The sequence below is a fragment of the Haliotis rufescens genome, unplaced genomic scaffold, assembly GCF_023055435.1.
Source record: "Haliotis rufescens isolate VD_foot unplaced genomic scaffold, xgHalRufe1.0.p SCAF_10, whole genome shotgun sequence".
NCBI classification, from domain to species: Eukaryota; Metazoa; Mollusca; class Gastropoda; order Lepetellida; family Haliotidae; genus Haliotis; species Haliotis rufescens.
The window spans coordinates 24,571,502-24,643,590 of NW_025963780.1; the positions used below are offsets into that span (position 1 = coordinate 24,571,502).

At 42.5% G+C, this 72,089-nt stretch overlaps 2 protein-coding genes and 1 long non-coding RNA gene across 3 annotated transcripts; 2 read left to right on the forward strand and 1 right to left on the reverse strand.

The window, feature by feature from the left end:
• Positions 1 to 4,021: 4,021 nt before the first annotated feature.
• On the reverse strand, positions 4,022 to 11,506 carry LOC125377801. The gene is made up of 4 exons (XR_007219823.1): positions 11,213 to 11,506; positions 7,933 to 8,052; positions 5,653 to 5,919; positions 4,022 to 4,156 (listed from the first exon to the last, which is right to left on the reverse strand). It is a non-coding gene; the product is annotated as an uncharacterized LOC125377801 (long non-coding RNA).
• A 12,583-nt stretch (positions 11,507 to 24,089) lies between these two features.
• Positions 24,090 to 59,581, forward strand: LOC124129543. Its single transcript, XM_048388569.1, has 2 exons — positions 24,090 to 24,241; positions 58,635 to 59,581. The coding sequence occupies exon 2, from the start codon at positions 58,644 to 58,646 to the stop codon at positions 59,010 to 59,012; it is 369 nt and encodes a 122-aa protein (XP_048244526.1). The 5' UTR covers positions 24,090 to 24,241; positions 58,635 to 58,643; the 3' UTR covers positions 59,013 to 59,581.
• LOC125374625 (mucin-22-like) lies at positions 34,993 to 41,685 on the forward strand. The gene is made up of 2 exons (XM_048385626.1): positions 34,993 to 35,017; positions 40,523 to 41,685. The coding sequence occupies exons 1-2, from the start codon at positions 34,993 to 34,995 to the stop codon at positions 41,683 to 41,685; spliced, it is 1,188 nt and encodes a 395-aa protein (XP_048241583.1).
• Positions 59,582 to 72,089: the final 12,508 nt, after the last annotated feature.

A 72,089-nucleotide genomic window follows, 5' to 3' on the forward strand; every position in this document is an offset into this window, starting at 1 on the left:
TTTATTTGGCTCTTTGATAAATTCGATAAGGGCCCGGTGTCGAAGCATGTGTCCCAGACTATTTCTGTCAATGACATAAAGGGAAATATTCATTATTTTAAATCTATTGATAAAATATAATAAATTGAAATGAAAAACGTATGTTCTGACTTTGTGAAAAGTTATAGATTTAATAAATGAATGATATGGCAGGTACGTTCATAAGACTTTATATTATTTAGACGTGGCTACGGTGTGGCCGGTACATCGCCCTGCTGTGTTGAAAAAGTCAACGAGCGCTGTACTTTGAAACTGGACTCACTTACCATGCTTGCAGCTTATAATAAACTGCAGGCCGTAAGTTCCTGCTGAAACTTAAAACCATCAACCTGAGAACAAATCTGTGAGTGAACAGACTGAACAGACTGAACACTGTCAGACTGAACAGACTGAACGACATGCTCAAACCAAGTCAGCGAGCCTGACCACCCGATCCTATTTGTCACCTCTTAGGATAAGTATAGTCGCCTTTTACGACAAGCGTCAATTTCTGAAGACCAATTCTAACCGGGATCTTCACGGGTTGGCAACATGTAGGCAACTGGGGATCGAACACACGAGCTGCCTGTCCTGGTGGCTAGGCGATGCTTCCCTGTATAATTAGGTCTTCGATTTAGTATGAATGTGACCATTGCGTTTTCTGGCACTGCTATTATTCATAGCCTGGTAGCTGTTAAACGCTAGGACAGCCAATAACGTCAAGACCACAGCTGGCTTAGCTAACTCTCGGTAGGTTCAGTAGATATAAGGTACTGACAAAATACAGATATTAATTACATATCGTAAGTGCTCTGTATTCTTTCAAATAATGTCCTCCCTTTTATTGTCTGACACGCACAAACACCCACAGAGAGCTGATGCAGCCGAATCAAGACATCGCGAACGTGTCAGGACATCATTAGTGTCAATCTCATTAAAGCCAGATCTTTATTCTAGCTATTGCTAAACAAAGATCTGAGGATATCCCATTAAGGGCCACGTCAGAAGGACCTTTTATCCGACCAATCAAAGCGTCGCTAACCAGATCATGAAAGAGACAGTCGGAATGTGTTTTCAAATCATGCAACCTTTAAAACGTTAACACGGGGTATTCCGAACGACAGTTACGGCCCGTACGACTGATCATGATTCCGTCAAAATTATCGTCTGTCTCTCGCTTCCATGGGATAATTATATAAACATTTGAACGGAGGACGCGTTGCACGTGGGTACGTGGGAAGCACTGCCATACAATCGCAACCATATATTATACATTCTGGAATGTTCGTTTGTTCAGTTTTCAAAATTTTAATAGAGATCTGTGTCAACATATTTCTCAAATTGAAGTCGCCAGGTTGAAACGAGTACCGTAAAGCTTGAGAAAGCTGCTTTCTAACTGGATGATGTCGACTTCTTGTTAGTCATTTCAGTGGTCGGTCAATTCGTGAAAGTTCGTTCTGACGTGACCCGTAATGGTGTGACCTCAAATCTTGGTTCACGGGTGGGTGAGAAATCTAACATAAATCAAAGATGAATGAAAATCTTTCAAGAAACAATTTGCGTTCCGTAGTCTTGTTATTTCTTTTTAAATAAAAACATGCGTTGCCACATGGTTTAGTTATATGTTTGATGCATGTTTTAGTATGAATGCTTTAAAAAGGGTGAGGGTGCGCGCCTTCCGTCTGGATCTGGGTTGGTAAACTATCTAGAAACTAACATACAGAACCGCAAATATTTTAACTGTACACTATAAATGGACATGTCTTAGTCACGATAACAAAAGGTCTAAACCTAATGAAAAAGAGGATCTGGGTTGAACTGTTTTGCCTTTGGTGTTTGGTACAGGTCTGAAGAATACACTTGTAATGAATTCCCTCGTGCGTCCTAAGAAAAGGGACATGCATGAGATGCATGTAAGGTCTAAGGGTGTACAACGATCTCCGATATATACAGTCATGTCATGACTACAGAGAGACCAAGGAGATAACGCCAGCAGATATCTGACTGGTCATATCTGGAGGAGCTACACAACGGCAAATTATCGCCAGAGGGAACGTTTTAAGAACACAAAGATCACAAATGATTGGTCTTGTAGTGGATCTCCTACGGTGACCACCCAAACAACTGCTTCGGCAAGAGCTGCAAGACAGGATCTCATCTTCCAATTAGATAGCTCGGCAGCCGGACTGCAACCATCACAGATGTTGATACAGTTAAGGGAAGACTTCCTGGCGACTAGCCCGCGTTGCTTTCCTTGAAGCTAGCAATCGTTATAGCAGAAAGCACTGGGCAATGCTAAAATGCATTGGCGAGAGCAACAAAGAAGAACAACCCCTTTCTCAGATGAGACCAGATACTGCATTTCCAAACGAGACAACCGAGGTACAGTTGGAGCAGCCGAGGCGTGTGGGAGTCAGATGCTTGTTTTCTAGATACAGATCCTGAGTAGCCAAGGATACGAGGTGCCTGAACTAGCGAAGTGGGCGCATTATCTTCAACAATATTTGACCAGGCAATGGCGTTAGTGCTCGCTGGTGCATCGACCAAGTCCTAACAACAGGGACTAACAGAATACTTCCACCAGAGTCTTCTATGGCCAGCACTTATTCCAGATATAAATACAATTGAAGAATATGGGATAGAGTCTCCTCCTCAACCAAGTGCGTCACGCATCCAGGAAATTCACGGATCTTCGTGTCGCTATTCTACAGATATGTGGTTCAGACACCAAGTGTCCTCGAAGTGTACTGGTTGACGTCATGAACTCATATGTTCAATCAAACTATATTTACGTTTCTTTTGTTCAGTAAATAACGTACGCATGATCCATTTTAGATACAGGTAAGTCGGAAGACAGACCACCTATACCAGATTCCAGAGAGAGAGAGAGAGAGAGAGAGAGAGAGAGAGAGAGAGAGAGAGAGAGCATTCTGGTCCAAAGGTCGATATACAACAGGCTTGCAATATCTAATTATTCAAAGAATTACATTAATAATTGTAATCTTAGATTTTCAGGTTTATCATTTTTAGTATACACCAACGTGGAATAAACTAATTTTGAATTATAAAACAGGGATTAAGTCAGATGAAGACGCTTCAGGGATTGAACCATGTTTCAGTTCGCTGTAAGGGCAAACCAGAGGGTCATTTGTCATCCAACCAGGACACCTGAAACACGCAAGTAGATTTGTCAACAACAATCTAAGATCAAATCAATCTCCTGCGATATGTCCTCTTCAAAAAATGTGTAGACATAAACCTGAAATTAATTGAGTGAACGCGTTCTGACGTCCCAGTCAGAAATAAACCTGCTGTGTCACAGCAGCCTGTAAATAAACGAATCTGGACCAGACAAGCCAATGGTCGATATGATGAGCACCTTCCAGTCACCAGCATGACAACCCGAACCATCTTGGTCGACAGGTAGAGTTTTCAGGGTACCAATCTAACAAGTTATGGTTTGATTTTACGAACCCATTTTAGAAAATATTTTAGAATATGTACTCCTTGTAATGAGAAAATATACATCTCGATGGATAATAACTTCTGGTTTATTGCGGGCGGTGGCGTACCCTAGTGGTTAAAGCTAGGGTCCACGCCGAAGACCCGTGTTCGATTCCCCACATGTGTTTAACTTTTGAGGCCCATTTCTGGTGTCCCTCGCCGTGATGGAATATTGGTAAATGCGGCCTAAAACCATACCCACTCACTCTCTCACTCTGGTTTATTGTTTTTAGCGACGTTTCGTTGTAGATTTATTGCCAAACAAAAATATCTTAGAAATAAATTGTAAATCTTATACCTTTCAATCATAATTGTTTGGTTTGTTAATTTCTTAAATATTTTCTTAAATTTTAGTATTGTTAATTTGTTATGGAATGGTATATATTGTAAGCTTAGTCTTGAATGATCCAGAATGTAATAATTTTAACAAAACGTACCGCTAAGAGAGTATCCTTTAATTTATAGATAAGTCCCCTTAGTAGAGCCCTCTTACCGGTAGATGGCGCCAATATGTGGACAGAACCAATCAGAGCTTGGGAAGTCTTCCCGAAAAACGGAAGCATCTTGTCTGAAAATCGGCTAAAAGTGTCACAGGAGTGATGGTAGCAGGCTTGCATATACCCTCGGAAGTTGGCTGAAATGTAGAAATTGGGCTGAACGTCACGTTCAAGATTATTTCACTTATATAGCGACGTACATGTACATACACGTGAATGTTTGCACTAGTCTGACTTATGGTGCGTGGTAACAGTGCTAGCCCACTGAGATATCTGACTCCGAGCCGACAGTCCTTATTGTATCCCCCTAATGCCGAGCGCCAGGCAGGGTAAAACAAGCACCATTTTTAACGTACAGTAAACTACGGTTATAACGAACTCAAAAGGACCACAAATTTTAGTTCGTAATAACCGTAGTTCGTTACACGCATATATGCAGCATATGCACAACAAATAGCCGGGACTAAAAAATAAGTTCGTTATATCGGTCCAGTTCGTTATAAGCGTGTTCGTTATAAACGTAGTTTACTTTATTTTGGTATGTCACGGCCAGGGGATCGAACCCCGGACGTTCCGTTCTCCGACCGAGCAAACATTCTATCCAGTAACTATATAAAAAAACATCAACGTTAGAGACAAATAAGTCTTAGTTATCCGCCGAAACAGAACTCGATGGGCGTGAAAGGAAACACAGCGGTGAAAATTATATGAATGGACAAATGGACATACGTAATGGCACCAAGTGTTTGCGAAAAGGGTAAGCATGTCCTACCCTGCTGACAGCAGAAAACACGGTTCACCCCGATTATGTTTCTAGGCTTGTCAGCACCAAAGTGGTAAACGTCTGAGACCTGCATCACTTCGGGCTTTTCTCCCACGTTAAGCTGACTCGCAGTGATATGTCTGAAATACTGTTCAAAGCGGCGTTATTCAGAATTCAGTCAGTCAGTCACTCACTCACTCACTCACTCACTCACACACTCAATCAATCAATCAACCACTCAATCGACCACTCACTCACTCAGCTGACGAAAGATATTTTCATGATATGTGTCCGAATAACAATCTCTGTCTCAGAAGTCACAGTACCAGCTCACACACTTCATTCATTACAAGGGATAACGCACACACAAAACAGTATCTGGTTAGAATTCAGTTTCGACAGGATAATAAATGAAAGCGACAAGACCTTCCCTATTCATAACATTAACACATTAAATAAAACTAATGTTTAAACTAACTTCTTTTATGTTTCATGATGAATTATCTATACCTAGTTTAATGTCCGAACAATAGAATATGAACGAATTTATTTGTTGTATGAGATCGACTAATACTTTTCTCATTTACAGCCAATTCTTTTTCCTTACTAATTTCATCAATGTTTCTGACTCCGAAAGTGCCAGAAATTATGGCTATTATAGAGACATTCACTGGAAAGCAATGTTTCCAAATGCAGCCAACCACGGGTCTCTGTTTCAAATGGCTCGGAAGCAGTTAATTCATTATCATTTGTACATATCTATGCAGTACAATCAACGTCTTATATCCACACATTCTTTTAATTTTAACCCATCTAATTATTTTACAAACACTCCTTTGCAAATAATTACTCCTTAACCCAAAACATTACCTGTGTCCGTTAGGAAGATTGCCCTCAAACCATTTAATCAGAAAGGATAATGATCACTCCTCGTTAGTTCATGGAAGATCATGCATTGCTGCTGTGTTACTGTCGGGCCACTGAGAACGGTGATGTAAACCTTCTCAATCTCGAACTCAGGTGGACCCAAGGTGGTGTAAGAAGTGACGAAGGCGTCAAGGACGTCAGAGTCGTAGGGCCGACCAATCTCCCTTTTTTGCCGTTAGAGTTATGGCTGCTCACACTACCTGGGACCATCTGGAGACAGATGCGGATTTGGCTTCATGGCACGTTAGAGCTCACCACAGGATAAACATTGTATTTGAGTAATGTTTCAAATTATTACTTTTTTATACTTTATGTTGGCTTGTACAGTTAAGGTTATGTGAGAGAATATTTGCATGTTATCGTTATAGAATCGCAATTGTACTTGTCCTTAGAGAACCATGCTTGTCACAAGAACTGACTAAATCGGGGGCCGCTTGTGTATAGCTGACGGTTTTTAATACAAGAAGCGTTATAATTTGAGAATACTACCAGCCCCACCCCACCACACCCCACCACACCCCACCACACTACACCACACCACACCACACCACACACCACCACACCACACCACACCACACCACACCACACCACACCACACCACACCACACCACACCACACCCCACCACACCCCACCACACCACACCACACCCCACCACACCACACCACACTACACCACACCACACCACACCACACCCCACCACACCACACCACACCACACCACACCACACCACTCCACTCTACTCTACTCTACAAACTACGCTACACACTACACTACACTACACTACTCAATACACTACGCTACAAACTACACTCACTACACTACACTACACTACACTACACTACACTACACTACACTACACTACACTACACTACACTACACTACACTACGCTTGGGGAAGGGGTAAGATGATTGTTGGGTTGCTTTGAAGCGGTTGATAAGATATGATTATGTATACCAATCAAAATTATTCCGACTGTTTTGATCAATGTCACTGAGAAAATTCAAACTATTGATGGTTTGATAAATGTCAGCCTCCACTCATTCTCAAACATTATGATTGTTTTCACATAAAATATTTCTTTACGTATGTGCTTCACACAAGTGTTCAGATACTTCAGATCATAAGATGTTTCCAACCACCAATCATTTCTAAACATTACATTTCTTTTAAATTGTTGTACTACACACAACAACTGCACTTATTTCTGAATTGTTTGATAGGCATTACTTAGAAGTTGATGGATGACAAAGTAGACAAAATATTATGGATAACAACTTCTTTAATACTGTAAAGGCGACGTTTCGATATAGATCCTTATACCGTTGTCAACCATGACGTTTCGATATACATTCTTATACCGTTGTCAAGCAAGACGTTTCGATATAGATCCTTATGCTTTGTGTCTTGCTTGACAACGGTATAACGATCTATGCCGAAACGCCGCCTATGCAGTATTAAAGAAGTTGTTATCCATAAAAATGTGTCTACTTTGCACTTATTTCTGTTTCCATCAAGATTGCATTTTGGCCATCTTGTGACATTGGACTATCACAAAGGTTACCAACAGCCAATTCAACTTTTAATCATATGTGTTCTATCATAAAGTCTCTAATTTGTTCTGTCATAAGCAGTTTGCAAGCTGCTACCATAAGTAGTATTAAGCTGTATTTGCCATTGAAACGCGATCGCCCCGATTATGTTTCTAGGTTTGTCAGCACCATACCCGTGCTCGTGGGTTTCACCGAAGTGGTAAACGTCTGAGACATGCATCACTTCGGGCTTTCCTCCCACATTAAGCTGCCACGCCGCGATATAACTGGAATACTGTTAAAAGCGGCGTTAAACCCAACTCACTCACTCACTCACTCACTGAAACGCGATCGCCATTTTGAACATTTTAAAATGAAAACTCCATAGCTACCTTGGCGTAAAGAACGTCATCTGTTCAGCATAGATGTTTTCAGTACTTAAGCTCACATTAACAAGGTAACAATATACTAACAAACAAGCAAATCAAACGATTTGTCAATCGGAAAAGAATTTGCTGATGTTTTATATTTCACATAGATGTTGAAATAGGAATAGAAAAACCAAAGAAATTATTATCAAGACAACACTTTGCTGAAGGTTTTGAAGTTCCATGACATTGCTGGAGTATGCTTAGCATTTTCAAACGTATTGTCTCTCAATAATCGGAATGATATGTGTAAACTTAACCTACTTTCCTCCCATTCTTCAAAATCAAAGGCGACGAAGATCACGATGAAGTCTCACCCGAACCTGGCTAGATGTTTGGCAGCTTGCAGCATGGCAACGACAGCAGCACCAATGTCATCAACGCCTGCATGAAGTGAATGTTTGTGCAAAGTGAGAGCTGCAGTCTGATCATTTAAGGACATTTGTGCAGAGTTGGGCACGCCAGAAACCTATGATTGTGGGTTCGAATCCACGTTCGCCCCAATTATGTTTCTAGGTTTGTCAGCACCATACCCGTGCTCGTGGGTTTCACCGAAGTGGTAAACGTCTGAGACATGCATCACTTCGGGCTTTCTTCCCACATTAAGCTGACACGCCGTGATATAACTGGAATACTGTTAAAAGCGGCGTGAAACCCAACTCACCCACTCATTTAAAGACATCTTTTGCTTTCGGAATATTTGCTGCATTTGTACTTCAGCTGTCTTTTCTACTTAGAGATAACTAAAAAAAACATAGATTCTATACCCCACTTTAATTTGCATTCAATGCGTGCATTAGTATTACTGGTCTTACCAAATAAGAATATGCAAAATAGATAACATAAGATTTGATACGTCAAAACAGCTATGCCATAGCGAAATGAAGTATGGAGTTAGACACCGAAAAGTGCAGTATCTGTTAAAATGCACATCACATACTTACTGTTTGGCAAAATTCATGTTAAATGCACAAAAGGCAGAGAAATCGGCATAGCTTATCCTTTTCACTGGAGATGTTTGAACTGGAATTTTGCGAGCACATTTTCCAGGCACACATATACACATAAGTTCATTTTTTAGCCCAAGAAGTTTTAGACATGTTTACATAAATCCAGTAAACTAGGCATATGATGTTCTTCTGCAAATCACATACGTATTGTAAATTATAGTGCAGGATGATAGGTGAGGTGAGGTGAAATTGGGTTTAACGTCGCGTCTAAGATTATTGCACTTATATAGCGACGTGCATGCACGTGTGTGTGTGTGGCTGCTTGTACTAGTCCGGACTGATGCCGATTTAGAGTGCTAGCTCACTGAGATACCATGCCGCAGTTTAGCATGAATACCCCACTCAGACACAGTATACTGACTCCGAGCCGACCAGTCCGTGTTTTAGCCCCTTAATGCCGAGCGGCAGACAGGGTAACAACAAGTACCATCTTTTAACGTCTTTTGGTATGACGCGGCCGGGGATCGAACCCCGGACCTTACGCTCTCCGGGCGGACGCTCTACCACTAGACCACGGAGGCGGTCATGCAGGATGATACATGTTAAATGCAGGGAAAAGGTTAATACGAGTAATGATACTGCAAACATGATACTGCAAAATGATACTGCTTTGGCTTGTTAGGCATGTGTGACTTATTTATAGAAACATTTTTGCTGAGATTATTTTGGTGCGTGTGAAAGTTAAAGGGGAAAAATGTCAAATCAACATATATTATATATGAATACCACTTATATGATGTCACCCTTGCTGCATGCATTTTAGAATAATGATATGTGCAAAATGGGTAAATATGGCTGCCATGACCACAATGGTTACATTTGGATCGGAATTTCAGAGACATCCTCACTGGGATCCCCCACTCATAATGTCAGCATTATGGGTCTTGTGATTTGTGAGGAAATGTCGAAAATGCAAAAGTCTTCGACGCAAGGACGACTGGATATCTTGAACATTTGGTTCAGGTCAGGATACATGAAAAGCAAGTGAATGACTGAGTGAGTGAGTGTTGCCGTGGTACCACGACTGTCAACAGTATTTTCACTATATCACGAAGGGATGTAAGCATTTGAGCATGGACATCATTAGCTGATCGTATTATCGACGTCTCTCGCAGCCCGGGAAAGAATCATCTGTTATCGACAATCCTAGAAAACAAATAAATTGTCCGCAGGGTTTACAAAACAATATGGAATCGTACACGGGACATACTGGTTGTTCAGAAAATTAATCCCTTGGTTGGCCCAGGGTGCCGTGTACCAATTGCAATAAGATTCCCGTGTCAGTGGTGACCTTTCAATCTCACTTAGCACGGAATCTATTAGCTCATGAGCGTTATTTGTCTGAACTGTTATTTGTAGAATCGTGTAATTTTAATCAAAGCAAGCTCTTGCAGCCAATAGGAAAAGGTATATATTAAGAAAGTGAGTGAGTATGGTTTTACGCCGCTTTTAGCAATATTGCAGCAATATCACGACGGGGGACACCAGAAATGGGCTTCACACATTGTACCCATGTGGGGAATCGAACCCGGGTCTTCGGCGTGACGAGCGAACGCTTTAACCACTAGGCTACCCGACCGCCCCATATTTTATGAAAGAATATAGATGCATGTATACTATATCCCTTGGATAATCTAGGATTAGGTTCAAAGTGTGGGAGAAGTCTCGCGATGCGACACATGTCCTGTATGACACAGTGAGTGAGTGAGTGAGTGAGTGAGTGAGTGAGTGAGTGAGTGAGTGAGTGAGTTTGGCTTAACGTCGGTTTGAACAGTCAGCCAGTGACTGGCTGGTATGCTGGTCTTAGACATTAAACACTTGGTGAAACCTACGAGCACGGGTATGGTGCTGACAAACCTAGAAACATAATCGGGGCGAACCTTGATTCGAACCCTTGATCATAGGTTTCTGGCGTGCCCAAGGGACGCAACTTTGCACAGGTGTTGTAATGGGAATGGGCGGGTAGTTTAACTGACGATCGAATGTTTTACTGTTATTCGAATCGGAATCAAAACATAACTGTGGCGATTGGGGGGGGGGGGGGGGGGGGGCAGTCGTCTAAGGCGCCGCGATTCACTATGCAGGATTGCGTCCCTTGGGCACGCCAGAAACCTATGATTGTGGGTTCGAATCCACGTTCGCCCCAATTATTTTTCTCGGTTTGGCAGCACCGTGCACGTGCACGTGGGTTTTACCGAAGTGGTAAACGTCTGAGACCTGCATCACTTCAGGCTTTCCCCCCACATTAAGCTGACACGCCGTCATATAACTGGAATACTGTTAAAAGCGGTGTTAAACCCAACTCACTCACTCATGATTTAGGTCTGTGCGATGTCACCGATAGGGCAGGTTACGCTGAAGCAAAGGTATCTTTATTGTTTTGCGGTCGATGATGTTTTATCTGTCATATTTTGTAAACTACACATTATTCACACAAAAATATTTACATGGATACCACTGATGATAAATGTACAAGCGTTTAAAAAAAACACCTGAGGTGCAAATAGTTACCGCAGAAAGGCAAACGTACTTACCTGTCACCAAAAGGACGAGGCACGATGTACATGCAATCATTTTAAAATTCCGATTGTTACTTGGACAAATGTCGTCCCCGAAGTTATGAAGAGACTGTTTAAAGCTATGCGGTATTATCTGTGCGTCGCAAACCAGCTGTCAGAAGTACAAGACCACATTGAAGGTATTTGTTATATTAATAAACTTCAGCACTCCCGCAGAACCCAGGACAGAGTGAACAAAGTTTAGACTGTTGCACGGTAGCTCAGGTTTGGTTGATTACGTTGCAGCTTTTTAAACACTGTCCTTGCACATACGACAAACTAACACCTATGTGTACGAGACCGCCTCCGTGGTCTAGTGGTAGAGCGTCCGCCCGGAGAGCGGAAGGTCCGGGCTTCGATCCCTGGCCTCATCATACCAAAAGACGTTAAAAGATGGTACTTGTTGTTACCCTGTCTGGCGCTCGGCATTAAGGGGCTGAAACAAGGACTGGTCTGCTCGGAGTCAGTATACTGTGTCTGAGTGGGGTATTCATGTTAAACTGCGGCATGGTATCTCAGTGGGCTAGCACTATAAATCGGCATCAGTCCGGACTAATACAAGCAGCCACACACACACGTACATGCACGTCGCTTTATAAGTGCAATAATCTTTGACGCGACGTTAAACCCAATTTCACCTCACCTCACCTATGTGTACGAAGGACAGATAACAACTGCTCAGTCGTAACCTTAATAATTGAGTGTGTGACATGACTGCGGAGAATCGAACCCGGGTTTCGTTGTGAAGCGTCAAGGCGTTAACATCTGGGCTACCTTATCGCCCCAGTTACCTTTTGTCACGCGCAATGAATTTAGATATTGACCGCGTGTAGATATATTCAGGTAGGTACATACATGAAATTGTTCACGAACACCTACATTTAAATAAATATAAGCTAAGAAGCATTTACACTGTATGGAAAAATACAAGACGTACAAAGTCTTCAAGACATTACTATGGAGCTGACGTTATCTTGCGTTACTAGATAAAGACGTGGAATTACAGTAATGCACAGCTGTTTATATTTCGCGAAATGTCCGCAGTTGTGGGTGTCATGGTGGCCTGTAAATAATGGATCCTGGACCAGGCAAACAACTGACTGTAAACATGATCATATGTCTAGGTCATTGAGTCTATCTCTTTCAACTCTGACAATACAGTAAACTCAATTATAACGAACACGCTTATAACGAACTAACGGATATAACGAACTAACTTTTTAGTCCCGACTACATGCTGTAGTTAAGCTGTATATATGCTTATAACGAATTACGGTTATAACGAACTAAAATTAGTAGTCGCTTTGAGTTCGTTTTAACCGTAGTTTACTGTATAGTAATACTAAATACGTCGCCTTTTATGACAAACATGGGATACCGAGTGCATATTCTTTCCGAAGTTCCCATGTTGCCACAATAGTCCATAGACTAAGCAAAGAAAATTTGCACTTTTTGATACAATACAAGTTTGAAATTTGGCATTCAGCTGATATGTCCCGACACAATTGGATTCAAGACTCGACCCTAACCATATTTGACCTCTGACGACCTTGGCGGCCATTTTGAACACTATCAAGTGAGTTATTGTGGAGAAGTAGTGTGTGAGTCATTCACGACGAGAAGGTTCGTGTGAGTTGGGTTTAACTCCCCTTTAAGCAGTAATTAGTTATGTCAAGGTATGCGAGCTTATTGTTGAAGGACGCCACAACGTCATGCAGGTCTTACACTTCTTGCCTCTTCACAAACCACGTGAGTGAGTGAGTGAGTGAGTGAGTTGGATTTAACGCCGCTTTTTACAGTATTCCAGTCATATCGCGGCGTGTCAGCTTAATGTGGGAGGAAAGCCCGAAGTGATGCAGGTCTCAGACGTTTACCACTTCGGTGAAACCCACGAGCACGGGTATGGTGCTGACAAACCTAGAAACATAATTGGGGCGAACCGGGATTCGAACCCACAATCATAGGTTTCTGGCATGCCCAAGGGACGCAACTCTGCACAGCGAATCGCGGCGCCTTAGACGACTTGGCCACCCGTGCCCCCTCACAAACCATGGATCACAATAAGGGGGAATATGGGATTCGAACCCACAATCGTTGAACCATGGCAGACCTAAGGGACGCAACGGCTAGAAAACAGAAACTTTACCGATGAGTTCCTAAATAAGATTGTTACTGGAGAACTGGAATTACATGTAAAAACAATTCGAGAAAAACAAAAGGTTAATACTTATTCTTCTTCATATGCTGCAAAGCCAATTAATTAAAGAAATGGATACTCTTAATAAGGTAGATGCTTTTATCTTAGATAATGAAACAACAAAAGGATACACCACTAGGAATTGAAGAGAGAGAGAGAGAGAGAGTGAGTGAGTGAGTGAGTGAGTGAGTGAGTGAGTGAGTGACTGAGTGACTGAGTGAGTGAGTGAGTGAGTGAGTGAGTGAGTGACTGAGTGAGTGAGTGTGTGTGTGTGTGTGTGTGTGTGTGCGTGTGTGTGTGTGTGCGTGTGTGTGTGTGAGAGAGAAAGAGAGAGAGAGAGAGAGAATGGTTTTACGCCATTTTAAGCAATATTCCAGCAATATTATAATTTACCCGTATTGGAAATTGAACCCAGGGTTTCGGCGGAACGAACTAGCGCTTTAGCCTCTTGGTTACCCCACCGCCTAGAAATTATAGGAATTTTGACAATATTTTATTCAAATATAATAGGAGCCCTGGCTCGGATGGTTTTCCTTTGACTTCTAAATGAATCTAGACAACAAAACAGACCAGGATTACTAATATTATTGATTTTGAAGAAGTGTTTAATTCTTTTGTCAAAGAATCTCCATAAGTTATTCTAATTCTATTACTTTGGCCCCAACATAATCTATTTCCAGAAACATGGTAAACTTTTGTACACGAACCTTGATCAACATCAGACGTTTACCACTTCGGTGAAACCCACGAGCACGGGTATGGTGCTGACAAACCTAGAAACATAATCGGGGCGAACCGGGATTCGAACCCACAATCATAGGTTTCTGGCGTGCCTAAGGGACGCAACTCTGCACAGCGAATCGCGGCGCCTTAGACGACTGGGCCCCCTGTGCCCCCAGGAGAGTGAGGATGTACCAATGGGAGAGTTAACAATTTCACAAAATCATTTTGTGAATGAAAGTATTTGAAAACAACAGTGACCAGAGTATACAATGTACACAGAGAGAAAGAGAACATCTTAATCAAAAGTGTCAATGTCAATGTCAATGTGCGTTACAATTATGGGCGTTCTGTTACGGATCTGGACGTTAAATATTTGTTTCCCGACTGTCCAAATTCTTTAATACCGTAACCAGCTCGGGATGATTGATTTAATGAATTCTGCGTCCGGAAACTAGAATACAATACAACAAAAAGACTCAATTCCGTACATGCAGAGAGTTTATTACAGGCGAAGGTATTTGTCGCCTTGTTGAAGCATCATCCACATCAGCATGACCCCTGTAGAACATCTACAGCAGCGTGACCCATGTACAACATCTACAGCAGCGTGACCTCACTACAACATCTACAGCAGTGTGACCCCACTACAACATCTACAGCAGTGTGACCCCACAACAACATCTACAGCAGTGTGACCCCACAACAACTTCTACAGCGTGACCCCACAACAACTTCTACAGCGTGACCCCACTACAACATCTACAGCAGTGTGACCCCACTACAGCATCTACAGCAGTGTGACCCCACTACAACATCTACAGCAGTGTGACCCCACTACAACATCTACAGCAGTGTGACCCCACTACAACATCTACAGCAGTGTGACCCCACTACAACATCTGCAGAGTGACCCCACAACAACTTCTACAGCGTGACCCCACAACAACATCTACAGCGTGACCCCTGAACAACATCTTCAGCGTGACCCCTGAACAACATCTACAACAGCGTGGCCCCACTACAACATCTACAACTGCGTGCCACCTGTACAACATCTACAACTGCGTGACCCCCGTACAACATCTACAACAGCGTGGCCCCACTACAACATCTACAACAGCGTGGCCCCACCACAACATCTACAACAGCGTGAACCCTGTACAACATCTACATCAGCGTGCCACCTGTACAACATCTACAACAGCGTGGCCCCACTACAACATCTACAACAGCGTGGTCCCACCACAACATCTACAACAGCGTGAACCCTGTACAACATCTACAAAAACGTGACCCCGTACAACATCTACAACAGCGTGACCCCTGTACAACATCTACAACAGCGTGCCACCTGTACAACATCTACAACAGCGTGACCCCTGTACAACATCTACAACAGCGTGGCCCCTGTACAACATCTACAACAGCGTGGCCCCTCTTAAAATGACTTCGAATGCCATTACAGTCCCTATTGTGATCCATAATCTGTTGCGACCTATGTATACATGTGTTCGTCGAAAAGGTGAACGCCGATGGGTTGCTACGAATAGACTTACACAATGTCATATGACTGAAATATTGTCCATAACGGCGTAAAAATTAAAAAAATGCCACATGTTTCAAATTATACAATTAATGGTATCACATTTCAACACAGATAAAACAATTGTTTGATTGTATAATCCTGTACAATAACACAAACAGCTGACCTATTTACTGGTAATTGTGACGTTTGGCTATAAGAAAAAAGATTAACACGTTTTCAGCGATATCACTATGTGCAGCTGATGTGTGTATATAGGAGAAACCATGTCTCCGAGGGATTACTAGAGATTGTAAACCCTCACATGAGGGACGTTCCCGAATGTGAGGGTTTACAATCTCTAGTAATCTCGAGGAGACATGGTTTGTCCAACTTATGAACCGACTCATCGCATAGACAACGTTCTTAATTAAATAACTGTAATAAAAACTCTCCAATGTATAACCTGTATCGGAGATGAAATATCGCCTGCAGTCGTGAACTCGGTTCAATGAAACCGGTAACCTCAGCACGTGGGTTTCGCAAGGGTGCCAAATCTGCACGTGCGTCTCGCAATGGCACGAAATCTGCACGTGCGTCTCGTAGGCTGTTCGTAGTTTTTGATCTATCAAGGGTTTACAATGATTGTAAGCCCTCCTGCGAGGTGTTACAATCGTTGTAATACCTCCTGCGAGGTGTAACCACAATGTCAAAAACTCCATATCGAGTACAGCCAGTAGGTTTATAACTAAATATAAACCTCGCTGACAGATGTTTGAAGACTAAAGTACCCCCAGTGGACGGTATACACGCTGTTGAGTGACACTCGGCGTCACATTCTTGGGGAGACTCATCCCGTCACCTGCAGTCGAGGGGTGACATTTATTAGATTAAGCCATCCCCGGTGTACAGTCATATTGCAGCCGTGATTGAGGACGTCATCAACCCAGATGCACTGTTTCCCAAATGCGTGTTGACATGTTTGTAACAGTCCATTGCCATTTCGTTTAACTCCCCTGGAATATGATATTTCCTATTTCGAAAGGTTTGACATTAATCCAGAATTTGCAGACCATTGAGAAGCCATCGGTTACCATGACATCACTAATCTCTCTGTCACTGATGCTGGTTTTGTTTTACTGGTTACATCCAAGACACTGGTTATCACTACAAAACTGAAAAAGTCGATACAAGTTGAAAACTCCTCGGCAAGCTTTGAACTGGTATCGACTCGTGTTCACACAGTTGATGTAAAAGACACTGAGGTGAGATTCTCAATCACACAACTATGTTGTACTAGGCGGTTTCCCATGACTATCTGTACTCTCCGGTTAAAGAATGTGCATATACATGAAACGGTTTCCGATTGTGACTTCTGCGGGCCATTCGTCACCACTCGCTCCTTTCCGTAACCTGCAAGAAGACTCGTCCACCTATCGATGAATGTTATGTGCGAAAATACAACAAACCAATGAGAAGGCGCGTATGATTTCAAGTTCTTCGTCAAAGAATCCCTCAGAAACAATTTTTAATTTTACATACGTCTTGCATCTAAAAATATACCCAAGACACAGTTAAATGTGTTCAGTCATACTGTATAATTCCGCATGTCCCAATGTGCTGTAAATTGCATCTGAAATATATATAATATATGTGGAAATATATGTGAACATTACGCAAAGAGTTGACAATTGTTTTAGGTATGCCCGTTTGCGCTAAGACGGAACCCGGTCACAAAAATGGCCACGAGAGGGGCACGGGTCGCTATTCGGCTTGTCCCGGAATAACACGAGTTGGTCACAAACGTTCTGCGGGCCAATATTGACTTTCGTTTCGTGAGAGGCATCCTTAACTTATGTTCAGGATTTCTTTGACGCGGTTTTGCGACAGCAGATCCACATGATCGAGGCGCCACCTGGAGGACAAAGTCACAATGAGTTCACATACTCGCTGAAATGACAGGATCCTGAACTCGTCATACTCCTGACTCCACCAATCCTGTCTTAATCTTCTCGTGCATGGAACCAGCTCCGGGGACGGCAGATTAGTGTTATTCTGATCTCAAAAGGTGGACAGCCGGTCCATAAATGCCAGATAGGAAAACTTAGGATCACAGCAATGTCTCATGTGTACGCCCATGCATGTCACGATACCTAACGACACATTGTCATGAGACAGCTGTACCTCACCACGCGGTGTCATGATACAGTTGTACCTCACCACACGGTGTCATGATACAGCTGTACCTCACCACGCGGTGTCATGAGACAGCTGTACCTCACCACGCGGTGTCATGAGACAGCTGTACCTCACCACACGGTGTCATGAGACAATTGTACCTCACCACACGGTGTCATGATACAGCTGTGCCTCACCACGCGGTGTCATGAGACAATTGTACCTCACCACGCGGTGTCATGATACAGCTGGTCCTCACCACGCGGTGTCATGAGACAATTGTACCTCACCACGCGGTGTCATGATACAGCTGTACCTCACCACACGGTGTCATGATACAGTTGTACCTCACCACACGGTGTCATGATACAGCTGTACCTCACCACACGGTGTCATATGACACAGCTGTACCTCAAGACACGGTGTTATATCATACTGCTGTACAACACACACGTGGTCATGGTGAAGTAGTACCTCATCACACGGTGTCATGATACAGCTGTGCCTCATCACACGGTGTCATGATACAGCTGTACCTCACCACGCGGTGTCATAATACAGCTGTATCTCACTACACGGTGTCATGATACAGCTGTGCCTCATCACAAGGTGTCATTATACAGCTGTACCTCACCACACGGTGTCATGATACAGCTGAACCTCACCACACGGTGTCATTATACAGCTGTACCTCACCACGCGGTGTCATAATACAGTTGTACCTCACTACACGGTGTCATGATACAGCTGTACCTCAACACACGGTGTCATGATACAGCTGTACCTCATCACACGGTGTTATATGATACAGTTGCACCTCACTGCACGGTGTCATATGATACAGCTGTACCTCACCACGCGGTGTCATAATACAGCTGTATCTCACTACAAGGTGTCATGATACAGCTGTGCCTCATCACACGGTGTCATTATACAGCTGTACCTCACCACACGGTGTCATGATACAGCTGAACCTCACCACACGTCATTATACAGCTGCACCTCACCACATGGTGCCATGATACAGCTGTACCTCACCACACGGTGTCATGATACAGCTGTACCTCACCACACGGTGTTATATAATACAGTTGTACATCACAACATGGTGTTATATGATACAACTGGACCGCATAACACGGTGCTATGTGATACAGTTGTACCTCACTACACGGTGTTATATGATACAGTTGCACCTCACTGCACGGTGTTATATGATACAGTTGTCCCTCACCACACGGTGTTATATGATACAGTTGCACCTCACTACTACGGTGTTATATGATACAGGGTTTCACGTATAGATACTATTTGATCTGCCCTTCCAGTGTTTGCATGCATGATTACGTTTTTTACAAAGTTTTTCAAATGTTAGCACTAAGTGTTCATACGACACTGTGATATCAGTTGCCCTTAACTCATGTGATAACGAGAAGCTGTTGTCATGGGAACACTATCCGCTTAGTCTCAAAGAACAGGTAAAGATGCTGGTGGTGATTTCCTGTGGCGGGGTTTACAGATAAACTCCTCCTTACTGTAGATACTGTCGAGACCTGCGTCCTAATTGTCCGTGTATACACTGTGTGGAATATGTGTCATCTTTGCTTTATGTGGTATCATTGGCATGTGTGTGGTGTATATGATATCATTGGTATATGTGTGGTATATGCTGTATTATTGCTATATGTTCGGTGTATTCGGTATCATTGGTATGTGTGTGGTATATATGGTATCATTGGTATATGTGTGGTATATGTTGTATTATTGCTATATCATTGGTATATGTGTGGTGTATATGTTATCATTGGTATATGTGTGGAATATGTTGTATTTTTGCTATATGAGGTATCATTGGTATGTGTGTGGTGTATATGGTATCATTGCTATATGTGTGGTACATGTTGTATTATTGCTACATGTATATGTGCGGTATATGTGGTATCATTGATATGTGTGTGGTGTATATGGTATCATTGGTATATGTGTGGTATATGCTGTAGTATTGCTATATGTGCGGTGTATGTGGTATCATTGGTATGTGTGTGGTGTATATGGTATCACTGGTATATGTGTGGTGTATATTGTATTATTGCTACATGTATATGTGCGGTATATGTGGTATAATTGGTATGTGTGTGGTGTATATATTATCATTGGTATATGTGTGGTATACATGTATGTTGTATTATTGCTATATGTGTGGTATATGTGGTATCATTGGTATGTGTGTTGTGTATATAGTATCACTGGTATATGTGTGTTATATGTTGTATTATTGCTTTGTCATTGTTATGTGTAAGGTGTATATGGTATCATTGGTATATGGGTGGTATATGTGTCATCATTGCTATGTGTGTGCTGTCGATGGTATTATTGGTATATATGTGGTGTATGTGGTATCACTGGTATATGTGTGGTATATGTGGTATCATTGGTAAGTGTGTGGACTATGTGGTATCATAGGTATATGTGTGGTATATGTGATATCGTTGTATATGTGTGGTATATGTGGTATCATAGGTATATGTGGTATCATTGGTAAGTGTGTGGACTATGTGGTATCATAGGTATATGTATGGTATATGTGATATCGTTGTATATATGTGTTATATGTGGCATCACTGGCATCGATAGTATTATTTGTATGTGTGGTATATGTGGTATTATTGGTATATGTGTGGTATATCTGGTATCATTGGTATATGTGTGGTATATGTTGTATCATAGGCATATGTGTGGTATATATGGTATCATTGGTACATGTATATGTGTGGTATATGTGGTATCATTGGTATGTGTGGTATCATAGGTATATGTATGGTATATGTGGTATTATTGGTATGTGTGGTATCATAGGTATATGTATGGTATATGTGGTATCATTGGTAAGTGCGTGGACTATGTATTGGCATTGGTATATGTGTGGTATATGTGATATCGTTGGTATATGTGTGGTATATGTGATATCGTTGGTATATGTGGCATAAAAGAAGTCTCCGAATACACGCCCAGACACCAGCGACACTTTGCGTCGTGTTTAGAACCCAATGAGAATTACAGGTATGGCGTACATGTGTGTGGGTTAGAGGCCTCTGTTGTAGTTACTGTAGACGTCTCTATATACATACAGCCGGAAGTGGGCCCGATACAACACACAAGGGTTTCAACAAACAGTCTCTGCTGACAATGTAAACAGGATATTCAATAATGTACCATTAGAATAACCAGAAATACGAAAAAAAGATCAAAACGTCATACGATCTTCTCACTGAGCTACTTCGAGCCTTAACCTCGGGGCACCTGTTTGCTGTAAGGTACCGTTAGTCACTAAAAGCGAACGGGGTTCAATATTAATGATAGAATAATGAATGTAAGTTCGATGCACGTAATGAGATTCATGATCAGCAGATGAAGCCGCAGGCGATATGTATTGTTTTACATTCTTGTTCCGCTTGTAGCAACAGGGCGGTAGTAGTATTGCGTGGGTGCCATGAATAGACTTTACAAATTGTATCGATCTCGAAGCCATGATGAACTCGAGATACCATTGTTTCATGGGCGTATTGCCAAGCATTGTATTCGGAGAGTTCCGTCAGTGTCCGGGAATATGTTGGCATACTGTGTGACAAGTTCTGAACAATCGACCAGTGAAGAGTCGGGTATAAAAAAAGTCTTCAGCAGCCCATGCTTGTCGTAAAAGGTGACCATGCTTGTCGTAGGAAGCGACTAACTTGATCGGGTGGTCAGGCTTGCTGACTTTTAAGATGCATGTCATCGTATCCCACTTGTGTAGATCAATGTTCATGATGTCAATCACTGGATTGCCTGGTCCAGACTCGATAATTTTCAGACCGCCGTCACATAGCCGGAATATTGTTGAGTGCGGCATAAAACAACAAACAAACAAATCTGAACAATCGATTGTCCCGTATGACAAGTCTCAGTGTTTCCTATATTGATAATCTGCCTACTTAGGTTTGTCACAGTGGCGTATCAGTATTTTCGATATGATCTGGATAGCGTTTGAATGACAGCATGATCAACAACAAACACAAAGTATACAGGATGAATAATATGTGTCTGTTTGTATATTGTTTTACATATGATCTACTTGACACGCTTTGCATTAAAATTAGTGAAATACGCTGGTGGGTTGAAATTTGAATTATCTTGTACATTTTCATACAGTTAAGACGTGACTCATGTAACAGAACACGTCCCGCCTTTTCATCAAAAAATACTCTATATCAGGAAACATGGTGCTCGCCTGTCTATATCAGGAAACATGGCCCCGCCTCTTTATATCAGGAAACATGGTCCTGGTCTCACTATATCAGGAAACATGGCCCCGCCTCTTTATATCAGGAAACACATCACCGGTCTCTGCGTATCAGGAAACTTGGCCCCGCATCTCTATATCAGGAAACATGGCATCGCCTCTTTATATCAGGAAACATATCCCCTGTCTCTCTATATCAGGAAACATGCTGCTCGCCTCTCTTTATCAGGAAACATGTCACCGGTCTCTCAATATCAGGAAACATGGCATCGCCTCTCTATATCAGGAAACATGGCATCGCCTCTCTATATCAGGAAACATGCTGCTCGCCTCTCTATATCAGGAAACATGTCACCGGTCTCTCAATATCAGGGAACGTGGTCCCCGCCTCTCTGTATCATGTAACATGGTCCCCGCCTCTCTATAACAGGAAACATGGTCCCCGTCTGTCTGTATCAGGAAACATGGTCTCCGCATCTCTATATCAGAAAACATAACCCCGGTGTCTCTATATCAGGAAACAACCTTGTCCTTCATTGCTTTTAAACTGCCTAGAATATATTTTAGCAGTTTCATAACCTGCCATCTATCATTGCAATAATATTCAGCTAAATTTATTTTTCATAAAATTATATTATCGACTAAATTAGTATCAACAGTTTTTTCGGCAAGGTATGTTAAAGTTGTTTTGTAAACTGGAAACGCCTAATGCTGATATATACATATTGTTTGTAACGGCGGCTTGTCAGAAACATCCTACACAGGTAGAATAACGTGAAGATACTACATGAAGTGTCCAATCAATACCACCCAGAACCAGGCGCTGTATCACTGCCAGGGGAGTACCGACTGTCACCATCATCAGCTGGATGGCCCTCATCTTCCTCGTTAACATAACAGTAGAACCATCATGTGTGCTAAGTTATCATAAACCCAAGCATCTAACTGTCTCATTACATGCTGTAGTGACATTACATGGGAGGCATTGACACCTTACCCCAGGGTCACATGTCACTCACCCCCGGCCGAGGTGTGGCCGCAGCCATCTGGAACTCATCCATGCATAAGTTGAATCTTGACTCACACTCACGTGAACTTCTTGTTCAACTTTGTATCCAATTGTATCCTTGCCAATTGTGGCGTAGTACATAGTGACGTCATACGGCGACCAGGTTCGCCAAGAAAAGAACGATAAATACCCTCGAAGGAACAATACGTCAAATTAATGTATATGCTGACGTGTTTCGTTACTACGACTATTTAGAATACTGATTCCAATTGATCACCCAAGCCACCACTACACACATACGCATACACACACACGCACACACACACGCACACACACACAAACACAAAAAACAACAACACACAAACACACACATAAACACACACATACACACACAAACACACACACAAACACACATACATACACAAACACACAGAGACAGACATAAACACACACACGCACAAACACAGAAAAACACACAGGCACACCTAAACACGCACAAACACACACGCGCACACAAAATTTACTTACAAACGTACACGCACGGGCGCTCAAGCACACACACACACGCACACGCACACGCCTACGCACGTACGCACGTACGCACGTACGCACGCACACACACACACACACACAAGTTGTTTGACGTGTCTTAACATCAGTGGTTGTTAAGTCAAAAGTTTCTACCTATGTCTACAGCCGACATGTCTACCACGTGACTTCTCCGTGACACGGTACTGACGTTCACAGAATCGAAACTTGTCACGCCCATTTGTTCCTCAGTGTTTTATTTTATTCATCATTCCTCGACTCCGACGTCAAACGTCTCCCTGCCACGCCCACTGGCGACACCGTTTCATATATCCTTCAAGTCACCTCACTGCTACACCCAATCGATCCCGACCCCGCACTGTCTGCCCCGCCCCTCTCGGCGTCTCTGTCCACTCGTGTCGGGAAGTCCGCATTGATTACTCACACACAGCCAGCTCGCGCCCAGTGCACGCGCCACGCGCTCCATGCTGGTATAAAACCTGGACTTGTCAACTGGTCACGAGACTGACACACAGACAGATTTACCTGGTGGACGTTCGCACACTCAGGTAAGTCCAGCCCTGATTAATCTACATACATCATCAACTGTACCTATACCATTCCATACTTAATAATTGTGTGAAGCTTTCGAATCTGCAGTAGTAGTAGTAGTAGTAGTAGTAATAGTAGGAAAAGTAGTAGTAGTAGTAGTAGTAGTAGTAGTAGTAGTAGTAGTAGTAGTAGTAGTAGAAGTAGTAGTGAACACTCAGTGTCACTTTCATTTTCGATGAGGCATTGAATTCGGTGACTTTTGAGCTACTTTTATTATATTTGACCAAATCAGAACGATGAAATAAATAAATGTCCCGACGATATCAGAACTTAGATTAACTAAATGTGCCGATCTGAAATTGCTCTCAGGTTCTTTTTCTAACTTACATTTAGTGGTATTATTTTGGAAAGAAAGTTAAGCTATATTATTTTGATTGCCGAGACATGACACACGTATATTTTGGTGTTATTCTGGGTCAGAAAAGGTCCCCAGCAACCTATGCTGGTAAAGTGAGCTGAGTGAGTTTGGATTTACGCCGCCGCTTATAGCAATATCCCAGCAATATCACGGCGGGGGACACCAGAAATGGGCCTCACACATTGTACCCATGCCGGGAATCGAACCGTCTTCGGTGTGACGAGCGAACGCTTTTACCACCAGGCTAACCGACCGCCCCCTATGCTGGTATAAAAAAAGGACTTCATGCATCGGGTGGCCTGGTTGGGTGACATGTTTCATTGCGTTGCATCGTACTCCGACGGCATGGTTCGATGTACATGATATCAACCACTGGATTGTGTAGTCCAGACTCGAGTATTTATAGTACACTGTCACATTGCTGGATTGTCTTCAAGTTACTTGACTCGAGTTCTTGCGTTTATCGGTTCCACAAAACTAGGCTGTTTTTGTTTCTTTCTTTATTGTTTAACGCCGCACTCAGGAATAGTCCACCTATATGATGACGGTCTGCAAAATAATCGAGTCTGGACCAGGCAATCCAGTGATTGATGTCATGAGCATCGATCTACGCAATTGCGATACGAATACATGCATGAACCAAGTCAGCGAGACTGACAGCCCGATCCCGTTAGTCGCCTCTTACGACAAGCATTGCAATTGGTTGATGAAGTCCAGTTCAAACCCGCATCTTCAAGGGCAGCTTGGATGTAGGCACGTATCAATACCATCCAATATGAGACGTATGTGTAAATGTAAAAAAGACAAACACATCAATGTAAAACAAAACAGTCGTATCAAAGTTCCATGTAGGTTCAGAGATGCTATTTCAGCATTGACAACTAAAGCTGAGCACCGAATAACTATTTTTGTCATTTTTCATCAAACCTAACATACTATTGATCAAACGCTTTTTACACCATCATTATACAGTTCCATGTTAGCACTTTCTCATCTAAAGGTGACATCATCATTCATCATCTCATGCAGAAGAAGTGGATATAATACGTTTGATGATGTATGTGTGTCGCGTTCATATGAAATTAGTTGTCTCTATGCATTACGGTGTATTCTCGTCAACCAGCCTTGTTCTTTTTAACCAGTTTAAAACAATATTTCTCAATATAGTCGTATCATCTGTCACTTCTTGCAAATGCGTTACGTCCTTCTGGCTTTTGCCGACATCCATAGTTCCCGAAATTAATGGGCCTATGTTGACTGATCAGTTAACGCTCGTCGCCGCTAGGGTGCGCTCCTGTCACAGACAACGTATCGAATTTTTGGCATGTCGCTTTGATAGAAACTGTTTTAATTGGAAAAAAAATAGACAGATGTAGGAATTTCATAACAGATTGCGATTTTCTCTTTTCGTGGAACTGAAAAAAAAGAGTTTCACAATGTGCGCATGTGTCGTCATTAATTTTGTCGTGTTTCTTTGATTGGGATGAGAACAGTGTGGACTTGTGTGAGAGACAAGCTGGCTGTTTGATCTTCGAATAACTGATGTCGAAGCAATTATGAAAACGTGCAGCAATCGTGTAGTGGTATCATAAAGTGCTTACATGTTCGCCATGATCTCAAAACGAGATTGTCTGAGTAAGGGAGAAGTTTAAAAGTTGTATGATTGAAAATGATATTTCCTAGTTTCAATGAAGGTCAAGGTCGTGTTCAGGCAAACCTTATCGACTGCTCTGAGCTCATGGTGCCTATATGACGGTCATGGCAGTTATTAATTACAGATTAAAATTAAAAAATGCAGCAAAGAGGGTTTGGGTTGATCCTGGCACAGTCGGTCTGGTGAGGCTCATCATCAGCTCAGGACCTTTTCAGAGAATGTGAAGACTCCCAAACACTGCATCTTCCCGAGGCAAAAGAGTTAACTGATTTTAAAAGTCGAGTTTCCACCCTTGCCGAACTAGGCTGGAATTACTGGGCTCGATCGTAGCGCCACCAGTGGCTATTACGAGTTATGTCCTTTCTATGCCTTTCCTATTGACCAATCAGATTCAGCCTCTCGTATCACTTGCATTTGCTTCAAACAAAACGGTGGCGCCCAGTCAAGACCATCTGATTGATAATCAAGATCTATATTGTGATCAAACGAGTCTTATATCGCGAAGTGCATCAAATCACGTGAGCACCTTGATTAAAAGCATGAAAAGATTTAGAAAATATTTGTTGACAACGAGTTAGCGGTGCACATGCTTTGCAAATCCTGCAGTCGACCGACATCTGCATGACACTTTACGAACCGGATTTCGATTTCTGTGCGCGATTTTGATTGGACTATGCAAAGACTCGTTAGTCCAGCCAAAATGTAACTCCATAATTCCAGCCTAGTATGGCAAGGGTGGAAACTGGACTTTTATAGTCTGTTAACTCTCTTGCCTCGGGAAGGTGCCAACACTGCAGCCTTCTGCATAACCCAGATTGTCAGAAGGGCTGTATTCCTGGTAGCAAACCCGGGTACTCTCCCAATGTCAGTCAACAGATTGGGAGGTACCAAACCTAAGGCACCAAGAACAATAGGGGGTCGGACAACTTGGTACTTGGGATGTAAATGTGACATTTTGAAAGCGAGGTCTGCATATTTGCCATGTTTTTCCTGAATCTTTTGTGTATGGAATACAGATTTCGACTTAACGCAGCCAAAAGTAACATTGTGAAAATATCTTTCTTTGCCCTATCGCTTGAAATTTGATCGATTAGAAAAATTATCAAGATACAAACTAAAAAAAGGTCTGTGAACAATCTATAATATTGAAACAAATGCATTCTTTAGGAGAACATGTATATTGACTTTTGCCTCTGCCGACACCCAAAGCCTTACGTGAAATAAATTCATGAACCTGTTACTGTAAAATAAACTTTTGTAAAACTGCATTTTAAAGATAACAAAATCAGTATTTAACTTAACCAACCCAAGCATATTCATTATTAAATACTCATTCATCATAAACTATAAACGTTAATTGAGGAACACTGCCGCAAAAAAATCAATATACAGTAAACTACGGTTATAACGAACTCAAAGGGACTACTTATTTTCGTTCGTTATAACCGTAGTTCGTTATAAGCACATATACAACATAACTACAGCAAATAGTTGGGACCCAAAAAGTAAGTTCGTTTTATCCATCAGTTCGTTATAAGCGTGTTCGTTATAACCGTAGTTTACTGTATTAGAAAATGGAAACACGAACTGCAGACACATTTCCCCAACGAAACATGGAATAAATACCACATAATACTATACTGGGGTTTCAGGTTAGAGCTAGTCCCCAGCAACCTATGTTTGTCTTTAGAGGAGACTTAATGGTGGCGCAGTAAACACGACATAGCGGGCATCAAGTAAAAGAATGAGTTCGTGTGGTTTATCCACTTTACACAACATTCCAGCAATATTACGCCGGAAATGGGCTGCACATATTGTTACCATGTGAGGAATCGAACCCTGGCCTTCAGCGTGACGAGCAAACGCATTAACTATTAGGCTACTCCTACGCCCAAGAGAATTTCCGAATTTGAGTTTAGTTTGACAATATAACCTCAAGACATGTCCATTCCCCTTTTGCACAGTATTCCAAAGCACCATAAAAATCAGTACAAAGAGCGATGCATCTCATGTCTCAAAGATTAACCATAATCTGAGTACAAACACAGGACTGTCTTCATATTCACAGAAAGAAACTGACGAAAGTGGAATTAATATCACGAGGATTCTCAAAACCTCAAAGGATTTGCTTGAACTTTGTAGAAAAAAAACCGATGTTTAATTCCGTCAAAACATCAAAACATTTGCTTTTTCAACTGTGTTCACCACTGTCTCACACGAAAAACTGCAGGAAGTCCTTAATTCCTTGATCCATGGGACATGTGTCACTAAACTTGGTGACCATAGATATTGTTAAATTTCTATCGGAAAATGTTTAGGACAATTTGTCAGAACAGACAGCAAATGTCATCTGAAGTCTACTTTGAAAACAATATGGGGAAATGCTGCACTTTCTCACAGATCATATCTGTGTGAAATTTGCTAAATAGGTACATTTTTTACTGCGACTAGGGGGCATCCCCATTGGCACCAATCGTGCTCCCCTTCTGATTTGTTTCTTTATGTATATTAATTGGACTTTCTGCTCGGATTGGCAAAATCAAAGCAAGGGAATTTGGCCAGGAAGTCTAACTCCTTCTTCAGGTGAGTGAGTGAGTGAGTGAGTGAGTGAGTTGGGTTTAACGCCACTTTTTACACTATTCCAGTTATATCACGGCGTGTCAGCTTAATGTGGGAGGAAATCCCGAAGTGATGCAGGTCTCAGACCTTTACCACTTCGGTGAAACCCACGAGCACGGGTATGGTGCTGACAAACCTAGAAACATAATTTGGGCGAACTGGAATTCGAACCCACAATCATAGGTTTCTGGCGTGCCCAAGGGACGCAACTCTGCACAACGAATCGCGGCGCCTTAGACGATTGGGCCACCTGTGCCCCTCCCCCTCCTCCCCAACAGTCAACTTTCTCTATATGTCGAGATTTCAAGAGCGTCATGCAACTCATGCTTAGTTGTATCACAATGCTTACAGGTGAGGTGATTATTGCACTTATATAGCGACATGCATGTACATGTGTGTGTTTGTGTGGCTGCTTGATCGAACCCCGGACCTTTGGCTCTCCGGGCGGACGCTCTACCACTAGACCACGGAGGCGGTCACCATGCTTACAACGTTCAAAGCCTCAGTAAAGCTTTCAAAGAATTTATGGTAGACATTAGGACATTTCCAAATTTGACCAAAATGGGACCAATGACCAAACTTATATCCTGTGCAGTACCCTATTTCGACTTCGCATCAAAATATTCGGTGGGTAGGATACGGTCACCTTTTTGCGAACACCTGGTATCATTATTATTTGATTGATAATTATTCGTCGTTGTGATACACATGCTTGTGATATAGTAATTAAACCAAAAAACGGTATGGTACGATAGCAGGAACTCTGGTTATGATTATGGAAATGGTGGTGTTTTATTGCATATATTTTCAAAAAAGCCATTCGATTTGTTTAGTCTGGTGAAGGGAAACCCTCTTGACGTGAACTTGGATTATTGGACATTCAGCTTGATATACCGTCTCAACTACTTGATGCTGTGTCAGTGTGTACGTGCGGTCCTTCGGAATTCGTTGCCGTTGTTTAACCTTGGTTTACTCAAAAGAGGATGCTACCCGTGAAGATCCGGGGTAGGATAGGTATTCAGCAACCCATTCTTGCCATAAAGGCGACAATGCTTGTCGTAAGAGGCGACTAACGGGATCGGGTGGTCAGGTTCGCTGACTTGGTTGATACATGTCATCGCATCCCAATTGCCTAGATCGATGCTCATGATGTCAATCACTGGATTGCGTGGCCCAGGCTCGATTATTTACAGACCTCCTTCATATAGCTGTAATATTGCTGAATCCGGCGTAAAACAACAAACAACCAAACAAACAAATCAAAAGAAGATGTACCAACTGCCTCGTGTTAAACACGAGTCGGCACTCGACGCAGAGTCGCAATATGCGAGCCCTTTATTAGCATGACGAGTTTAAAACGGCAACATGAGAAAGAGGCATTCCGGCCCATGGTGTGAAAAGGACCCCTAAGCATGGCGTATTTGCTTTGTTCGTTTGTTTTCTTGTTGTTGCAAGCCTCAGCAATATTCCAGCTACACCACGCCAATCTGTGAATAATCGACTCGGCAAACAAACCTGTGAGTGATACTATGAGCAACGTCTCACGCAGTCGTCCCCTGCAACAAACACAAATATGTCATGTCATTCGTATTCAATCCCAGACACTATATTCATGTTTTGTATTCTGGTACATTCATACCACCCCTGTCGTCCACCCTGGGTGTCATGATCAGATGCTCAATGCCAGTTCTTGTTCTAAAAGTGCTGAAGCCTCCCAGTACCACGCTCACAGAGACGTCAGTAATCCGCTAGAGGAGAATCACACAACCGTTCAGGAAATAGTAGACATGTAATAGAAGTTCGTGCCTGAACATAACGTGGAAGTTGATATGTCCATCTGATTTGGCATAAACTGGAAGATTAATTGGGGTTTCAGCGACTGCTCGGGGACCAGCGTTACCTTACTCCCAGACTCCGGGGAAACAATGGGACACTTACTTCAGATTAGGACATAGAATACCGGAGCTTCATCTCATTTTGAGATGTTATTTTATGGTCCAGTAATCCCAACACAATGCGAAATAGTTAAATAGTCGGTTATTAAGATATCGAATGATGATCCCTTGGCTGGAATCAAGCATACTGTGTTTTCCTTGACGTCAGAAAATGACGTTAAACTGGCATTTACTCCGGTTGCGAGAAATTCAACAGTTTTGTATAATCTAGACGTCCTCATTTCTCATAGGTACATGATCCGTAGTCATGAAAGAAATAGGCTGTAGTGTAGCCCAATGGGTAAAGGGTTCGTTCGTCACGCTGATGACCCAGGTTCGTTTCCCGACATTGGTACATTGCGCGTGGCCCATCCTTGCCTTCTTCGTTGTATTGGTGGAGTGTTGCTGACATCTTAATAAAACCTTGCTCACTCACTCCACTATAAACTGCTGGAGGCTTGTCTGTTAATAACATACACAAATTTTGAATAAACGTAAAACATCAGGATGTTTTTCAGGAAGTCATATAAAAATAATCTACAAAATAATAGTTCAACCTATAACTAAAGGCAACCAATCCCTTTCCTTAATCATAAGAAGTCTCTCAACTTTAGTCAACCTTATGCCTTAGCAACTATCCGCAAATAATAAAAATACTTATTTACACCAAGTGAACATCAGTCCACCTAAGGGGCGGTGGGTAGCCTGGTGGTTAAAGCGTTCGCTCGTCACGCCGAAGACCCGGGTTCAATTCCCGACATGGGTACAATGTGTGAAGCTGAGGAGGATGGGGACTTGTACCTGAACGCTCTCGGGGAAACAATTTCGACACAGATAAAGGCCTTCTCGAGGACTCACTGGTTCAGCTTACATCAAGGCCTCCTCACACATGGCCTTGTGGCTAATTTGGTCGCGATACTTACATCATCAATTGTCTTTAAACCGCTCTGAAAGAGATTAAAACACAATAACATATCATCTGCCAGGCTCCGTCTGGTTAAGAGGTCTGCTGCTTTTCCCACGAGACGTGTCTAGACCTGGTGTTATACTGATTTCATGGCGCCCTTTCGTTATCGCCTAAGGACACGGACAGTCCCTATTTAATTCAACGCGATTTTTTACATTGTCCTTGGATTTAATTGTGTGGCTCACTGTGAGTTTGTTTAAAGGTAACACGACCAACGTCGGTAGAAATAGCTGTGATGATTTCAAAGGTTGGAAATGGCATCGAATGAACGTTCATTACACACAAGAAGTGGTTGGCTATGTCGACTCAAGGGCACAACTTACTGCAAGTCAGAGTCCTTTAGGTGTGTATTAAGTCATGATTGTAGGTTCGAATCCCGGATCGCCTTGGTTGTGTTTCAAGGTTTATCAACACCATACCCGTGCTCGTGGGTTTCACCAAAGTGGTAAATGTCAAAGACCTGCATCACTTTGGGCTTTCCTCCGACATCAAGGTGACACGCTGTGATTTAGCTGAAATATGGGTCACTGTGAAACCAATCTATTTCTGGAGTGACATCTAGTTCATAACATCGAATGACTTTCCAAAGTTTCAAGGTATATTTCGGGATGTGGATTGCGCCGGATTGCGTTGTCTTGTGGATTGTGCCTTGTGGATAATCCGTGTGATGTCTTGATCCTCTATTACCAAACTTTTGAAACAAGGTATTCTTGTTTAGAAAAAAAATATTTGGGAAATATTCAAGCTTTATATATTTTGAAATATTCGGAATAAACGCTATTTTTTTTTGGCCGAATGCGAGTTTGGAAACAACGCTTTAAAATCAATCACTTTCGATGAATGTCAATGGAAAATGATTTTTTTCGCTGCAGGTTTTTGGTGAAAAACTATATTCAAATAAATTTCGTATTTGAAAAGACAGTCACTGGGTCTACACAGCCTGGTCCCCTAGGTATGCTGCGCTTGCTCTGCGCCAGCGCAGCATACCCAGGGAACCAGGCTGTGGATCTACGAAACTTTAATTATGCTCTACCTCTGTGTAGTACCGGAACTCGGCATTTAGTCATTATTACCTTAACGACCTGCTAATAGCCAAATAACCCAATGTTTTTTCGAGAAATTATCGCAATCACCTGCCAGTCATCAACTTTTGAGTTTTAGTGAATCAATCATGCGGGTGTATCCTCTATGGAACGCTGTAATCGACATTCTCGCCTTTTCGACATTTCGCCTTCTCGCCAGCTTGATCTTTAGAAACAAGCTAAATGCGCAAACACACGAAAACGCAAGATTTGGCAGAATCTCGAGCATGTTGCACACTTTCTTTGTTTCCAAACGTCGAGATCGCGAGAATGTCGCTTAGAGTATACCATACTTTTCCCAGCATGCATCACTCGCCATTATGCACTAACGGTCAAAACCTATATGTGCTTGTTTGCTGCGGGATCAGAATCTTAGCACAGAAGCACTTTTTAGAACACCCAAACTGTACCGTTGTTGGGATGGGGTGAGGATGATCATGAAGACGTTTTAAAAAGGAATATGCAAATATCAAGTTTACAAAATGATATGCTGTGGGGGTTGCAATGGTCAACTTTCTGGAATCCTTTAAATCCATTTACTTACGGATGATTGGGTATTACATCCATGAAACTCGTCGAAACCCCATCAGATGCCAGATGCGATTGTCCGTCAGTGCTTCCCGTAACTAAAGGGCCCTGACCAAAGAAAGATTGTCACCCTAATGGGGATTTCGGGGCCGCTTAAATCCCACGGTTGACGGTGTAGATATGATTGCTTCAATGTGCGATTATACATTATTGTTCACTGATGGCGTCCGGCCTTGTTCATGCTATCGTCCACTGGATTGTCTGGTCGCGAATCGATAGATTTCGGGTAGCTGTGATGTGGATGGAAAATTGTTATCTAAAACAACCGTTATTAGCCCACCCCTCTAAAAAACGCTGTAAAAAACTGAAATACTTCCAGTGAGTGAGTATGGTTTTACGCCGCTTTTAGTAATATTTCTGCAATATTACGGCGGGGGACACCAGAAACTGGCTTCACACATTGTACCCATCTAGGGAATCGAACCCGGGCCTCCGGCGTGACGAGCGGACACTTTAACTACTATGTTTCCCCACTGCCCCTTAAGCTTAAATACTTCCATATGAAGCTGACATTCTATTTCTTCACACTGCTTTCAAACCGCCCTACTTTTGAGGTGTGCGAGTATTACTCACTCTCCGTCAGTTTTTCGAAAACAATTCATCCTTCAATATGCATTGAGAGTTTGGAACGTTCATATTACTCCGAGTACAGGCAACGTACGACTTTGATACCATGTATACAATAACTGATTTAAATAAAAGCCAAACAAAATACACGTCGCTATATAAGTGCAATAATCTTGGACGCGACGTTAAACCCAATTTCACCTCACCAAACAAAACAACATTTCAAGGACCATAAGAAATCTCAGCAAAAGGTCCTTAGTACAATTCCGACTATATTATGAGATTGTGTTAAGGAATCACTATAAAATAGAGTGAGTGAGTGGGCGAGTGAGTGAGTGAGTGAGTGAGTGAGTGAGTGAGTGAGTTTTTATTTGACTGGTACTGAAGATGCTTGGGGGGATGATAACTCCTTCAAAATAGTACTAAGAAAATAAAATTTAGAGTACTAATATTGTTCGAACTGTAAACCATTAATAGGACACTTATGACATATGACCTTTCAGCATTAGAAATGGACTTATCGTTAATGCCTGAAGTGAAATGGAGAGAAGTGGCGTGAAGCTTTTGCTCATTCGTGTTGATGTACGTACACGCGGAACATTACACCGTGCTACGGCTAATGGACTATATCACGCGGAGAGAATTAGTTATGTAATATCTGTGATGAGGACTCCGCATCACTGAATTCAATAATTCTTCAGCTCAAATCGATGTATCATTATAAGGCAGATCTCCTTGGCGGCTTCGCAGTAGAATCAGCCAAACAGATTGCGAGCATGGAGAGCTGATGAGAGTACCGTTTCAGCCAATGAACAATAGGATTGAGTTCCGCGCTCACAAGCCGCGGGACAATATGGTTTAACAATTTCCGAAGTGAATTTGAGAGGTGGATTTCTATATGGCGATGTGACATCAATTATCAGTGGTTTGTAACGCAGAATGAGAAAGCGGTGGAACCTGCTCCGTGAGTTGTGTTTTATGCTGTAGGGTTTCAGTTATAACGGTGCGTCATTTTGATGAAGGTGAGTGAGTGAGTGAGTGAGTGAGTGAGTGAGTGGTCGAGTGGGTGAGTGGGTGAGTGGGTGGGTGGGTGGGTGAGTGAGTGAGTGAGTGAGTGAGTGAGTTAGTGAGTGGGTGGGTGGGTGGGTGGGTGAGTGAGTGAGTGAGTGAGTGAGTGAGTGAGTGAGTGAGTGGGTGAGTGGGTGAGTGAGTGAGTGGCTTGGTGGGTTTTGAGTGAGTGAGTGAGTTTGGGTGACGGAGTGAGTGTGTGAGTGGTTGGGTGAGTGGCGGAGTGAGTGAGTGAGTGAGCGAGTGTTGTAAACTGGGATACAGTGATGTGACACCCCGGGCCATTCAGTCATCTCTTACAAGCATAGGTTACTTGGGACCTATAGTCTCACCCGGATACCCCGCGAGGGAATGGTAGAATGAATTGGACTATGTGCTGCAATCTTATTGCTTGAAAAACGTTGCTAAAAGACATTAAATCATAGCTATGTTTCGGATCTTTTAGGGTTTGCTAACGTCTTAAATTTCAAATGAAACTTCCAGGTGTTCAAGTGTGTGTTCATTGTCTTTCCTGCATTCTGATTAGCTGAAATGGTCACGTGTTATTAGATTCATTTGACAACAAAGCGGACTACTTTTATCACAACGGAATGTCGAGGAATCCCAATTACAGTCGCCGGAATTCCCTTTCTGCTCTCCTGTATCATCATGCCTAGTAACATTTCGGTATATTTTTTGGTATCAAACATATCAACAACAAAACAATACCGCCGTCTTCCTCACTCACTGCAGATACAACGGCATCGTACAATCTCAATTTCACAAATTTCATGCTTTCAAGTTTCATAAATAACTCGTATTTTTGCAACAATGTCTCCCCTGGAATGTTTGAATATGACGGTTAGTGCTCTTGTCATTTGAAACCAACCTGATCTATTTGTTCTGATTCGTTCAAGTTCTACTTCTCGTCCCTTGTCTTGAATGACAGGTCTTATGAACTTTGTTTGATGTTACTCTCCACTGATTGGCTAGTGACTTTGTGGGCGTGTCAAGTTGTGTGCATAAATTGATCACTTTTGATTCATGTCACGCTACAGCATGTATTCAAACATCTAGAATGTTTATCAATCTCGTCGAATTTGTCTGCTTTGATTTATAGATTGTTTTTGATTAAATTATTGTTGACAACACTTGTTTTCATTGTGGAATTTAATTATAAGGATTTTGACAGTGTATTTTGTCCGGTTAAATGAGGTATGATTCAACAAATCGATGTGCAAAGTTTGGTTAGAAGTTTTTGCAAAGCATTTCACAACCTCTAACGAATAATCGAGCATTCTCTTTCAACGAAGATTTCAAAGAGCATCACGAGACTCTTGTTCAGAATCTGTTCGATCAAGGTTACAACATTCAAGGCCTGAGTTTAGCTTGCAAAACGTTTTATGTTAGACACGTTGAGGACAGTGCTAAACTGATGTCCGATGCAATTCCTATTTTCCAGTACCATATGTTCCCATGTATTTTTTTCAGGTGAACAATTGACTTGTCTTTGCATGTGTTTGTGACAGTTGCCACCGGTGTGGCAGGATACGCTCTCTTTTTTTATGAACACTTGGTATAACAACTATTTAATAGTAATTCATAAACACATGGATTATTCATAATGGACTATTATGTTTATAGAAATATTTTCGTCGCTTTTATTCCCATGCAATCTGTTATAATTTCTTTATGATTCCGTTGTATTCCGTCGCAAAACAATACACATGTATCACCTGTAATAAACGGAAGAGTTACATTTTATTCCTCAGCCTGTCAATAAGAGTGATATTACAGTAGCTCTCGCCTTTGGTGTCTACATTTCAGAACGTTTGACGTACAATGGAACATGTTCTTTCTACGAAGATTTCAAAGTGCGTAAAATGACTCTTGTGAGGTCAGGGTTACACTATTCAAGGCCTCAGGAAAGCTTTTAAAAAGTGTTATGGTAGACATGTGGAGGACATTTCCAAATTTGAAGCGGCAGTAACAAATATGATGTCCGAAGCAATTCCCTTTTTTGACTTGTACCATATGTTCCTGATTTTTTAGGTGAATAATTGACTTGCCTTTCCATGTGTTTGTGACGGGTTCCACCGGTGGAGCAGGATACGGTCACCTTTTCGCGAACACCTTTTGTTATCACCATCTGATAGTGATTCATAAACACGTGCTTATGAAATAGTCGGAATCGTAAATGGACTCTGTTCTTAGCAAAGATTTCTTCTGATCATGGAAAGGGTTTTGTTGCTTTTATCTTTTGGAACACGAGTAAAAACTGTGTGACACACATCTTACAGTTGCTTGTACGTTTCTCGGTAGTCTGTGTCTCGATATGTGGTGTGCGTAATGGTAGCTTCCATCCTCGACGATACAGGTTATAATACCCCAATTCAAGTATGATAAACACCTGGGCCCACTTGCACAATGCGATCTTAGTGCTACGACTATTGTAAGTCAATGTTAAAGTTTGGGAGTTACGATCATCTTAGCGCTAAGATCGCTTTGTGCAAGTGGCCCAGGACCCAGTCACCACCATAGCTTTACTTCAGAAGTGGCGTCACTGTCTCCATCTCGCTTTTCACTCACCTAGCACGGAGGGATGGGGGTAGCCAAGTGGTTAAAAGGTTCGCTCGTCAAGTCGGGTTCGATTCCCTACATGGCTGCAATAATTTTCCCGAGGCAAGCGTGTCCACTAGCCTATATCAAAGCCTAGTTTCTACCCTTGCCACATCAAGGCCACTTTCCTGGCTCGACTCTAGCGCCGCCTCGCGTAGATCAAGAGTTGTGCCCCTTGTAATGAAAACGCGACATCCAATCAAATCGCTGTTCGTATCTCGTACAGCTTCACAAAGATGGCGACGACCATAAGAGAGGACCCAGTCGATCAGATAACGTACACATTCGCGATTTCATCCCTGACACAAAAAAATAGGCAATCGTTTGGAGGGGTTTAAAGATGACATATTCGTGTCAACAAAGACAGGCAGCGGTAAATCACTTTCAGACAGAGGTGTACTAGTCGTGGATGTTGATTTTGTGAAACATTCTCTGATTGGACTATCGATATGTGAGATAGTCCAATCATCTTAGCTCAGGAAAGTGGGCTTGATGTGGCAAGGGTGGAAACAAGACTTTGATAAAAGGCTAGTGGACGCTCTTGCCTCAGGAAGATGGGGAACAATGGGGGAAGTCCCCTTCTGGTGTCCCTCGGTGTGATGTTGGTGAAATATTGCTAAACATTTAGCAACCATTCTAACCATTCTCACACACTCACCTATCACAGCATTACCGATGAACGTAATTTGACTGGATGATTATATTTGGCCTCGCAACATTCGAAACAGGCTTAGCATGAAGGTATGGTAGCGTATCTATCACAGTTCATCAGTTCAAAACTAACAGAGCTACAGATAAGCAGCGTATTTGCGTAAAATACCCCCAAAATATTCAAAACCGAATTACTTTCAATTACATTGTGTACAGAAAAGCATGCATTAAATGAAAAACTTAAAAGTATAACAGCACGCGTACATACCCAATTAATATTTTTCAGCATGCGTACAAAGAGGCTAATTTCCGAAACTTACAATTTACTTTCCGAGTCAAGCCTATATTGTTAGAACAGTTATCATGGTTATATGCATCTAAAGCAATTTTTTCATTTTTTTTTTAAATCTTAAAATGTTCACTCTTTTGGGAAAAAAGACCAAAAGAGTGATGAATAGATGAGTGCAAACATATTGGTTGCCATATGAAAAATGTAATAACCCAATTAAAATAGAAACCCTAGAGTAAAAACGCAATTGCTCAAAAAGTTACATGGAATTCTGAAACTACTTGGTGAGCTTTGAAACATGCACAAACGTAATCACGACCGATCTCCCCACGTCGTCACGGGGGAAGTAAGACGCGTACGGAGTCTGTAGTGACGCAGAAAGCTGTCGCGGACGTCGATTCTGCAGTCTGCTTCCAGGTGAGGCTCTATTTGAGACATCTGGTCTAGTCACGTGGTCCCAGGAGAAGTGTTTCTCAGGCCTCTCTCCTCGCCGACGCCGGAAGACTATGTCAAGGCGTACAGATGGTTCAATGTTGTCATAAGACCTCTTAACATACATCAGATACTCCTTGTCCCCCACAAGCCGATTGTAGCTGGTATTCAGGTTTGAATATAGGATCAGATATTAGTAGCAGGCGAAACACAACTCTGGTAGTATTGATGATGGTTGTAGTGGTAGTAGGCGTCGTAATAGGAGTGGTAGTAGTAGCAGTAGTAGTGGTAGTAGTAATAGTAGAACTTAAAGTAGTAGAAGTAGTAGTAGTAACAGCAGCAGCAGCAGTAGCAGTAGTAGTAGTAGTAGTAGTAGTAGTAGTAGTAGTAGTAGTAGTGGTGGTAGTGGTAGTAGTAGTAGTTATAGTAAAATTCAAAGTAGAAGTAGCAGTAGTAATAATAGATTATTCTTTTGTGAAGCTTTCGAATCTGCAGTAGGAGTAGTAGTAGTAGTAGTGGCAGCAGCAGTAGCAGTAGTAGTAGTCTTAATAGGAGTGGTAGTAGTAGTAGTTATAGTAAAACTAAAAGGAGTAGTAGTAATAATACATTATTCTTTTGTGAAGTCTTCGAATCTGTAGTAGTAGTAGTAGTAGTAGTAGTAGTAGTAGTAGTAGTAGTAGTAGTAGTAGTAGTAGTAGTAGTAGTTATATGCTTGTTTGTCTTGCCTCGACTCCACCTCACAGCAAACAAAAACACTGCTATATATCACAGGCAGATGTAAAGACTCAAAGTTCTTGCGCTTAACAATCAACATAATTCTTACAAAAAGTTTATAAACCAAGATGACACAGCGCCATCCATCCCACAGGATTACACACAACTGCTAGATACTTACATGTCCCGGCGCCCTGACCCCATGCTGTTCTCAGATATTTATGTCCCCCATTCTGCTGTGAGCTAATTACAAAGATGAATTTATTATTCTCGCAAGACAAATTATTCCCTATGCCTATCGAAGATAAAAGAGTTTTGTCTTGGGATATATTAAGACGAAATGATTAGTTTTGTAAGCTGTATATATTCGTTCGTGAATATGTGAATAGGAATTTAGAATTATCATAGAAATGGGTTATTGAGAAGTGGGACGCCTAGACTAACTGATCCAGCTATATTTTGGAACTGACATTAGGATGACTAGACTCCATTTTGTGTACACGATCTCTTTATTTGGAGCCAACAATTTCATTATTAAGAAGGCGGTTGGTTAGCTTAGTGGTAAAATCGTTCGCTCGTCATGCCGAATGCCCGGGTTCGATTCCCAAATGGGAACTACTTGAAGCTCAGTTGCTCTGAATCCCCCAAATATTTTGCTAAAAGCGGCGTAAACCCAAAATCAGTAGACAGTATGGTTCCACAGGTCCAAAACTGCAGCTACTGTAGGACATCGAGCAGGAAGTGAAACTGCAGCTACTGTAGGACATCGAGCAGGGAGTGAAACTGCAGCTACTGTGGGACATCGAGCAGGAAATGAAACTGCAGCTACTGTAGGACATCGAGCAGGGAGTGAAACTGCAGCTGCTGAAGGACATCGAGCAGGAAGTGAAACTGCAGCTACAGTGGGACATCGAGCAGGAAGTGAAACTACAGCCACTGTAGGACATCGAGCAGGGAGTGAAACTGCAGCTACTGTAGGACATCGAGCAGGAAGTGAAACTGCAGCTACTGTGGGACATCGAGCAGGAGGTGAAACTGCAGCTACTGTAGGACATCGAGCAGGAAGTGAAACTGCAGCTACTGTAGGACATCGAGCAGGAAGTGAAACTGCAGCTACTGTAGGACATCGAGCAGGAGGTGAAACTGCAGCTACTGTAGGACATCGAGCAGGAAGTGAAACTGCAGCTACTGTAGGACATCGAGCAGGAAGTGAAACTGCAGCTACTGTAGGACATCGAGCAGGAGGTGAAACTACAGCTACTGTAGGACATCGAGCAGGAAGTGAAACTGCAGCTACTGTAGGACATCGAGCAGGAGGTGAAACTACAGCTACTGTAGGACATCGAGCAGGAGGTGAAACTGCAGCTGCTGTAGGACATCGAGCAGGAGGTGAAACTACAGCTACTGTAGGACATCGAGCAGGAGGTGAAACTGCAGCTACTGTAGGACATCGAGCAGGAAGTGAAACTACAGCTACTGTAGGACATCGAGCAGGAGGTGAAACTACAGCTACTGTAGGACATCGAGCAGGAGGTGAAACTGCAGCTACTGTAGGACATCGAGCAGGAAGTGAAACTGCAGCTACTGTAGGACATCGAGCAGGGACTGAAACTACAGCTACTGTGGGACATCGAGCAGGAGGTGAAACTACAGCTACTGTAGGACATCGAGCAGGAGGTGAAACTGCAGCTACTGTAGGACATCGAGCAGGAAGTGAAACTACAGCTACTGTAGGACATCGAGCAGGGACTGAAACTACAGCTACTGTGGGACATCGAGCAGGAGGTGAAACTACAGTTACTGTAGGACAAGGAGCAAGAAGTGAAACTGCAGCTACTGTAGGACAAGGAGCAAGAAGTGAAGCTGCAGCTACTGTATGACAAGGAGCCAGAAGTGAAACGACAGTTACTGTAGGACATCGAGCAGGGAGTGAAACTACAGCTACTGTAGGACATCGAGCAGGAGGCTAAACTACAGTTACTGTGGAGCATAGTATCGAGAAGGAGACAAAAGGTCACCGACCGGTCAATACTCTGGGTGAAGCACATTTTTCTGTCACTGCACTCTTTGAAAGGAGACACATAATAACTGTATTTATTCTCCCACACCAACTGAGCGGGATTAGTAAGATATGTAGCACATGGCTGTGACACCTTTGTGGACTGCACTACCACAAGCTTCTAAGTCAAGCCAAGAGCTTCTGATATGTAGTTCTGATTGAGAAAGAGGCTAGAGAGCAAGGTGCAAATAAGGAAGAGAATTTATGGATGTCAACTTCTTTATATGAGAAACACAACGTTTCGGAGTATGTACTTACTTCTTCATCACTTCTAAATGCCTTTCAAAGACTTGCAAATGGCACAGTTCATTTATACACAACTCTGCAAATGTGGTGGCGACTGTGATCGTATTTAATTTTCACCAACCCCAAAAACATCAAAGATGTACAGCATATTTCAAAACTGATATTATTAATACCATACTATAAATAATAATAAATGCTGTTCTTAGAGTATTTTGTTTTTGACCCTATGAGTATAAAATATTGGTAGATATAAGTCATAAAGAAATGCCGAAGAATAAAAAAATGTATATTTTGTCACAATCATATTCTATACAGATGCGCCGTTGAGTAAATACATGTTTATTTTTCTTAATATGTTAAGGTGTCATTCCTCCATGGCGGCCATATTGGTGGTGGCTATATGGGATGTTTTTGAGTGGCCCCATATCTTACCCACATCATAACCCGTAACTATAGCAAGTTTAATGGGGTTTTTTTACAGATGAGGCCGTTACACTAGTCTCTTTTATTTCTTGTTCAGGCGGGTAAATTAGGTAAATTGGTTGATTGACCATTATTGAACGATATCAGATCATCAAATTCCTTTGCTTTGATGTTGCCAATCCGAGAAGAAATTCCGATTCATTAAGAAACCGATTAGCAAGAAGATGCGCACAATTCGTCCCCAAGGGGATGTCAAGCAACTTCCTTTCTGTGAAATATGTTTGAGTCACAATATTGACGTGACGAGAAGATGACGTCATATGAAGCACTATAACGTCATGATGTCCTACCGGGCCGACGAACTTTTATCTGTATTTGCAAAACAACGACTGGCCAATCAGATAGTTAGATTTCATACGAGAAATGATATAACGTATTACTCGGCTGAATGTATGTCATCGAACTTTGCTCATGCTATCAACCAGTGGTTCGTCTGACTCCTTATTTATTTATGAGACAGTGATATAGGCCGTCGTGATATAGTTAGAATATTCCAGATTGTAACAGAAATGAACACTAAACAATCACTCAGAATCAATATGCTGGCGTTATTATCGTATAGAAAGTAAATACACAAACACTTTATGATTATTGTATTCAAGGTGAGGTGAGGTGAAATGGGGTTTAACGTCGCGTCCAAGATTATTGCACTTATATAGCGACGTGCATGTACGTGTGTGTGTTTGTGTGGCTGCTTGTACTAGTCCGGACTGATGCCGATTTATAGTGCTAGCTCACTGAGATACCATGCCGCAGTTTAACATGAATACCCCACTCAGACACAGTATACTGACACCGAGCCGACCAGTCCTTGTTTTAGCCCCTTAATGCCGAGCGCCAGACAGGGTAACAACAGGTACCATCTTTTAAAGTCTTTTGGTATGACGCGGCCGGGGCCGGGGATCGAACCCCGGACGTTCCGCTCTCCGGGCGGACGCTCTACCACTAGACCACGGTGGCGGTCTATTGTATTCAAGAAAAATACACGATAAAGCATAGCTAAATGAGCCGTCGATATTACGATTGATGCAATGTGCATGTATGCAGCAAGCACAATCCTTACGTGGCTTCAGAGCCGCGTCACCAATCAGCATTGTACGCGGTTTCTCCTATTGATACATCTGAGCTTTAAGTCGTCTTCTGAGGTCTGATTTGATCTGCATATATACGGCTGTTCGTGTCATGTTGAAATTGTCGCTACTCAGACTCGGACGAGTCCCTAACACAATATATCCAGCTAATAGGCTCACTAAACAGGACCCCAGAGACCATCAGATGGTGGCAAGTAGACGACTTACCCAGGGGTAAATGTGTGCAATAATGAACAAGGGTGTATTAATCTGCTGTGTAGTGGGTGGGTCTGTCTCAGTGGTATGCCGGTCGGAGGTAATGCACTTTCGAATTTAGCACTGGGGGCGTGTAGTTAGGAGGTCAGTTTGTGTGATGCGGGCGTGTTGATGTGTTGAGAAGATGGCGGTCAATAGGATGACAGGACTGTAGCGAGAGGATCAGCTATGTAGGGGTGATAGAGTGGTCTAGATGATAGCGAGCAGACAGTCAAAAGCGCCAGTCTAGCAAGCACCAGGTGCTGAGTTCGAATCCCGCTAGTGACCGGGTTGTTATTCAGCCATGGGACCAACAATGTTTACAGGTCTTTACAGTGTTGTCACTACCTTTAGTGTATAGTAAATACATCCTGTGCACTCAAAATATACACTGGTCTGGGAACAAATAAAACCGCATTTGAGAAGATACTAGTACCTGGATACCTCCGATATGTAAATGTATAAAGCAATATAATAATAATAATAATAATATAGGTATGTAGAGAAGATCAGATGTGTAGGGTGGTAGGTGGAAGTCAAGATGATATTGGTATGTTGAGAAGATCAGATATGAAGGGTGGTGGAGTGATTGGTGGAAGTCAAGATGATATTGGTATGTTGAGAAGATCAGATATGAAGGGTGGTGGAGTGATTGGTGGAAGTCAAGATGATATTGGTATGTTGAGAAGATCAGATATGAAGGGTGGTGGAGTGATTGGTGGAAGTCAAGATGATATTGGTATGTTGAGAAGATCAGATATGAAGGGTGGTGGAGTGATTGGTGGAAGTCAAGATGATATTGGTATGTTGAGAAGATCAGATATGAAGGGTGGTGGAGTGATTGGTGGAAGTCAAGATGATATTGGTATGCTGAGAGGATGCGAAATGTTAAATGAATATACTGATAGCAATATAGAGAAAGTATGGGATGGATAGAGTGGCAGGTGGTCAGGTTGACAGGTTGTGATGAATGGTCGATAGAGTAGTAGATCGGCGTGTTGATAAAGGTTGGGAAGATGAGATGTATGGTCGATAGAGTAGTAGGTGGGCGTGTTGATAAAGGTTGGGAAGATGAGATGTATGGTCGATAGAGTAGTAGGTGGGCGTGTTGATAAAGGTTGGGAAGATGAGATGTATGGTCGATAGAGTAGTAGGTGGGCGTGTTGATAAAGGTTGGGAAGATGAGATGTATGGTCGATAGAGTAGTAGATGGGCGTGTTGATAAAGATGGGAAGATGAGATGTATGGTCGATAGAGTAGTAGATGGGCGTGTTGATAAAGGTTGGGAAGATGAGATGTATGGTCGATAGAGTAGTAGGTGGGCGTGTTGATAAAGGTTGGGAAGATGAGATGTATGGTCGATAGAGTAGTAGATGGGCGTGTTGATAAAGGTTGGGAAGATGAGATGTATGGTCGATAGAGTAGTAGATGGGCGTGTTGATAAAGATGGGAAGATGAAATGTATGGTCGATAGAGTAGTAGATGGGCGTGTTGATAAAGGTTGGGAAGATGAGATGTATGGTCGATAGAGTAGCAGATGGGCGTGTTGATAAAGGTTGTGAAGATGAGATGAATGGTCGATAGAGTAGTAGATGGGCGTGTTGATAAAGGTTGTGAAGATGAGATGAATGGTCGATAGAGTAGTAGATGGGCGTGTTAATAAAGGTTGAGAAGATGAGATGAATGGTCGATAGAGTAGTAGATGGGCGTGTGATGAAGATGAGATGAATGCAAAAGTTAATTATGACATTACTGTTGCTCGACCAGTACTTCTAATGCTACAGGAGCATTTGAATCCACATGTCTTCTGAGCGATATTCTGTGAACGGTGTTAAGACATTCGACTCAGAATATCAGCACCATCACCCTACATAAGTTCTGGTTCCACCTGTCTAATCATCTCGTCGCATTAACCAGTGTCCAGGTAATATCCAATTCGCGAACACCTGGTGTTAATTTTCATAAGAGAGGGATTTATCGCCGCTTATTTGTAATAACCCAACAATACCACGAGAGGGGGACAACAGAAATTGGCCTCTCACATTGTGCCCATGGGGATTCAAAAGCGAACTCCGGCATGGCAAGCCAACACTTTACCCACAAGGTCAACCCTCCGTGGACCTTAGTAGTTGATCCATGTCTTCCTTGGCGTATGTAATTTACGCCGCTATTAGCTGTATACGGACAGAAGGCAAAATGTTACAGCACAAGCCTATACTTGATAACTTCAGATGTATACGCACTTCGAGCTACTATGTCTCGTACTGTTAGTATCATTAAGTAAAGTCGATAAACTGTAATCCTTCATTTATCATGTTCATTACATTCAAGAATTATTCCCAAATGCCGACCTGCAATATACTACGCATTCATCTAAAGCTGTTATACTCGATAAATCCCCAAGGTCTTCGACCGATGGCGGTTTCTGCCCATTTGAAAAAGAGATGGACTTCCACGGCCAATGACCATGATTATAAAGAGGCCGTTAAACGCGTTGTGTCAACAGCGGCGGTAGAGTTATGTACCAACGTGGATATATAACCTCTGTAGGGGACACGGGTGGCCCAGTCGTCTAAGGCGCCGCGATTCGCTGTGCAGAGTTGCGTCCCTTGGCCACACCAGAAACCTATGATTGTGGGTTCGAATCCCGGTTCGCCCCGATTATGTTTCTAGGTTTGTCAGCACCATACCCGTGCTCGTGGGTTTCACCAAAGTGGTAAACATCTCGGACCTGCATCACTTCGGGCTTTCCTCCCACATTAAGCTGACACGCCGTGATATAACTGGAATACTGTTAAAAGCGGTGTTAAATCCAAGTCAGTCACACTCGGGAGGATGGAAAAATTAAACAGTTGCAATGTTACATTAAAACAGTCTGCTGAAAACGTAATGTACATATTTCTTCTAAATGCTTATAAATGAACATTATTGCATTAGATGCTTGTGCTCCAAGTGTTTTACATGCCAATTAGTAACAATAAGTTACATATTTTAAAGCGGCGTTAAACACAACTCAACTCATAACCTCTGTAATTAGGCTTCGTCTTTGTGCGACGCTATTGCGTCATGTATTTGGCGACTTAGACGTGTCTGTAATGTAAGTACCAGTTACTGTGCGACATCGTGATGGCAGGCACAATGTTATGAATGGATATAGACACCTATGTCATACTTAAAAGTCTGACACTCTCGCATATAATGTTTATTGATTTTTTTATTAATACATTTGGAACTCGTATTTATAAGTCATTTTGAAATTAGCATCGTAATACCCCTATGTGTGGCAACATTAGTGACAATTTACACTCTGATAAACATATACAGTCATGATTAACTTAACTATTGGAGTGTGTGGGAACGTGCACTACTAGCAGTGTTCGAAAATGTGCACAAGTAGCAGCATTACACATAAACTACTCTATTGATGTGTGTGGACACGTGCGCAAGTAGCAATATTACACATAAACTACTCTATTGATGTGTGTGAACACGTGCACTACTAGCAGTATTACATATAAACTTCTCTATTGGTGTGAGTGGAAACGTGCACCAATATAAACTACCCTATTGATGTGTGTGGACACGTGCGCAAATAGCAGTATTACACATAAACTACCCTATTGATGTGTGTGGACACTTGCGCAAATAGCAGTATTACACATAAACTACCCTTTTGATGTGTGTGGACACGTGCGCAAAAAGCAATATTACATATAAACTTCTCTATTGATGTGTGTAGAAACCTCCACAAGTAGCAGTATGACATATAAACTACTACCCTATTTATGTGTTTTAAACCTGAGCGATTGCCAGTATTACATATAAACCACCATATTGATGTGTGTGGAAACGTGCACAAGTAGCAGTATTATACATTCACTACCCTATTGATGTGTGTCAAAACGTTCACTACTAGCAGTATTCCATTTAAACTACTCTTTTGATGTGTGTGGAAACGTGCACAAGTAGCAGTATTACACATAAACTATTATATTGATGTTTGTGGAAATGTGTATAAATAGCAGTATTTCACATAAGCTACTATTTTGATGTGTGTGGAAACGTGCACAAGAAGCAGTATTATACATAAACTATTATATTGATGTTTGTGGAAATGTGTATGAATAGCAGTATTTCACATAAGCTACTATATTGATGTGTGTGGAAACGTGCACAAGAAGCAGTATTACACATAAACTATTATATTGATGTGTGTGGAATTGTGCACAAATAGCAAGAGTCCCCGTTACAGAAGGAATTACCTGCATCACAGGAGCTACAGCTTGCTACAAAGGAACAGGTTCAGTTCCACTATATCTGAGAGCCATCACTCTCGACTGTAGCCTAACATCTTCTGTTATGTACACTTACGTTGATAATTGGAACTTTATGTTCGTTATGGGAGATTTCAGGGTCGTGGAACACAATACGATCTCAACGTTAAGACTTCCCTATGCTTAATAAGAAGCAGCAAAACCCAATCCATAATCATAAGAAATCACTAATAAAAGCAGATTCCATTGTACAATTCCGACTTTATCATAAGTATGTGTTTACGAATCATTATCAGATAGTGTTCACAAATGTTCAGAGTGTCCTTCCCCATCGGTGGCACCCGTCACAAACACATGCAAAGGTAAGTCAACGGTTCACCTAAGAAAACACGTGAACATATGGTACAAGTCAAAATAGAGAAATTGTATCAGACATCATGTTGTCAACAATGCCTGGAATTTTTTTTAAATGTCCTACACAGGTCTACAATAAAACCTTTGAATGTTGTAGCCTGATACATATATGAACAGCTGCTGCTGCCTAACAATAACATAGCAAGCCAGAAACCTATTATCTAGGGTCGAATCCCACTTCAGTCCCGATAATGTGTCTAGTTTTTCAGTACCATACCCGTGCTAGAGGGTTTCACCAAAGTGGTAAACGTCTGAGACCTGCATCACGTCGGGCTTTCCTCCCACATTAAGCTGACACGCCGTGATATAACTGGAATACTGTTGTTTTAGTTAAGTTCTGGAGAGACGAATTTTCGATGGCGTCTATACTGGATTCTGGAGTTGCGACCTTTAGCTGTCAAATCCTCGCGCGTTCGGATCCCAGATTCTCCCTCATAATGACCTTCGCTGCGTCAACTCACACCATGATCTTGGGTATCATTCGTGCGACACGCTTGTGTTCCTGAGGACCTGTTCTGTCCCGACATCCACATGAAGGCGTTCGAGAAAAGGTCCTGTTGACCGCAAATCACGGTGTTCATGGATTAAAGCGGACCTGACAGGACTACCGCGACTCCGGAAGCAGTAACTACCATCGCTTCCGAGTCATGTTGTGTTACAATTGATGTCGTTCAGGTATCGTGTTGGTAATTCATTTGACATGTTCACTGGCACTACAGTGTGCGAACACTTCAGTTTCATGACCTTCACAAACTGACTTTGACACGCCGCGTCATACCAAAAGACGTTAAAAGATGGCACTTGTTGTTACCCTGTCTGGCGCTCGGCATTAAGGGGCTAAAACAAGGACTGGTCGGCTCGGTGTCAGTATACTGTGTCTGAGTGGGGTATTCATGTTAAACTGCGGCATGGTATCTCAGTGAGCTAGCACTATAAATCGGCATCAGTCGGACTAGTACAAGCAGCCACACAAACACACACACGTACATGCACGTCGCTATATAATTGCAATAATCTTGGACGCGACGTTAAACCTCATTTCACCTCACCTCACCTTGAATACAATATTCATAAAGTGTTTGTGTATTTACTTTCTATACGATATTAACGCCAGCATATTGACTCTGAGTGATTGTTTAGTGTTCATTTCCGTCACAATCTGGAATATTCTAACTATATCACGACGGCCTATATCACTGTCTCATAAGTGAGATCAAAGCAGATTCATGGCACTACAACAACGTCGCACCGTCACTGCCGCCCATGATATCCTCACTCATCTCTGTCACAATCTCAGCGCGCTGACAGCTTAAACACCCATTACACTACCTGCTAATTCTAGTGAACGATCTCGGATGATCTCTACGGGGTAAGTGCCTGACAATAACTCTTAGTCAGATTGCCACCGGCATCCACCAGCCTGTTTTTTTCTTACCTGTGATCCAGTACAGAGTAATGTTTTGTGAGAAAATAACGCATTTATCCCATTGTCGTGACCCGATATGTTTCCACAGAGACACGTATCTTAAACAGAGTGGGTTACCATGAAACCAATAGCTCCATCATGGATCACTTTATCTGGTTCCTTTAACATGCGTATAGGCTACTATAGCGTGTATTGTCTACAGGGAGTTACTTTCATGTCCTGGACAAAAAGCCCTGGCAGTAAAGTAAACGCAGGGATCACAAGAGGAATATTTAAATCAATGTGCTTCTTTTGATTCATAACACTGAGCTCTGGCATCACTGGTAAACTGGAATCCATACTGTCTACTAAACTGCCGGCCAAAAGAAAGTTTACGCTTGACAATTGAACTTTAAAAAATCATTAAAAAAATAAAAACGTCAGGGACAGACCATATTGATATTTATAAAATAATTATACTTCAGACTGTTGAAAAAAGATTTGTCTCAAACAAAAATGACATTATTATAATGTGTTCTTTAAAAAAATATAAATATATTTAGGCTCTTAGTCTCAATTAAAAAAATATCTGGCTTTGCAGTTGCAGCTGTAAAATTTCCTTCAAAAATCCCAGGCCTCCCCCTCCCCCCAAACAAAATATCAAATGATCGGTCCCTTTCTTGCCTGAAAACAGTCACATATTGTGAGATACTCATTGGTATGCTGCATGTAATATCGCCTGTCACGTCCGTATGAAATACATCACCATCGAATAACAATATCTTGTCTGTTTCATGTTTAGCAACCATCAAAGAAAGATCGGCGTATACTATATTGTGCACGGCAGTGTATATTATTATATCGTCCTGGTATTTATACATGTAATATAATACCGTACATGTGAATGTATGCTGCTTGTTTGTGTGTTTTTAACGCCGCACTCAGCCGTATTTCAACTATATGCCAGGGGTCTGTTAATAATCGAGTCTGGACCAGACAATCCAGTGATTGATATCATGAGCATCGATCTACGCAATTGGCATTCGATGAGAACCGAATCAGCAAATCTGACCACCCGATCCCGTTAGTCGCCTCTTACGACAAGCATAAATAACTGTACTTGTTTGTATTCCACCGGGGTGGTGATTGTCTTAATAACAATGCTACTAATGTCGCGGTAGAATAGGTCTTCAGCAACCCATACTTGCCGTAAAAGGCGACTATGCATGTCGTAAAGGGCGACTAACGGGATCGGGTGGTCAGGCTCGCTGACTTGGTTTATACATGTCATCGGTCCCAATTGCGTGGATCCATGCTCATGATATTAATCACTGGATTGTCTGGTCTAGACTCGATTATTTACAGACCACCGTCACATAGCTGGAATATTGCGGAGTGCGGCGTTAAACAACAAACCAACCAACTAACTAATGTCGCGTTAAAACCCAACTCACTCACACATTCACTGACAATGAGGTCGTAAACACATACTGCCTGTGAGAGGATTGCTCTTGACAGACACTTAATGCCATTTAGTGAGTGAGTGAGTTGGGTTTAACGCCGCTTTTAACATTATTCCAGTTATATCACGGCGTGTCAGCTTAATGTGGGAGGAAAGCCCGAAGTGAGGCAGGTCTTAGACGTTTCCCACTTCGGTGAAATCCACGAGCACGGATATGGTGCTGACAAACCTAGAAACATAATCTGGGCGAACCGGGATTCGAACCCACAATCAAAGGTTTCTGGCGAGCCCAAGGGACGCAGCTCTGCACAGCGAATCGTTGCGCCTTAGACGACTGGGCCACCCGTGCCCCCTAATGCCATTTAAAGATGACATAACATGCATGGTGCTTTCTGCAGCTAATGTCACTTTATCACCACCAGTAACTGTCTGTAGCTCGTGTGTCATTAGGCAGGCAATACTAGTAGATAAATCAAACATTGCAAACTGCTACTTTATTGCTGACACGTTGTTGAAACAGCAGGAAGCCAATTACTGTACACGGCAATCACGGTTAATTATCGCCTCAAATTATCAAGTTTCTTAATTGCAGATAATCGAACATACTGCTAAGTGATGGTTAAAGATGGGAAGGATATAAATTTAGACATTTGCCATCGCAATGGTTACCGGACAAGGTCGTACTTGGTTAATGAGGCTAAGTAGCACTTATGGTACAGGGTAATCGTGGTACTCTCACAGTGAGTGAGTGAGTGAGTGATCGAGTGAGTGAGTAAGTAAGTGGGTGAGTGAGTGAGTGATCGAGTGAGTGAGTAAGTGAGTGAATGAGTGAGTGATCGAGTGATCGAGTGAGTGAGTGAGTGAGTGAGTGAGTGATCGAGTGAGAGAGTGATCGAGTGAGTGAGTGATCGAGTGAGTGAGTGAGTGATCGAGTGAGTGAGTGAGTGAGTGTTCGAGTGAGAGTGATCGAGTGAGTGAGTGAGTGATCGAGTGAGTGAGTGATTGAGTGAGTGATCGAGTGAGTGAGTGAGTGAGTGATCGAGTGAGTGGGTGAGTGAGTGAGTGTTCGAGTGAGTGAGTGAGTGAGTGAGTGATCGAGTGAGTGAGTGAGTGATCGAGTGAGTGAGTGATCGAGTGAGTGAGTGATCGAGTGAGTGAGTGAGTGAGTGAGTGAGTGAATTTTAGAAATATCTCAATGCAGGCGTTGCAAATTATACCCTGTTCGGAATCGAACACTGGTGTTTGGCGTGACGAGCAACTGCATTCAACACTATGATGAAAGTCAATCTTGGATTCGAACCGCCAATCAGCGGATCCTGGCAGTCCGCTAAAAGAGAGAAGCGCTTGGCCTCGGAGTCGTCAGTTCGATGCTGAAAAGCGTCGTTAAACCAAACTCAACTCACTCACGTATTTTTCCATGGAAGGCAGTCTTTCTGCACTCGTCTTACAACGTCTTACTTTCATCAGGTACAGCATTCCTAACATCTTTGACGAAAGAACGAATTAAACTAAGGATCGTGTGGTCCCCATATGTGAGCTGAGTCATCGGGTCCAGATTGCAGGGGGCGTTGATGAACCACCGTGTGCCTTGACCAGACTCGTCAGGCACACACAAACACTCAGTATTCGCTGTTTCAGGTTTCTCCAACAGCCAAACATGCCTCGATCTGCACATTAAGACGACTGGCATTAAGAAAAGCAATTAGGAAGGTGTTCTATGTGTCTACAACGACTCCCACACTGACAGACGGAAGTCAAAATTTACTAATAAAAAGGGTTTGTCCAGGTGAAGAGTCTGTTGTCCAGCCTTTGTTCAACTGATCAAGTCTGATCTGACCGCTTCCTCTGACCTATACCCTATACAATCGCAATAAAGTCAGATATATATTTTTCCGCCATTATAATTACTTCCTTGTTCAAGCAGGTCCCCTTTTCCTCAAACATTCAAATTTGATCGACATATTGTTTATTTTTATCCAAATCCCTCTTTATCCACAACATTATCCATTAGTATGCACCACTGTTGTGGCTGCTCTCACAATTTCCTTTTACGCCCAAAGGAATCTGTTTCGTCGGGTTATCGAGACTGGTTACCCTCTGGCCTTGACGGTCTATATTTTCATGATGATAAAAATCGAACATGGTGTGGAGCCATGACGTTTGTTAGTTTGTTTTTTGTCAAAGCCAGCCAGAAATTAATTAGTCTCCATTATCTCCAAGAACAGATTCCATTTGTGTAAAAGGCCAAATAGTGATGAAAATTATATGAATGTGTCACTGAAAATCAGTGATGTCACTAGGTGTTTTTTAACGAACAGGGTGAGCCTGTCCTGCTCTGCCGGTATTGTTTGACATATTGTTTCACTGACATATTGTTTCTCGAACAGTAAAAACTTTATTAATAAACGCATCGTTTGTGACATTTCCCAGTCTCCAGACTGATACAGTTGGTAACGACTTTTATGAATATTTCAGTTTCTTGAAGAAATTTAGCACTGATTGGTCTGAGACATAACGATCCTGTTGATAGTGCATTCGTGATGGTTGTTCCGTCGAATCGATACTGACGCGGGGGTCTTGAAGACAAGGACACAGAGACTGATAAAGTTAGCACAAAAACCTAAAAAGTGAAAAAGGATTCACAATTTAAATTCATTTTTGAACGATTTCCTGTTGAACGATAATACATTTATTATTGCTTGTTTTTTTCCCATAGTGAGGTTATGACGGACGAATTTATGTGGAGTTCATCTCCTGTTTTTAGGTTGGTTTTAATTTGTTGTTGTCGTCGTTGTTTGTTGTTGTTGTTCTTCTTCTTGTTGTTTGCTGATGACACTCTTTTTGTTCTTCTTTGTTCATACTGTTCGTGGTTTGCAAAAACAATTAGATGTGTATGTATTGGAATCCTTCGCTTCTCGCACTGTTTATTTTATATATTTTAGTCCAACATTATTGCTTTTATAGTGACGATTGCATTACATAAAAAAACTGGGTATTGTTTTAAACCACATTAAAATATGTAACTTATTGTAACTAATTGGCATGTAATACACTTGGAGCACAAGCATCTAATGCAATAATGTTCATCTATTAACATTCAGAAGAAATATGTACATTTCGTTTTCAGCAGACTGTTTTATTGTAAAATTGTAACTGTTTAATTTTTCCATCCTCCCGAGTGTGACTGACTTGGGTTTAACACCGCTTTTAACAGTATTCCAGTTATATCACGGCGTGTCAGCATAATGTGGGAGGAAAGCCCCAAGTGATTCAGGTATCAGACGTTTACCACTTCGGTGAAACCCACGAGCACGGGTATGGTGCTGACAACCTAGAAACATAATCTGGGCGAACCGGGATTCGAACTCACAATCATAGGTTTCTGGCGTGCCCAAAGAGCAAATTTGCACAGCGAATCACGGCACCTTAGACGACTGGGCCACCCGTGCGCACGTGCCTCGGGAAGATATTTTTTTCTGAAATTTGGGAATTACGTATTAGGACGTCACTGAAAATGAACATATGCCCTATTTAAGAAGTTTTTGGGTGTAGGTAACTATATTACAAAGAAGGTTAATATGTGTACATTGCATATAACATCGCTATTCGTAGAATTTTTAAGTCAAGTTAGAGCATTGAAATATTGACTTAAACTAATGCGTAGGGAGCCTGGAGATATCATTATCAATGTTATAACATGGTATAACAAGTAGATGAAACTGGTGAATATAACTGGGCTTCACAAGATAGACATGTTATTTTAAAAATGTTGCAAAATCATTAGGGTTGGAGTATGTATCATTCACCTGTCAAATAAATCCCTTATTACTGTGTTTTAAAAAATTAAGAAATCAAATCATATCTTTAATATTAATATTCTCCGTAAAACAAACTAGCATGTTAATCCTATCACTGCTACTAGTGTCCATTGCGCGTCTCGTGAAGATGAAGATGAATTCTATGCATTGTTTGAGTGTGGAAGATGTTCAAGTTGAGTGAGTGAGTGGGTTGGGTTTAACGCCGCTTTTAACAGTATTCCAGTTATATCACGGCTTGTCAGCTTAATGTGGGAGGAAAGCCCGAAGTGATGCAGGTCTCAGATGTTTACCTCTTCAGTGAAACCCACGGGCACGGATATGGTGCTGACAAACTGACAAACCCAGAAACATAATCGGGGCGAACCGGGATTCGAACCCACAATCACAGGTATCTGGCGTGCCCAAGGGACGCAACTCTGCACCGCGAATCGCGGCGCCTTAGACGACTGGGCCACCCGTGCCCCCTTTTCAAGTTGAAGAATGAAACCCAACTATTCTGTATTGTCAATGCGTTTAACTGTATATAGTCAATGGTAACAATGGTAAATTCTGATGATATTGAGAATGATCGCGCTAGCCAAGTTTCCACATCACATGTTCCGATTGTAGTACAGTTACCCCATCTGTCTGTTAACATCTCGTGACGGAGCTTACAATATTAATCAAATGTACTTCGGGGCATCGTGACAATCATCATCATCATGACCTGGATACAATAATCTGTTCAAAATAAATCCCATAAAATGAAGTGTTTTTTCTTCTGGTTTTGGAAAAGATATGTTTTCCAAAGAACGAATAATTATTGTGGTGTGACCTGCTAGTTGACACGTGTTAAGACGTTACGCGTGAATCTGTTGATTATTACACAACAAGGGCACTGGATCTATAACCTACAGAAGATAGTTATAACATTTATATCCACGCCTAATCAACTTAAGCAGGCGCGCGCGTCATACATCCGTGCAGCACGTGGGGCTGATATCATCCAATTACGCTGCGCAGATATCCTTGCAGGATCTGCCCTGCGAGCAACATCGCTTGATGGGACAGACATAATTCAATTAGTAAAAGAAAGCCGATTTAATTATATCACCAGTCCAATATGGAAGTGTTCCATAGCCCAAGTATAAGTAATCAAGAAAGCAGATATCACGTAATAATATTTCCAAACTAAGCTCTCGACATGCTCATGCATGCTAAAGCTCTGAACGCCACAACGACAACATGAGATGATATTTTTGATACTTTGAACTCATAATGGTAAGGATGCAAAATAATCCGCCTTATTATTTTGGTAAAACTGATTTATCACATTGATGTCCATAGATATGTGTACGAAACGATATGATCTCGAGTGTCTGTTGGTTGCTGAACGCTCACTCGGCAATATTCCACCTAGATGACGACGGTATGTTAATAATCGAGTCTGAACCAGACAAACCGATGATTGATATTCAGAGGAACGCGCTACGCCGATAACACGCAACCAGCCAATACAAGATACTGAGCCTCGCCATCTGTAACGTCGCCTCCTCGACCATCTTAGGTTGCTGGGGACCTGGGCCCCGTTCTACAAAGTGATCTTAGCGCTAAGTTGATCGTAACTCCCATTCTGTAACACTGACTTACAACAATCGTAGCGCTAAGATCGCTTTGTGGAACGGGGCCCTGGGTGCCGTTGTACATAGCTATCTTAGTGCTTAGGTGATCGTAACTCCTAGTTCTGATACGGATTTCTCACAGAACGGTCCACTCGTAGATCTGTTATAGGGTCATATATTCTTTGTCAAGTAACACGTTTGTGTCATCGAGAGACCTTAAAAAATCAATGTGTGTCAGCCTTTCCAGGCAATAAGAGCAGATAGACGTAGCACTGGAGCAAAAAAGCACAATGTTCATATTTGCATTTTTTGTTTATTTTCTTACTGATCCTAGCCTTAAAACCATATTGTTAACGAGGCAGATTTAAATCATCGATTTTATATTTTGAGATAAAAATATTATTTCATCATCAAATACATACAATGTCCAGGCCCAATCTCATTAAAGTCAGACCTTAGCGCTCGCTACCTCAACACAAAGGTCTGAGGACATCCCACTACAGGTCACGTCAGAACCACGTTTCGCAAACCAATGAAATGAAGTAGACATAATTTATAGATAACAACTTCGTTATTTTACTGTAAATGGCAATTACAGTGAAATAAAGAAGTTGTTGTCCACAAATTGTGTCTACTTTATCATTCGTCGTCAACTTCTAAAAAATGCCCATCAAACAATCCGACCAATGAAATGTTTAACAGGAAGTGGCCATCAGCCAATCTGAAAGCAGCATTCTCGGGGATTACGGCACGAGTTTCAAAATGGCTACTTCTTTTCCAGACTACGCTTTGAAACACATTTTGCAAAATTCTCGATTAAATTTGGAATGTGAGACCTAGATTGTATGGCAGTGTTACCCAAGAGCTTACGGAATATCGCCTCCGTTTCAAATGTGTATCTCATTACTGTAACAGTTGTTCGGATTGCACTGTGTTGAGCTTTTCGAGGTTGCATGATTAAAAAAACACATTATGTCTTTCACTTTAGCGATCTCCTCCTCGACGCTTTGACGCGGTCGGGTAGCCTAGTGGTTAAAGCCTTCGCTCGTCACGCCGAAGACCCAGGTTCGATTCCCGACATGGGTACAATGTGTGAAGCCCATTTCTGGTGTCCCCCGCCGTGATATTGCTGGAATTTTGCTAAAAGCGGCGTTAAACCATACTCTCTCACTCACTGATTTGTCGGATGAAAGGACATTTACCTGTAATGAGACGTCCTCATATAGCTGTGTAGCAAGTTGATTGAGTAACCGTTATTTATATATAAATACAAGATGATGTGAAAAAACTAAGTGTTATCGACTCGTGAGGACTCGTGAGGACTCGTGAGGACTCGTGAGGACCCGTGAAGATGCGGGTTAGAATTGACTTCTGCTTGTCGAAAGAGGCGGTTAACGGGATCCGGTGGTCAGGATCGCTGACCTGGTTGGTGCATGTCATCGTATCCCAACTGGGTAGATCGATGCTCATGATGTCAGTCACTGGATTGTCTGGTCCAGACTCGATCTTTACAGACCGCCGTCATATAGTTGAAGCGCAAATATATAAAATATAATTTGTTATGAAATTTTAATTTAATTCAGTTTTTTGCCTTTTCATCATGTACTGATTGACTGCAACACATGACGATAACTGCAGGAACCTCCCTTTCACATTCCAACACGTGACATATTCTCCAGCATGCCCATTTTAAACTTGTTTCATGCATAAGAACTCAGAACATTTCTATTCTCTTTTAACAGACCCTGACGATGCAGAATTCCTGGATGGCGTTCACTGTCGTTGCCGTAGCAACCCTGTGTGTCTGTGTCAGCGGAATGGGGATCGGGAAGGGTGCCCAGTCTTTTGGGGATGGTCAAAACAATGACCAGCGGTACCAGAAATGGTACGAGTGGATGGTCAAGCGTCAACTTGGATCCAACGACATGTCGTTTGGTCGTTACCTGCAAGATGGCGGCAAGTTCCTGGACTGGGGCAGCTTGTTTGATGGCGGACGGGGGAAAAGGCAGTTGTCAGGTTTCCCAGACAAATTTGGAAACTACCAACGGTTCTTCACGAACGGGCTGCAAGACTGGAAGAGCACCTTCAATGGCGAGAAGAGAGTTGCCCCTGAAGAATAAACAGTTCTGTGATATGCGCATGCGAGGACTCCTTACACGCTGTAGTTTACAAAAAAACCCACCTCATTCTGTTGTCTATCTCTCTCTCATCTGTGGTATTTCCCTGCACAAAGACAGAAGCATAATGTCATCACACAGTATGCCCAGACTCCCTTGGCTCACACAGAGCCTGTGCAACTCAACATTCAGAAACAGAACTTAATGATAACTACAATGTCACGTCAGAACAACAACGGATGTGATTTCAATATGGATCGTAGTTGTTCATGTCGTACTCGCGACGTGAACGACGTGAACGACGCTACCACGTGCTGCAGTGTATGTTAAATCCGTGCTTTACGATGGAGGGGGCAACTTCAGGAAGATAGTCAAATTACCAATTGTTCAGCCGGATCTCGACCTCGGGAAGATTCAGAATAAAGCACCGTTGTGTTTAAAGAATTTGTTCGTCAAATAATACAGAAAATAAGCGAAATCACACAAGGTACAGGTCATTTTTTAGGTAATCTTTAACTGTACATGTCATTCTGTTGGACGTTTTCTTTTTCAATAAAAATGTTTATGTTTAATTCATTGGTCTTCTTTAGCGTTATTCCTACAGTGCGAAGGTGTTTAGGGGAGACATTATGTCTCGGTTTGAGATAGGAATCACCAGACTGCCTTGCAGTTTTAGAGGAACATGAAATCAATTGAAATAATTAATTATATAAAGCGGCACGACCCTTTCCATATTCAATAGAAATAAAGCAAAGGTGGTTGTGCGATTCCGACTACATCATGTGCATGTGTTTATGAATCACTATCAAATAGGGATGATACCAGGTGTTCGCGAAAAGGTGAGCCTATCCTGCCCTACAGGTGGCACCCGTCACAAACACATGCAAAGGCAAATCAAGTGTTCATATAGAAAACAAAGTAATTCTTTGATAAATACTACAAATAAGTAATACAAGTGGGTGGTTCGTCTGTAATGATGTTTGTTTGTTTATTTGTATGTTTGTTGTTTAACGCCGCACTCAGCAATATTCCCACCATATGACAACCGCCTCTAAATAATCAAATCTGGACCAGACATTCCAGTGATTCACACCGTAATCAACGATCCACGCCGTCGGGGTATGATGACATGCTTTCAACCAAGTCACCGAACCCGACCACCCTGACCATTTGGTCGCCTCTAACGACAAGCATGGGGAATTCTTCTTCTCCCCAGTCGGGGCGGTCGGGTAGCCCAGTGGTTAAAGCGTTCGCTCGTCACGCCGAAGACCCGGGTTCGATTCCCGACATGGGTACAATGTGTGAAGCCCATTTCTGGTGTCCCCCGCCGTGATATTGCTGGAATATTGCTAAAAGCGGCGTAAAACCATACTCACTCACTCTTCTGCCCAGTCAATATCAAGACGTTATCGTTACCACACAGTAATACAAATATCTATGTTAATACACATAGAGAATAACCAGTCTTGATTATCTGCCGAAACAGATTCCATTGGGCGTAAAAGGCAACATAGTGATGCAGATTATATGAAAGAACCCCAAACATTAGTGATGACACTAGGTGTTCGCGAAGATGGTAAGCATGTCCATTTCTACTAGGAGCTTCCGCCAATTTGCAATAAAATGCAAGACCGCCTCCGTGGTCTAGTGGTAGAGCGTCCGCCCGGAGAGGAGAAGATCCGGGGTTCGATCCCCGACCGCGTCATACCAAAAGACGTTAAAAGATGGTACTTGTTCTTACTCTGTCTGGCGCTCGGCATTAAGGGGCTTAAACAAGGACTGGTCAGCTCGGAGTCAGTACACTGTGTCTGAGTGGGGTATTCATGTTAAACTGCGGCATGGTATCTCAGTGAGCTGGCACTATAAATCGGCATCAGTCCGGACTAGTACAAGCACACACACACACGCACACACACACACACACACACACACACACACACACACACACACACACGTCCAAGCACGTCTCTATATAAGTGCTATAATCTTGGACGCGGCGTTAAACCCCATTTCACATCACCACAATAAAATGCAAGTGTTAGTTTGTTGCCTAACGCTGCACAAAGCAATACTCCTGCCAAACGACGGTAGTGATATATACACATTTTCATATAGTCGGAATCGTACAATCGACTCTGCTTTTGGCACATATTTCTTATCAATATGGAACTGCTTTTGTCGCTTTTATTTTAATATATTTGTCAATTTTTGTGATATTATCAAAATGGATATTAACTGAATTTAGTGACCGCTCAGAGGAAAGCATATCACAGTCAAGTGAACGTAAAACAAACGCACGTCTACAACTGAAACTATTTTCGTCCTTCAAGAACCAACCTCAGTTTGATAACATGTATTCCCAATTTGTTTAACAATCTCGTGTTGCAAAAAATATACATTGTTCAAAGTAGTCCAATCCTAACGCGCATTCTGATACCCATTTTGCAAAAACCTCGTTTACAACGGTTCTATGTGCAGGTTTTTAATTATTTCTTCCTCACATTGTATTATTTATTGGGACAGAGATACGGTGATGCATATCCCAAAGGCCTTGACGTTTAATTATCTGAATGTAGGCCTATAACTATGCTCATCCATCTCTTCAAACTGCCGAATCCGCTGTCCTGTGTAATCCTGGGATGGATCTGTCGTGTACGGTGAAACGGATTGTCTCCGAAGTAGACGCTGCGGGATGATCCGGTCATCTGGCTGTCCTAATGTGGACCAGGTCTGTTGGAGATGACCCACACTGGACATCAATGTCGCTTACACTCTAATACAACACACAGAGTACTTACCACAAACAATCAGAGAGAACATCAATGTCGCTTACACTCTAATACAACACAGAGTACATACCACAAACACTCAGAGAGGACATCAATGTCGCTTACACTCTGATACAACACATAGTACATACCGCAAACACTCAGAGAGAACATCAATGTCGCTTACACTCTAATACAACACACAGAGTACATACCGGAAACACTCAGAGAGAACATCAATGTCGCTTACACTCTAATACAGCACAGAGTACATACCGCAAACACTCAGAGAGAACGTCAATGTCGCTTACACTCTGATACAACACACAGAGTACATACCGCAAACACTCAGAGAGAATATTAATGTCACTTACACTCTAATACAGCACAGAGTACATGCCGCAAACACTCAGAGAGAACAGCAATGTCGCTTACACTCTGATACAACACACAGAGTACATATCGCAAACACTCAGAGAGAATATTAATGTCACTTACACTCTAATACAGCACAGAGTACATGCCGCAAACACTCAGAGAGAACAGCAATGTCGCTTACACTCTGATACAACACACAGAGTACATATCGCAAACACTCAGAGAGAACGTCAATGTCGCTTACACACTAATACAACACACAGAGTACATACCGCAAACACTCAGAGAGAACGTCAATGTCGCTTACACTCTGATACAACACACAGAGTACATACCGCAAACACTCAGAGAGAACGTCAATGTCGCTTACAAGCTAATACAACACACAGAGTACATACCGCAAACACTCAGAGAGAACATCAATGTCCCTCACACTCTAATACAACACAGAGAGTACATATCGCAAACACTCAGAGTGAACATCAATGTCGCTTACACTCTAATACAACACAGAGTCCAAACCGCAAACACTCAGAGAGGACATCAATGTCGCTTACACTCTGATACAACACACAGAGTACATACCGCAAACACTCAGAGAGAACGTCAATGTCGCTTACACACTAATACAACACACATAGTACATACAGGAAACACTCAGAGAGAATATTAATGTCACTTACACTCTAATACAACACACAGAGTACATACCGCAAACACTCAGAGAGAACATCAATGTCGCTTACACTCTAATACAACACAGAGTCCAAACCGCAAACACTCAGAGAGAACGTCAATGTCGCTTACACACTAATACAACACACAGAGTACATACCGCAAACACTCAGAGAGAACGTCAATGTCGCTTACACTCTGATACAACACACAGAGTACATACCGCAAACACTCAGAGAGAACATCAATGTCGCTTACAAGCTAATACAACACACAGAGTACATACCGCAAACACTCAGAGAGAACATCAATGTCCCTCACACTCTAATACAACACAGAGAGTACATATCGCAAACACTCAGAGTGAACATCAATGTCGCTTACACTCTAATACAACACAGAGTCCAAACCGCAAACACTCAGAGAGGACATCAATGTCGCTTACACTCTGATACAACACACAGAGTACATACCGCAAACACTCAGAGAGAACGTCAATGTCGCTTACACACTAATACAACACACATAGTACATACAGGAAACACTCAGAGAGAATATTAATGTCACTTACACTCTAATACAACACACAGAGTACATACCGCAAACACTCAGAGAGAACATCAATGTCGCTTACGCTCTAATACAACATAGAGTCCAAACCGCAAACACTCAGAGAGGACATCAATGTCGCTTACACTCTGATACAACACACAGAGTACATACAGGAAACACTCAGAGAGAACGTCAATGTCGCTTACACTCTGATACAACACAGAGTACATACCTCAAACACTCAGAGAGAACATCAATGTCCCTCACACTCTAATACAACACAGAGAGTACATATCGCAAACACTCAGAGTGAACATCAATGTCGCTTACACTCTAATACAACACAGAGTCCAAACCGCAAACACTCAGAGAGGACATCAATGTCGCTTACACTCTGATACAACACACAGAGTACATACAGGAAACACTCAGAGAGAACGTCAATGTCGCTTACACTCTGATACAACACAGAGTACATACCTCAAACACTCAGAGAGAACATCAATGTCACTTACACTCTAATACAACACACAGAGTGCATTCCGCAAACACTCAGAGAGAACATGTAATATTGTATTTTACCAAATGATGTGCATGTTAATAAGATTGAAAATTAATTTCATTTTTTAATTCAATGTAATTTTTATGATGATTTGCTTTTCAATCTATATAATACAACATATGAAAATAATCCTTGGTTTTATAACTTTAATAATGAGGATAAATTTGTATATATGACGGACGAAATTAAAATACAAAGCCTTAAAGTTTTATCCTTAACACTTTTTAAAATGTTTCGAAGAAGGCAAATGTTGTGATCTTTATTTTATACAACCAACTATTTTTCAAATATTTTTTTTATTTAAGTGTCTCATAGGTCAATTTGTGGCTCGACGCTGTGTTTTTAATGCATATATTATGTTCAAATGCGTGTAACACTAAAATAAACAGTTTACTACTACTACTGCTGCTGCTACTACTACTACTACTAAAACTACTACTACTACTACTACTACTGCTACTGCTACTACTACTACTATTTCTACTACATCGTCACCTTGGAACATCGTCACCTTGGAGCATTATCACCTTGGAACATCGTCACCTGGGAGCATGGAACATCATCACTTTGGAACATCGTCACCTAGGAACATCGTCACCTTGAAGCATCGTCACCTTGGAGCATCGTCACCTTGGAACATCGTCACCTGGGAGCATCGTCACCTTGGATCATCGTTACTTTGGAGCACCGTCACTTAGGAGCATCGTCACCTTGGAACATCATCACCTTGGAGCATCGTCACTTTCGAACATCGTCACCTGGCAGCATCGTCACCTTTGGACACAATCACCTCGGATCATCGTCACTTTGGAACATCGTCACCTTGGAGCATCGTCACTTTGGAACATCGTCACCTTGGAACATCGTCAGTGTAGAGCATCGTCACCTTCGAACATCGTCAGCTTAAGCACCGTCACCTTGAAACATCGTCACTTTGGAACATCGTCACCTGGGAGCATCGTCACCTTGGAACATCGTCAGCTTAGAGCATCGTCACCTTGGAACATCGTCAGCTTAGAGCATCGTCACCTTGGAACATCGTCACTTTGGAACATCGTCACCTGGGACCAAGGTCACCTTGGAACATCGTCACCTTGGAGCATCGTCACCTTATAGTATCGTCACTTTGGAGCATCGTCATCTTGGGGCACAGTCACCTGGAAGCATCGTCACCTTGGAACATCGTCACCTTGGAGCATCATCACCTTGGAACATCTTCACCTTGGAACATCGTCACCTTGGAGCATGGAACCTCATCACCTTGGAACATCGTCACCTTTGAGCATCGTCACCTTGGAACATCGTCACCTAGGAACATCGTCACCTTGGAGCATCGTCACTTTGGAACATCGTCACCTTGGAACATCGTCACCTTGGAACATCGTCACTTTGGAGCATCGTCACTTTGGAACATCGTCACCTGGTAGCATCGTCACCTTGGAACATCATCACCTGGGAGCATCGTCACCTTGGAACATCGTCACCTTAGAGCATTGTCACCTTGGAACATCGTCACTTTGGAGCATCGTCACCTTGGAACATCGTCACTTTGGAGCATCGTCACCTTGGAACATCGTCACCTTGGAACATCGTCAGCTTAGAGCATCGTCACCTTCGAACATCGTCAGCTTAAGCACCGTCACCTTGAAACATCGTCACTTTGGAACATCGTCACCTGGGAGCATCGTCACCTTGGAACATCGTCAGCTTAGAGCATCGTCACTTTGGAGCATCATCACCTTGGAACATCTTCACCTTGGAACATCATCACCTGGGAGCATGGAACCTCATCACCTTGGAACATCGTCACCTTTAAGCATCGTCACCTTGGAACATCGTCACCTAGGAACATCGTCACCTTGGAGCATCGTCACTTTGGAACATCGTCACCTTGGAACATCGTCACCTTGGAACATCGTCACTTTGGAGCATCGTCACTTTGGAACATCGTCACCTGGTAGCATCGTCACCTTGGAACATCATCACCTGGGAGCATCGTCACCTTGGAACATCGTGACCTTAGAGCATCGTCACCTTGGAACATCGTCACTTTGGAGCAACGTCACCTTGGAACATCGTCACCTTGGAACATCGTCACCTTGGAACATCGTCACTTTGGAGCATCGTCACTTTGGAACATCGTCACCATGTAGCATCGTCACCTTGGAACATCATCACCTGGGAGCATCGTCACCTTGGAACATCGTCACCTTGGAGCATCGTCACCTTGGAACATCGTCACTTTGGAGCATCGTCACCTTGGAACATCGTCACCTTGGAACATCGTCAGTTTAGAGCATCGTCACCTTCGAACATCGTCAGCTTAAGCACCGTCACCTTGAAACATCGTCACTTTGGAACATCGTCACCTGAGAGCATCATCACCTTGGAACATCTTCACCTTGGAACATCATCCCCTGGGAGCATGGAACCTCATCACCTTGGAACATCGTCACCTTTGAGCATCGTCACCTTGGAACATCGTCACCTAGGAACATCGTCACCTTGGAGCATCGTCACTTTGGAACATCGTCACCTTGGAACATCGTCACTTTGGAGCATCGTCACTTTGGAACATCGTCACCTGGTAGCATCGTCACCTTGTAGCATTGTCACCTTGGAACATCATCACCTGGGAGCATCGTCACCTTGGAACATCGTCACCTTAGAGCATCGTCACCTTGGAACATCGTCACTTTGGAGCATCGTCACCTTGGAAAAGCGTCACCCACGGAACATCATCACCTGGGACCATCGTCACCTTGGAGCATCGTCACCTTGGAGCATCGTCACCTTAGAGCATCATCACTTTGGAGCATCGTCACCTTGGGGCACAGTCACCTGGGAGCATCGCCACCTTGGAACATCGTCACCTTGGAGCATAGAGCATGGTCACCTATGAGCATGGAGCATCGTCACCTTGGAGCACCATTATATCAGAGTAACACTTTAATACAGTTAGATAAAGTATTCATTATTGTTATCGACACTTATGTTCTTGGTTGATGTAGTTTCTGTTTAGCCAAAGCAGATAACCAAAACAAGGTCTTTTCTAATTTAGGATGAAAGGTAATGGTGCTGACCTCATTGAAACATCACGCTTCGTATAGGCATTAGCGACCAGAGACGTGTAGACGGCAAGCTGAAGACACCATCTGCACACATTATTCAGCATACGAGCAACATGGAAGATTATTTCGGTTCTCTGAGATAGACGGTGGCCATCTGTTTTCATTCTGGAACTTGAGATCACAAGCAAACGAAGGTCGTTCGAACCACATCGGAATTGAAGCAATAAAATGAAGAGTAACATTCTCCTTGTTCTGGAATATCGATATTTCAGTTTGTGTGTTGAAGGTCAGATCTGTAGGCCTGGTTACATCAGACATATTAATTTATTGCAACATGAATGGGGGTAAGGTCTATTGGAAATTTGAGTGCTGGAGATTAATGTGGATTCCCAGAAATCCTGTCCGACATTTACCGACAGCTGAAAAAGTCACAATAAGTGTCTTGTCTTTAATCTCACTACATCAGCACGTCAATGATGAAGCACTACACAGCACAACACGTGTTATCTGAAATCAAGTTGGGTCAAATGCAAGCCTATCTAGAGGAAAATGTACGTATTAACTGTGTATTTATTTCTTCAAATGATTTCATGTATAATACATTAAGTTATAAAAATTTGACTTTTTTTTAAAACATGAAATATAAATCTCCCCCGAGCATTTTAACACTTTATGCCGGAACAATTTTTTGGCCCAGTGATATCCTGGCTTTTTGAGGACGTTCAGATGAAACTACCTGGTAAATAGAACATCTGATTTTCTTGTCAATAGTTTAATCCTGCCGTCGTCATTATATCTGTGAGTGAGTTTGACCTTACGGCGCTTTGAATTAGTATTGAGGTGTATTTCACGAACACCTGGTGTCATCAATGAGTGAGTGAGTGAGTTTGGTTTAACGCCGCTTTTAACAGTATTCCAGTTATATGGCGGCGTGTCAGCTTAATGTGGGAGGAAAGCCCCAAGTGATGCAGGTCTCAGACGTTTACAACTTCGGTGAAACCCACGGGCACGGGTATGGTGCTGACAAACCTAGAAACATTATCGGGGCGAACCGGGATTCGAACCCACAATCATAGATTTCTGGCGTGCCCAAGGGACGCAACTCTGCACAGCGAATCGCGGCGCCTGAGACGATTGGGCCACCCGTGCCCCCGGTGTCATCAATGATTTTCAGTGATCCATATATATAATAGTAGTTGTCATCACTAATATTACAAAGGTTGTACAACAATGGAATAGTATTGCGATAGTATGATGCAATGTGTGTTCCATTCATATCATTTTCACCGCTATTTTGCCGTTGACATCCAATGGAATATGTTCCGGTAAATAATGGTGAGGTGAGGTGAAATGGGGTTTAACGTCGCATCCAAGATTATTGCATTTATATAGCGAAGTGCATGTACGTGTGTGTTTGTGTGGCTGCTTGTACTAGGGAGGACTGATGCCGATTTATAGTGCTAACTCACTGAGATACCATGCCTCAGTTTAACATGAATATCCCACTCAGACACAGTATACTGACCCCGAGCCGACCAGTCCTTGCTTTAGCCCCTTAATGCCGAGCGCCAGACAGGGTAACAACAAGTACCATCTTTTAACGTCTTTTGGTATGACGCGGCCGGGGATCGAACCCCGGACCTTCCGCTGTCTGGGCGGACGCTCTACCACTAGACCACGGAGGCGGTCCGGTAGATAATGGAGACTGATTAATCTGTGGCGTTGACATTGTATTTCATTGTTGGAGGAAACCCCATTGCCGAGCACAGACTTGGTGCTGACAAACCAGTGAGGGAGGGAGTTGGTTATAACGCCGCTTTTAACAGTATTCCAGTTATATCGCGGCGTGTCAGCTTAATGTCGGAGGAAAGCCCGAAGTTATGCAGGTCTCAGACCTTTACCACATCGGTGAAACCCACTAGCACGGGTATGGTGTTGACAAAGCCAGAAACATAATCGGGTCTAACCGGGATTCGAACCCACAGTCATAGGTTTCTGGCGTGCCCAAGGGACGCAACTCTGAACGGAGAATCGCAGCGCCTTAGACGACTGGGCCACCTGTGCCCCCACTGACAAACCAACGATCGTAATCAGGTGGAGCCTGGGATTCGAACCCACGATCAGCGGATATTGACACATCTAAGGGACAGCTAACTCTGCACAGAGGAATATGGCACAACACATCAGCAAAAATCTACTCGTCTTTAAGGTCGTGATTCACAATTTGCACGTTCATGTTCATGTACGAAGCACAATTTGGATATTCGCGTGTTTGTTGGATACTCAGACACGTGGTTGTTTGATATGAAAACTTTAACATTGTTTAGCTATCAGGTCCTCATCTACAGCCGGTCGTCAACGTATGACGTCACATTAACAAGACAACCATCCATATTCGGTTGGTGCATCTACGGAATCGATGCCAAACAGCCACATTAACAGCTCGGACAATTCCTTGGTTGAGACCAATTAGTGGCAGAAACGTACGTAGTTGGTTGAGGAAGTACAACATCCGACCCTGACGCCCAGCGATACATCCAAGTTTCCTTCGACGTCACCGTCAGGCACGCCCAGCTTACTGTAGACAGCATCTGAGGTTCAGAAGACAAGACTGGGACAGTACACTGTTCACACGTGAGTGCCGGTTTCATCTGGACAGCTCGTTTTGGCGACACTTGCATTACTCAACGTCGTCAGTTTGGGGGTGGATGTGTTATGGTTTGGGGTGGCATCACATCTCATGGGTGAACACAACTCATCATTGTTAAAGTCAATTTGAATGGCGTACGCTACCGGGACGGCATCGTTCGAATCATGTTCTTCCCTTTTGGTTAATGCAGAGACGTTACATCACGTTGCATCAGGATAATGTCCGCCCAAGTGTTGCACTTGTGAGGGATGACGCCGTGTCTGAATCCAAACATGACCATTCTACTTCAATAGAACACATTCTGAACTTTGCTGCATGGCTAACAATTGGTGATACGATAAGTGAGGTGAATTAAATGGGGTTCAACGTAGCGTTCAAGATGTTTGCACTTTTAGCCACGTGTATGCATGTGCGTGCGTGTGTGTGTGTGTGTGTGTGTGTGTGTGTGTGTGTGTGTGTGTGTGTGTGTGTGTGTGTGTGTGTGTGTGTGTGCGTGTGCATGTGTACGTGCGTGTGTATCTGTGTGTGTGAGCGTGTGCGTGCGTCTGCCTTTCTGTTTGTATGCGTGTGTATCGCTGTGCACTAATGCCGGTATTATAGATCTAATCCCACTGAGACACGATGCCGAACTTTAATATGGAGACCCCACTCACAGACATTACATATATACTGGCCAGGCCTTAATTCCCTTAGTGCCGAGCCCCGTGCAGAGTTACAACACGTTCCATCTTTTATCGTAGGACACGGCGAGGGATGGAGCACCGACCTTCCGCTCTCAGGGCAGATATAACATACAAGGCCTACACCAATGTTACACAATATAGTGGCTGTTGACATGGCGAGGACCAAGATCTCGTGATCATTTAATGAGTGCATTTGATATTTAATCTTCAGTACCCAGATGTTTATACATATACGTTTATAGCGATGAAGGAACGTATTCACTATGGTTCCCCACAACAATATAAACTAAATCATATTCCGCATATATATCGCCAAACGTTTTAGAGTTAACCGAAAGCATTACCGCAGTAAATGGGGTTTTACGAAATTGTTGGCTGTTAATCCCAGTTCCGGTCACTGCATTCGTTTATGTAAGTCGTTGAGCACTACACAAATCACTGTTAGCCTGAACAGATCCGGGCAGTTTGTACTTAACATGGTGAGATTCAGGGAGTAGTAAGTGTAGACGTGTCGAGGACTCGCGGTATTCCGAACGGGTTCATAACATGGCAATGCATGAATATACATGTCGCAGGCTCCAGTGACGGTCTGAAGTCTCACTACCATAGCATCATCCCAGTCTTCAAGAAAATGACCGCCTCCGTGGTCTAGTGGTAGAGCGTCCGCCCGGAGAGCGGAAGGTCCGGGGTTCCGTCCCCGTCATACCAAAAGACGTTAAAAGATGGTACTTGTTGTTATCCTGTCTAGCGCTCGGCATTAAGGGGCTAAAACAAGGACCGGTCGGCTCGGAGTTAGTATACTGTGTCTGAGTGGGGTATTCATGTTAAACTGCGGCATGGTATCTTAGTGAGCTGGCACTATAAATCGGCATCAGTCCGGACTAGTACAAGCAGCCACACACACACACACGTGCATGCACGTCGGTATATAAGTGCGATAATCTTGGACGCGACGTTAAACCCCATTTCACCTCACCCACTTTCAGAAAAAGACCGATATCTCATTGTTCTGTGTGGTTTGGATGAGCCGTTATTAGTGTTACAAGTACAGTAACGGAATTTCTGTGGTTACGCTTTAACATGTTGAACAATGATAAGTTTATTAGACATACAACCATTTGTCACCACTCGCCACTTTCCGTAACCTGCAAGACGACTCGTCCCTCTATCGATGAATGTTATGTGCGAAAATACGACAAACCAATCAGAATGCGCGTATGATTGCAGGTTCTTTGTCAAAGAATCCCTCAGAAATAATTTTGATTTTACATATGTCTTGCATCTAAAAATATACCCAAGGCACAGATAAATGTGTTCAGCCATACTGTATAATTCCGCATGTCCAGATGTGCTTTAAATTGCATCTGAAATCTATATAATATATGGGGAAATAAATGTGAACCATTACGCGACGAGTTGACATGTATTTTTGGTTTGCCCGTTTGCGCTAAGACGGAACCCAGTCGCAAAAATGGCCACGAGAGGGGCACGGGTCGCTGTTCGGCTTGTCCCGGAATAACACGAGTTGGTCACGAATGGACATACAACGTGTCAGGAACACTACAATTACGTGTTTGTAATTTGAGAAAATTATTAAATTTTCCTGTAAACGTGCCTGTGAAGTTGTGTGATATAAGCACACCGTACATAAACCCCATTAACGCATCTGTGTCGCCATAACGAGGTACACATGAACGTTGAATAAAAGCACGGATTTCACTCGGAACGTAAAACGGGCAGC

What these genes read in the sequence shown, in the direction of transcription:
- LOC125374625 (XM_048385626.1), top strand. Translation starts at nt 34,993, where the DNA reads ATGAGAAAGCGGTGGAACCTGCTCC. An exon ending in AAAGCGGTGGAACCTGCTCC is followed by an intron (nt 35,018 to 40,522) that starts GTGAGTTGTGTT and finishes CCAAAACTGCAG; the next exon opens with CTACTGTAGGACATCGAGCA.
- LOC124129543 (XM_048388569.1), top strand. Translation starts at nt 58,644, where the DNA reads ATGCAGAATTCCTGGATGGCGTTCACTGTCGTTGCCGTAGCAACCCTG.